Raw genomic sequence first — 57,681 nt, forward strand, 5'->3', positions numbered from 1 at the left:
GTATCCCTCTCTCCTTCCTTCTTTTCTCGAGGGGGTAGGTGAGAAGACCTTGTAACAAGGTTGTGTTGTCGACTGTTTATTTGTTTGTCTTATTGTTTACAAATATAATAAATTGGCGCGTCAGTATGAGTGGATATATCACTAGAGTTTCCCAAAAACCGGAAAGTGTAAAATAAATTGCATTTCATTCACCTGAAAGTTAACTTGAGCGAATAATGATTCTTGTATGGTGGTATTGAACTTCCTGCGTGCTAAATATGCTTAAATGATTGCCTTTTCCTTGGACAAAAGACAAATGAGAGGAAGATCAACAAATTTGACCTTAAAATTGTTTCCTTACTTGGAACTGGTTAGCTCAAATGACCACCACAAACCACATAATACCAAGCCGAGGTTTAATAATTATTCAAGAAATACATTTATAATTCGCAATCAGAACAAACGCAGATCAAGTCTTAATCTCGTAGCTAAATTCAAAAACTTCAATGTTAACTTACTTCTGTGGCGGATCGTCGCAATAGTCTCACTTTACAGGTTAGGAGATTCTTTTGGTAAGCGGATTTAGAGGTAAACAAATAAAGATAAAATAACTTCTTTCTCACTTCGATTCCGCTGAAAAACTGACTTGAAACAAAAATATAACGCTTTTAAATCAAAGTGTAGAATTGATGTCAATCACGATTCTTGTCGCTAAATAAATCTATCAGCAAGAGGCGCCGCCTACTTGATAAACGAAACAAAAATAACTTGATTTACATTTTTTGAAGTGTGAAATGAAACTAAGGAGTTAAAATATAGGGTTACGCTAACCTCTGGAAGCCTTGACGGTGTCACCTTACATTACGCTTTCTTCTCGCTCAGCGGTGAGATACGAGCTAACCATGGGAGCCACTTGTTCCAAATGTTGTTTGTGTTACTGCTTTAAATTAGTTGAGTTTGGAGACGGCTTTCGCTGCCGCCATTCCTGTTGCATCCAATACTGTGAACCTTGCTGTCACTGCGGCGACTGTTGCGATGCAGAAGATGATTTACCGTTCGTGAAAGAAACTGAACTAGTTTCAAGCGAAGAGGAAGCTGTTGTTTATCTAAATGGGGATAAGTACACAGGCGCCATGCAAAACAATAAGAAGCATGGATACGGTGAGCTTACACGCAAAGATGGAACGAGGTAATCTGGAAATTTTAAAATACCTTTGCTCGATTAGAAAAGGTTTCATGGACATACAGGTTGTCACAAGAGGGTCAGAAAATTTTGGAAGACTTCTGGACCACTGTCACGACGGGTAGCCCGTTCCCAGAGACGGAACATCATGATCGTGATGAGTGAGTTTTTCAATGTTCTCATCTCTGCAACGGGAATTTTTTTAAGGCTGATTTGTCTCAAAAAAGACACAATCCTACTACAAATTCTAATTAAACCTAGACATAGTTGACGAATTGCTACCCGGCATGTGAAGCACCGCACTAAATTAGTAATTTTATCGCAGATTCAAAGGAAATGTGGAGGAGTAAAAGCGACCAAGAGGAGGTGACAGGGGAAGGAACGGGGGAGGGAAGTAAAGATTTTGCTCTTTGGTCGACGGGTATGTTGTCGTGCTTTCAGTTTTGCTTTTCTCTTCTTGTTCAACAGTTTAAAAGGCTATTTTGTTGATGATCATTTTATTGGCGAGACACCTGCAGACAATTTGGCTGTGGCTAGTGCTACAGATCATGAATCAAATAGGTAAGTCTTAAAGTTCTGAAAAACAATTACTCTGTAACTGGTTAGTGCAATAGTCATACTGACTGATGTTTTTCACCGATTAGTTGAGCTAATTGAGCTAAGTGCTGGACCTAGTCTGATATAATCTCGTACTCAGATCCTACTATTTAACGTGACTGACCGCTTCGCAGTGGGAGGTCTGGGCACAAGACAAATCCTGATAATAACGGAATTCCTTTTTCCCTCTTTTTTTGTTTTTTGAGACCAGCAATCTTACCTTTGGCTTTAGAGTAACTTCAAAATATCGATTTAATTTGATAAAAACACCAATTTAGAAAAGGTTAAATTAATAAAACAGACTTTGATTGTCAGGGCTAAATATTCAAAGATACACCGACTGCAATGCAGCTCAGAATGAAATGATAGACCGAAATGATTTATTTTACTGAAAAGTTCGCCATTTGAAGCTCTCTACTTTCATTGTCATTTCATTGCAGTGCTTTAAAGCAAGCCGGATCAAATGTCTCTCATCGTGAACTTCAACCTCTAGCATCTACTGATGGCCCAGAGGAACGTCTTCGGGACACATGATTTGACACGGGCCAATTAATTACGAGGCTGATGAGTCATACTTTTCGTTCGTCTCGTTTCCAGGGTTGGAAGCAAGGCTGGTCCACGTAGTAGTTTGCATTTCGAAAATTTATTGTTTGTTATACAACAATGCAATTGACCAACAAGAAACTTAATTGAAACTGCGGCAATGGGTTCAAGGCGAAACTGATGCGTAGCAAAAATGAAGAAAGAGACCAATAGGGCTTGGTCATCGTCAGTCTTAGGAAAGTAAAACTGAAAGTAATGATACCATTTAAAGGTTTATTAGTCTACTAAGCTACCTATAATATTGAGTGACGAAACTTATTTTCTTTTTCTCGTTCTAATTCACGTAAGTCAGAAAAATTTAATTGCAAATGACAACACTTGAACAGAAAAGTATAACTCAGAATGGAACAGTAAGTTTCAAGTAAGTTAGTTCTTCCAATTGTTGTATCTGTTTTTTGTTTTTTTTTTTTGCTCAGATCGTTCCACCGAACGTCACTATGATGTGAATGTAAACCAAATTGAGGCCGATGCTACCTTCACCGCAAAATTAAAGGGATGCCCCTCGGGGATTTAGCCTATTGAAAATGTTCCTTGCTGTGACACTCCTTAGAAAAAGATACAGCGACGCAGCAAGATTTTACAAAATGAGGTTCACCAGACCATCTTATTGCGATCTGAAAGCATGTCAACTCTTTTTAAGATTAGAGGATTTGATTTTGAAAAAAAGGGAGAAAGGTGTGGCTAAATGCATCCAAAGGGGCGTAACTGATGAGGGTGGGGGAGGGGAGTACGGGTGCCCATGACACTCCCTACTTGCGTCATTTTCTTATAAGCCCTATAATTCTGGCGCGCGAATCTGATGAATCTGTAGGGCATAAATCTTTTCTAGTGCTAGTTACTCCATTTTCTGGTCCTCTTTAGTAAAAAGTAGCCCCTCCCCCTCCCCCCCCCCCCCCGATACACATGGTAGAGCAGTGGTGTAATTAAATTAGCAGGTCTCGACGTGAATATATTTCAAATATGCAAATGTCATTCAGCTCCCTAGATCTGATAAGTGTACATTTTAAACATTAGAGCCTGGGAGATTGCCTGGTGTTATTATCAAGCTTTCATAGGTTTTTCCTTTCTTGATCGCATTAGCCTAAAAGAACGGTAAGTTTCTCGTCAGAAGTCTTAAAGTCAAGGTATTTTATGTGGCTCCGTCATTTTCCCGCCATATCTGCCGGCCAAGATGCCCATATATGGAAGGTAATCGGGTTCGGTCGCCATCGGGGACAATCGGGTCCTTTGTTTGCTATTTTCGGCGACAATCGGCTGGCCATCGTTGGCCGAAGTGCCGGATCCGTCCTCCCGTGGTCGTTGTGTAAGTGTTTGAGGAAGGTGGCTTTTGGGAAACGTGTTACTTCCCAGCGTTCATCACTTGAAGCCCGGCGTGCTTTGCGTTTACCCAAACTTCAGGTATCTGTCGTTTTCTTTTGGTATCGCAAAATGGATCGTATGAATGCTATTGGTGATTTAATATCCGTACGAGTGAAAAATTTTGAGCGTTTATGCTCCTCTACGGCGTATTAGCGAACAACAATGGCGGCCACGGGTTCTTTTACTATCGATTTTGATCGCGGATGGCGCTTCTCAGCTAGAAACGCGGCTTAGTCGCTGAAATTTTTAAAAGATGTTCGAAGCATATTCCGTCGTAGGCTCGAATGACTGAGTTTTGTCGAGCATGGGTGATATATTCGGGGTGAGATTGTGAGCTGCAGCGGTTAAAATTTGAATGTATAATTATGGACCTTGAACGACTTTGAACGCGCATGCTGCTTCGTTTTGTTTAACTGTTAGGACATTGAAATTTTATTCGCGATACGAAGTCAGCGATTGAAAATGGACGATATAAACTTAACTTCTGCATTGCAGTAGAAGTTTTTTTGAGTTATGCCTGTTTTACTCAGGTGAGCGGACAAGCCAAGTCGAACAAGACCCGAGACAAAATGTGAAAGTTCCCGTCTAGTGTCAAATATGGCTTCGTTATTGGAATTTTATTCATTTCCTAGACAATTCAATTGAAAAGCTGTCGGTTTTAAGATAATCGATTATATCAAGAACTTGACTTGCATAGAAATGAATAGATGTATCAATAATAATAAGTTAGTAAATATAGTATTTTCCTCAATAGATGTTATTCTTTACTCGGGTAAATTTTCAAATTCAGTGGACTTATTGACTGAGTGGGAGGGTAAGATGGGAAAATATGTCACTCAAGTATGTAGACCAAGTGCGACAAAGTCTGCTTGTTATGACTGCGGGCCAAACATAGTACAATATGATACAATCAAACTCATTCACTAAGTAATCTATGAAGGATCCCTAAGTTTTGAAATTGTTTTTTTTAACATAATTAGGATGTAGTCCATGTTCAGAAGAAGCCAGCGCTAGACATCTTCAAAAGAATATATAATGGAAAACTTTTCCTTTATTTCTTCAAGTCAGAACAAAAGAAAAACTCATTGAAAAACGTGACTTATTTTCCTATCTCTCAACCGGTTGTTCACAATAATGGTAGTCATGTTTTTAGAAAATGCAAAGAGCCAGGCCAGTATGGGGTGGCATGTGTTTTGTGGGCTGGCTCATGTTGACCCTTCTTATCCTACTCACTACAGTTTATCATGGTTTTCTCTTGTATTGTGCAAGTAGAGTGGAATGGGTTGTATAATGATATATAGTATTAGAGGATGTTCACATTGGGAGAATGCACACAATTTCAAAAACATTTACATTGAAAGATGAGACACTACTTTGTTTGGGATACATTTTCTTGGTGATCACGATTATCACTTGGGGAATGATGGATGTTATCCATGCTTTCTTGGAAGAGAAGGATTATCATGATAAAGGTCTTTCATGAATAGTATCTGCACAAACATTTCCCATAAAGGCAGTGGGCCTCATTGTTCTCATATCATGCCTTTTAGGTGTCAATTTTTTTACAATTGAGTGTAGACATACACTTTGCTGACTCAAGTCTACTCTGAATATTTCTATATCCTTTTCACCTACTTTTAAAGTCATCTAGAAACATCTCTTTTAGTGCACAACTGCCTGAGGACTGTTCCAAATTTTATATTTTGGAAGTAATGTAGATCACCTTGTGTATTGTGGATTAATACAGTTTACTCTCAAGAACTCAAGTCCTTGCTTTTTCCAAGCTTATTTTAGCTAGAAACAAGTCATCAATCATACCTTTACCATAACCTTCCCCTAGGTTACTTAAACTCTCAGCAAGTGTACCTCATGCTTTCTTGAATATTGCCCCTTAAGAAGGGTTTCTTTATGAGTTTACGCTTGACAATTTAGACCATATTTTTCACACATACATGAGAAGTCAAACCAAGTAGTTCTGTTGTCAAAAACAAATATTAAACATCTATTTTTTGTTCCTTTTGTGGGACACACAGAGTGTGTCACATGTTACCAAAATATATTGCTATATTCCCCAGATAGAGGTTTATCCAGTGGATAGCAATGGTAACCATGTCTCCTATTTTATGGCTTATTCAGGGTATAACATTTGTTTTTAGCATCCCCCTTCTTCAGCTCACTCATCCACTACTGTAAATGCAATTTTCTGTTTTGATATTCCTTATACAAGTTCTTAGACACATACTGTGTGTGTTGTGTTGTGTGCAAAGTCTCCTTCAACATGATATTCATGCTCAAATTTTTTTTTCAGACATTAGCCTTTGTGAGGAAAATCAATGGATGCTGACTTGGATGGAATGATCAAAGACGAAAAGGAGGTGCAATTAGAAGGTACTCTGGTTTATATTTAATTTTGGGTATTGAAATGATTTCAAATTTAAATTGACAGATTCCAAACTAGTTGAAATTTTTATAATAATATCTTACCACTTGGAAAATGAAAGATGATTGGGTGTTAAGAAGCAATATCAAAAGCCTTGTCATTGAAAGCACTGTTAAGGAACTTGAACATGTGTAGGAAAGCAAATCTGGGATCCATTCTTGTCATTTTTTTCTTCTCTTCCAATTAGCTGATCCCAAGTACCATTGTGCTATTTTTGTGAAGATGCAAATTCAGATTTATTTTCTAGAAATATTTAACAACATCTATCCAATTTATAGTGAACAACCACTGATCTTAACACTAATTGCAAATCTTGAACAATGAATGATTTTTAAATGATTTTGTATTTTAATGATTTTTATCCCAAACTTTGTTACTATCAGAACCAAGTGATCTGGCACCAGTATCTGTCAGTCACATTGCTGGTCAGCCAATCAACTCCACAGAGCAAGAAGTGATTGGTCTGCTATTAGCCCAACAGCAAGTTTTTACAAGTCCCAGTAAACTTGAGCCATCGAGTGTCTATGCAAACCAATCGTCTGTTCCCAGTGCTGTAGCAGTGGTTACAGGTGATGTGTTACAGCCACACGACACTGAAAACAAAGCTATTGTCATCGTAAGTGTTACTAATTGTACTGATAAATAATGGTAATAGGACTGAGTGGAGTCCAATTCGGTCTGTAATCATATGAGTGACAAACAAAATCGGATGACCAAGAAACAGGAGTCTGATTTGCTAAATATTAGTATGGTTACAGACAGAATTGGATTGCACGAAGTCCTGTCGCCAATAAATTAAAACCATGACAAAATTTGAGAAAGAAACTAGACATTGGTTTCACATTTTCATAAAAAAAGCAATAACAGAACTTTAACCCTGTGAAATGGGCAATAACAGCCCATACACGTGATGGGTACTGTCCACTCATGCAGGCCTGCTGTGTCAACTGTCCTATTACACTGTCAAATTACAAGCATGTAGCTTACACTGTCTTATTAATTTTCAAATCAGGCAGGTGATAACCAATCATATTTAAGAATTTTGTTTTCATTTTGATTAAGAATAGGAGACATTTTTTATGATTGGCCCTTGGTTAAGAATATTATTATTAGCTGAATTGTGGCCATCATTGAGAGAACTGGGGCTTCTCTTAACCAGCCTATGTGGGATTTTAGAACAAGTTACTGTCCTCTTTTCCCCTACTGATGCGTTTACATCCATGAGATGATTCAGCTTGTCTCCTTTTTTCATTATAAATTTGAATTGGATTGGGAGTTTTTTGCCATTGTGGAAGAGGAAACACTGGGAAAGAGAGAACATTCAGGGAAAGGAAATTAATAAATTGTGCCAATACGATGGGAGTTGATAGAACCACCTTACCTTCTCTGATCCAGCCTTATATTTATCTCAGAATGTAACTTCTCTATCTCATAATTTCATGTGATACTCCAGTTAGAATTCTCATGGTAATTTTGCATTTTGTCAGAGGTGAAATATAATTTGTGTCATAACAACTATGAAAATTAGTCTTGTCTAGGAAACCTACAGAGGATGTGGTGGATTTTGTCCATCAACATGTCTGTACTATCAGCTTTATAATAAGGAGTTTGTGGGGTAAATGATACCAGTGAATGGGTGTAGCATTGAGGATAAACCTTCAGATTTGCAATGTGTTTCTTTCTTTTGTTTCCTAGAGTGAAGACACAGATGTTGAAGTAAAAGATACAGACTCAATTCTAGTCGCTCAACAAGGAGAGCAAGATGCTGCTACAGCAACCATTATGGCCTCTGTGGATCAACAAGATGGTATGTCAAAAATATTGTTTTACTTTCACTCCCAGGAGTGACCAATGAGTAATCTCTCCTGGCAGTATCAATACCTTTGTTTTATAAAAGGAAGAAAATATCCATCAAGGAATATTATTTTGTTTGATATATAGAACTTAAATCTTAAGTAATGAGGTAACTAAAGATGCATTGGTTTTATGAGAAAAATCTGATCTCTCATGGAAAGTTGATGCCAAGCACAGGGTGTGTCTTACAGCCAAGTTTTTTGTTGAAACTGATTCAAAAAGTCCAAATTTCCAACTTTAATTTGGCTACAGGTACATTATTAGTAATCAGGTACATTACAGGTATTAGTACTCAAGGCAAAGACTGTTGGTTATTGACTTTCATGTATGTGGTGGTGGCTAAAAAGAACAATTTGAAGAAGACTGTCTTTTTTCTAATCATCACTCTAACTGTCTGTTTTCTACCCAGTATCTACATGTACTCTCTGTTCTCATCTCAGTCTAGTTTCTTCTTCCCACACAGCCTTATCCTTGGTTTCATATAAATTGGGGTCCCCTGAGTTTGAAAGTAATTGAGAACTGTTGTAGACAGCAGTGAGGGATGCTTTTGAAGTTCAAGGATGAGTCAACATCAGAATCAAGTGGAAAGCTTATCAGTTGCAGTAGTTGAATTTTAGATAATTTAATTTCCTAATTGGAATTTCAAGTTTAAGGCTGATCATGATTTCACACTCCAATGACATGACAGAACACCTTGGCTTCTCAACTCCTCCTCCTAGAAAAGTGCACTTAAATTTAAAAATAACCTGCAGGTAGTGAAGGCTATCAGTCTGTTCAGACCAACTTGGCACCAGGTGACCTCGTCCAATCAGCTGTGGTGGTGAGTTCAACTCCAGGTGGAACTGTGTTTCTAGAACCACAGGCTGTGACCTTGACTGAACTTCCTGGTGGAACTGTGCAAACTCTTCCTGCAGGAAGCACTTTTGAAGGTAAAGTAAACACAGTACAAAAATTGTTCTCAATTTAATAAAGTGGATAGCCTTGTCATAAGTTAAGAGAATTGTTTTTCACATGTTGGCTGTTGAGAGGTTATTTCACATTAGAGGGTTTAATGCTGTTTAGTACCTGATCAGCAACTCCAGTGTTCACCTTCACAGGCATTTATCAGTAAAATTTACCACCCATACTACCTTTTCTTACTGCCTCATATTGCTTGGAATTCTTGAAAACTCAATGGGTTGAAGGATTTGTCCTCTGGCTTCAAAATATGGTCTACCTGTTATGCTTAAACAAGGAGAGAACACTGTTACTCTGGATTGATAAAAATTGTTAAAAAAGTTTTGGTTTTGTGAAGGAAAAACATGCAAAGAGTTTCTGATCTGTTAGGCAAAGACAGTATGATAATAGAAAACTTATCAACAAATTTATACAGAGGCTTGTAATTTCAAGTCAAATTTAACTTGATTTATTAGGCATTGCAAATTTGAGAGATTAAAGAAAAGGCAAAATTTCGGATCAATATCAGTATCTGGGCAAGGTTGATATCATCATTGACCAATGAGGACTCAAAGTAAACACAGGCAAGGTTAACCTGACTCTGAAGTACTGGAAAACGTGATTTACCAAATTGGGATTGGTTTTGGTTTGCATTTAATTGGTTGAGATGGTGTGCAAATGTCTAAAAAAATTACACAGTGAAGTAAAGCAAAACCAAAGTAATACAGGATTACTTTCTACACTCAATTGAAAATATTTCAAAACAAATCACAAAAATATGATGGCTGAAACAGTTGAGGTTTTGACAGACTATCCCTGCCTCCCAGACACCATTATTAACATGTCCACAATCTTATGATGGTCCACTTTTCCAATTTTTTCTTATTTTCACCATAAAGAGGTCTGCCATGCTTTCTATGCACTAACACATTCCATTTCCTATTTTATTTTTAACCAGCAACTTACGTTCATCAGAGCAGTGATGGAACTAGTTACGTCATCACTTCAGAACCCACATCCTTTGATACAAACTCTTCGGTCTCTATGACAACAATTTCTGAGTCAAACCCTTCTCTGGTGAGTACAAGTGAGACAGTAGACACAACAGGAATTCCTCTGGAGCAGTTTGCTGCGCATCACACTCATCAGGTTGATCACGAAGATCATTCAACCCTATATGTGATACAGGATGATTCTGGTGGACAGGATCAGGAGGTATGAAAGATATTCAATTGTCAACTTCATTTCAAACGTCAGGGGACTTTTTTGTCAACTGTTTTTTTTTTTTTGTAAAAGTTGTTGAGATTGCCATTCAGGCAATCATTTTCAATGTTCAGTGCAACAAATCATGGATGTATTGGTAGCATTCGTAGTCAAATGAAATAATAACCCCTCACCCCTAAGAGATATTTACATCTAACATCACTGCTGAATCGAAAATTTGGGTCACGAGAAAACAGGAAATGATCACCAACTGAAGAAGTTCTTGATTGTTGAAGAAAGTCTCCTTGTCAGCTCCTTAGGAAATGTATAAAGAACAGTATGGAGACTATCAATGCTGATGTTTGGGTGTAAAGGGTTAACTTTTGTGGTCTCTTTTTGCATAACCAGGCAGCAGCCAAGAAGATTTACCACTGCGTAATCGATGGGTGTGGCAAGCAGTTCTCCACGTCATACCGACTGAAAGCTCATGGACGAAGTCATACGGGAGACACGTTTCGGTGTGAAGAGGAAGGCTGCGAGAAGGCTTTTATCACTCAGAGTGACTTGACGAAGCATGTAAGAACTCACTCAGGAGAAAAACCTTACCGATGTGATCACGAAGGGTGCGGGAAGGTGTACACCACAGCGCATCATCTGAAGGTTTGTGTGTTAGTTCTACCCAGATCTACTGAGTGTTTTTTCTGTGCGGTTTATTTTTGCTAGATCAGGTCGAGGTTAAAAGAAATCTATTAGTAGTGGCTTTGTATACTTGTAGCAACAGTGCATGTAGATTTGTAGAATTGATAATCCTTCCTGAAAAGGAAGATAGCTATGGGAAATAAATTAGTCTCTAATGTTGTCGTGCACCCACCTGTGTATGAGGTGTACGGTTTTTAGGAAAAACAACTAAAATAAAAGTCGTATAGTTCTGTCAGGCGTTCACATATTTTCTATCTTTTGGACTGAAACTTAGCGCAGTTTCTCCAATTTTTTTGCTATCCTGAACTCTCTCACTGTATTTTCATTGGAATCAGGAAATTTGAATTTGCCCTTAAAAAGATTGATCTAATCTTAAAGTGTAATTATTTAAACATTGATTAAATCGACTGACAGTTATCAGTTGCCATAATCAAATGTTCTTTTGATTTTCAGGTTCATGAACGCGCTCACACAGGAGAGAAACCGTTTAAATGTCGTGTTGAAGGCTGTGATAAAGCATTCGCTACAGGGTATGGTTTGAAGAGTCACACACGAACCCACACTGGAGAGAAACCTTACAAATGTCCCCATGATGATTGCGGTAAGGCTTTCAAGACGTCGGGAGATCTGCAGAAACATGTGCGCACGCATACAGGTAAGTGAACAGAGCTTAAATTCAAGGTCAGTGGTTGTTCAATCATCGGCAAGGGCGTGGCTACGATTTTTCAGAGAAGGGGGAAGGGTGACACTATACAACACCCCTAGTACTTACCCTACTGTCTGTCCACTTTTACACTGTGTTTTGCTAACAGTTAAGTTTTCATCGCATGAACAGTGATTGATTCATGCCTCCGGATTCGAGCATTTTTCGAGCGTCTTTGCCTCCTGGCGCCAATTGTTTGAAATCCACTGGATAAATCTCTATGCAGTGGATAGCGTAAACGTTTTGCCATCGCGTTTCCGCTGGATACCGTTGTCTACCCTTTATACGACTGGGACCCGAATTATAAGGTCTTTTAAAAAAAAATTCATCTCAGAAAAGGGCTTCATAATGTATTGTATCAGTTTGACTGCAATCCTTGCCAGGTTTCCTCGTACGCTGTAAAATACACTAGAGAACACAGTGAACTGCTAGCACCATTCAGATCTGATAAATCCGTTTCTGAGCTTTGTTTTGCTTCTTTTTTTTTTCAGGAGAAAGGCCGTTCACGTGTCCATTCCCCGACTGTGGGCGCTCCTTCACCACATCTAATATAAGGAAAGTACACATGAGAACTCACACAGGTGAACGACCTTATGTGTGTGAACACGAAGGCTGCGGACGGTCATTTGCTAGCGCCACTAACTACAAGAATCACTCACGAATACATACAGGTACATTACATTCATTGCTGCTACCAGATTTAACCAAAAAGGTCGGATTTGTCACTTTTTTGAAGACAAGTCCTGTTGATGTCACGGGGGCCTAATTGTTAAAAGCATATTACGGTGGCCGACTTTCTTTTGGGTCGTCAAGCAATCTTTCCGAAGAATTGCCTGACGGGCCGAAAATTAATTTGGTTACAGATCCGTCTAAGCCCTACCTCAGGGGAGGGCAAGACACTTGGATGTAAATCTCACTTTGCCTCTAAGCACATAACTCAGGCCACATATTCATAGAGTGCTCTGCAACATAGTGTCAGAGCATCGAAGCGCTGAATTTGAAGTTTTAGTTTCGATTCCTTATAGGAAAGTGAATTTTTGTCTTTTGTTTTGTTGTTTGTTTGTGTGTTTTTAACCCACTTTCGATAACATCGTTGTTTATTTGTTGTTAATTGACAGGAGAGCGGCCTTACATCTGTCAAGTGATTGGGTGCAACAAACGCTTCACAGAATACTCCAGTTTGTATAAGCATCACGTGGTCCACACCCATAACAAGCCATACACGTGTAACATCTGTAACAAGACCTACAGACAAACTTCCACACTGGCCAATCACAAGAGAACTGCTCATTGTGATATGGCTGACGTTGATAATTTGGGTGAAGGTGAGAAATCTATGCACTTCGCACTTCGCACTTCGCACTTCACACTTCACACTTTACACACAGCAGCATTGAGATGTGTCCGTTGATAGGAAGAGCTGATAGGACTTACGCCTCTTTGTTCCGGAATTGTCCGGCTAGGCTCACTTTCGTAACCGCGTTGTGGCGTCTGTGCGCTTTTTTTGTTATGGCGAAGACAAAACCAAAAATCGAACCTGAGAATGAACTTTCCTGAATGTCCCTGTTTCAAAAACATCATTGGGATTTTCGTTTGAGATTAGTGACTACAGTGGGCAGTTGGTGTGTTCATAAAGTAATTACAGAAATTGCCTGCTCGCAAGTGTCTAACCTAGTAACCTAGGGCAGGCAATATCTGTTTGTGATGTGCCCCTTTAAATAAGTCGTGTCATTCTTCTCAGGTGAATATGACGTAGGTCACGAAGAGCCCTCCAACAAACGTCAGCGGTTGGAATATACAGAGACCATCTCAGGTAACCAAGCCTTCGCGCACGGCGTGCCCGTCGTGATAGCCGACGAAGCCTCAGTAGCCGCGCTACAAGCCATGGACGGCAACTTGGCCGATATTCAGCACCAAATAGCCGAGGGTGGTCACGTGACTGGCCACATTGCCATTCCTGTGGCCATAGCATCCGATGCCGCCATCCAAGTGGAAGGTAGTCTGGAGCATGCCGTGACACTGTCACAAGGGGTGCAGCAGCTAAATTCCACCCTTGCTGATAGCACAGGACACGAGCTGGACATGTCAGTACAGGTTGTCTCCGCACCGCAGACTGTGGTGGTGACATCGCTAGAAGCCGTAACGGGGGCAGGTCAACATTCCGACACTGTGGTCGTAACCTCTTTGGATGGCGTGACGACTACCGCTAGAAGAACGCATGACGGGTTTACCATTGTTGCGGTGCCTACTCAAGGAGGAGGACTGAGTATTGGCGAGCCGGAAAAAGTGCAGGAAGGAGAAGAAGAAGCTCAGAATGATGGACAGGCAGAAACTGAGGATGACTCAGGTACTCTTTAAGACGTACACTGTTGGATTTCAAAAGTGGAAAGAACTGTTTGGTGTCTAGGCAGTGAATGTTAATGGAAGCTTATTGTGGACACTAAATTGTCTTGAGTTGGGGTAAGAGTGAGTTTTCATCTGAGAGTACAATGTGCGTTTGATTTTAACAGGGGTATTGCAATCCCACGAGCCTTCTTTAAACGCCGCCAAGGCTGCTCTGGATGCTGCGCTGGCCTCACAGCTGCAACAGAATGACGTCATCAATAGTGAAGACCCTGATTCAGTTTCGACCTCAGAGACCGCCACTATGGCTACTGCTGTGGCTTATCAGGCGTGAAACAAATTGGAGCACGTTTTGACGTTTACAAGATAAGCCTTCAAATGGGATTCGCAGTGGTGAAATGAATCTTCAATTATGCTTAACAACCATTAATATGTAAAATATTTTGAATTTTTTTGGTTTTGTTTGTCACTTAAGTTATTTTTCTTTTTTGTGTGTATTTTACATCTCAATGGAATGTCGACTTTTTCTTTGTATCTTACTTTTCTTGTGGTCGCAAACTAGCTTACGTTTATTCCAAGGAATTTAAAAAACAGTCAGGAGTTGTGACATGTAAATAAAAAATCTGCAAAACTTGCTGGTGTGTTATCTACCAAGAAATTTCGCTCTAGTTACATCATTAATCAAGAGCCACAGACAGCCCTTTACTCTCCGTTTGGCACATCACAGGTAACGATCTTTGTTAAGAACCCTAAATGTATAGTTAGCCTGCTCTGCGTGTAAAGCGAACTAAGACTGAATAGAATAACCTCAGAAGGAGGTTTAACCATTTCTAGCAAGGTTACTCTCCTCTCTGTGGAAGGGCATAACTAAAGATGACAAATAGAGCGATGTTGATCAAAACATTTGCAATCTTACTACAGTTGGAGCGCATATCAATCGAGAAACCCTTTCACACCGAAAAACGCGATTGACTTTGACTCAATTGGTGTTGGTCTATATCTTGTTAGTGGCATTTTTTTTCTAAACAATTCCAAGAACGTAGAAAAGCGAAGCCAAGGCAATCCGGGGTAATCGAGACTGTATCGAGGCAAGATTGCAGGATGAGTAAGTATCTTTGCAAGCCCAAGCTGGTAGGACAACAGAGCTAATAATAATCCAGTTGATGACGATCAGCACGTGCAAATTTATCATTAACATGCATGGTGAACAAAACGTGTCTTTAAATTAGAACATACGAAAATTTAAATAATTTACAAACTTCACGTATAGTATTTGATGAGTTGGTCGTGAATTTGCTGCGACGAATTTTAGATCTTCCACCGAGAAGCTTAATCAAGGAGAAAAGTATGTAAGTGAAATTCATACATATCCTCAATGTTTCTTTGAATATAAATGTACACATCATTTATCATGGGGACATTCTAAAAAACACCAGCACGCTCAAACATTTCTGGTTCGGGCACTGAGGTGAGAAATGGGCCAAATTTCTACCGGAATGAGTTGACGAATTCAGCTAGGAATTATAATCAATAAAAACGTGATCTATTTGAATTTCTGTTTATACAGGCGATGTACATAATAGGGCTTTGGTTCAAACTTTTATCCTTCACCTACATCTCTTCTTGAATATGCGGACAATATGATCCTAATATGCTATGTCTCTTTTAATAGAGGGTGCTTAGAACATACGCGTTTTCTCGTGTGATTTACTTGCGTGACGCCCTATTCTGCATCGTTCTCACTCGCGCAGATTTTCCAGAACAAAAGGTCATCTAGTATTTCACACAGCCTATGGCTATCTGGAGAGGAATGTTCATGTCTCGTTCAGATAGATCTGAATTATGTTAAATGCTTCAGTGGTATTTCGTCCCTTCGGCGTTGCCGTGCCTCTCTTTTTTTAGCCTTTTGTTCAGCTCTTTCTTTCATCGCTTGTTTTCTGAAAGAGATACAAGTAATTCAAATGAATGTTCCTATTATTTTCATCTTCTGTCGTAGTCTCCCAGATATTTAACGGAAGTCACACGACACTGTTTCGTGAGCGTCACGCAATACCTTCAAAATCCATTTGCAACATAACAAGGGCCAAAAGGAGCTTTTTCTTTCAGCCATGATCTCTGTAAAAGTTCTCTTAAAAGTTTTGATGCACTGTTGGGTAGAGTGGAAGTGACTATTAAATATTATTATTATTATTATTATTATTATTATTATTATTATTATTATTATTATTATTATTATTATTATTATTATTGCCTTGATGTTACAACAACTTCTCAGGAAATGCTCACAAAGGAATAATGTTTCATCGTTAGTTAGGAGAATTACCTTAAGATCTAGGAAGTGACAGGGTTTATAAGTTATGAGTCTTTCAAAATTGGTTTTAAAACGGACCCTATTCGTAGACCTTCCCTGTGATGGTAAGAAGTCTAAGGAACGTCCTTTTGGGTGTCTCTCCTCTGGCCTTTCATGCAATCATTCAGACTAAACGAATGTGTAAGCTTTCTTTCTTCTTTTTTTTTTCTTCAGAATGAAAATTTTACCTTATCTCCTCATCACTTGCAATAGGTTCTGATTGAGCACCTCCAAAACATGACCCAGTGCAACATGTTGTGGCAGCAAATAGATTGCCAGGATCTTTTCCGATATACTGATTTCGATAAAAATATCCTTGTTTCCTATGGCATCGAAAAAATACGAAGAGGTAAACGTGAGCCGAGAGGGGAGTACAAAAACAATTGAATTATCAGTTCTTTACGCGCTAACATCAAGGGTACTTTTTATACATTACGCCGCTTTTGTGGTAACATTTTCATGCAAAAAGATCTGTTGGCCACTTTTTTGGTATTTGATAGAGATTACTTTCCTGGAAGATCATCAACCGATGCGTCGGAGAAGTGTTAATTCAACAATGTACATGGACCTGAAGTGTTATCACAAATCACGCTTGTAACTGTCTCTTTGAATGAAAAAATTAAATTAAATTTAAAAAACTATATTTGAACCATCTTCTACGCAGTTTCCTCAGTAGTTTCTGAATTATTTACGTTTTCGGGGATGACTAGGAGCCCTGTCCCTATTTTATGCAAAGAGAACTGAAAACTTGTTCCACGACAGAAGGGTGCAAAACTACACCCTGGGTAGCGACGCCTCCAGGTGAGAGCGTTTAAAGGCTGGAGGCACCCTCCCCTTCCCACGCCTTCAGCCACCCTCACGCCTTTCCGACTTTTGAGTCACGTGATCTCATTTAAATTGGCCACCATATTGGTGCACATCACTTACCTGTAAACGTATGACCACGAGTTGCTTATTATAAAAAAAAAAATTAAAAAAGAAAAAAGGTTTAATGCGCGATTTTTGGCGGTGGGACCCGAAGTTGCTGTGATAAAGGAAATTCATATGGCAAGAATACCTTCAATTAGTACTAGTAGAGGAGAAAAAGTACGGAAACTTTTCGAGGAGAGGCGAAACAAATGGATTTCTGTGATCAGCAGCGAAGATCTCACTTCACAGACAACATTTTCAGTCAAGGCTGCGTCTGTGGTAAACATTTTATCTCTGGAAAAGTGGCTAAACTGTGGGATCGTTACGATCCAGATTGAGTTCCGACCCAAAATCTAGGTCATCAGAAAGTTGCAACCTTGCGAGACGAGAGAGCCAGAGGTCGTGAGCTGAAACGTGTTCCAGGAGAACGTGAAAGACACCTTCGGGATGAATTAAAGTCCAACAAACAAAAACTTGATGAACCTGGAGAAAAGGTTATCGACAGTTCCTTCGATATCGAATCAGCAGTGCGCACCATGCTCAGCAATAGAGGCTTTCTTTTGCATTTGCTGAGGTCAAAATAAAAGTTTTCCATTTCCGCTTCCGTCGGCGCTGGCACTTCCGGTTTCTTAACGGGACTTTTGGTGAAACAGAAGACTTCCGAGCTCTAAGAAACCTGAAGTCCCTCAATGAGATTCTCTTTCTTTTCATCAAGGTCGTCTTTCATTTTCTTAGCGGATTTAAAGTTAATATCGCGGACACGAGAGTATTCCACCTTGTTTGCGAAACTGGGAAGTATCCAAGGCACTTAATTTGCATACAAGAAAGCCTTCCATTGACCTTTGTCCAAGCCTCAAGGTAAAATAGCACCCTAGCTATGTGCGAACATGATTCAGCAAGGCCTACCTTACATCCCAAACAATGAGCGCAGTTTATTGTTCCACCCATCGCGGTATTGAATCAAGGTATCGTTCTGCTGCTAGTGTCGCACTTTTGCCAACACCACGAACTTGTTTCCGATGATATGTCCTTGAACGTTGCAAACAAAGCGCGACACCATTTGATTGTAAGCCTCGAAACTGCGGAAGTCTTTAAGTTGTTTTTGCGCATAATAGCTAGTCTCGAGAACCAAATAGCAGTGCAAGTCAGTCGATTCCACCGGCGGTAACCAATCAGGCTCGAAGCGTTTCCAATCTATCAAAACAGGATCGATTCTGATAGTCGAGATCTTCTTTAGATAACGTTCTCTAACTTTTACATCCAGTTTTTTTAAACGTGATCAGACAATGGAATTTGGACGACATGGTCTGGATCAGAAGAAGTAATAGCAATTTTTTCGGCAGACGTCATACATTTAAATTTTTTCGATTGTAAACTGGACGGAACTATAAATTTGGACCGTGTTTGCATGTAATAATGAATGAAACATGACACTAAAATGGGCACCAACATGGCGGAAATTAATTCTGCGACGTCACGTAAAAATGATCTATGAGGAAATGCTTGAGAAAGACATGCTAGATAGGGAGATTACGCACTTTTTTGTGTTTCAGTTTCGACCCGTTTTAAAGAATGTAAAGTGTAAGTGATTTCGAAGTATCACAAATTCTACATTGAATACTTTGGTTTTGGAATATTTAATTTGGTTCGGGAGCTGTGAAGAAGCGTGTGGGGTTTTTGTAATAGACAATTACATGGCATTGTTCACGTGACTTGTGGCATCTTGATTGCTACCTCGTTTGAATAAACATGTTCGCTCATATCATATTATATTTGGAAAGAATCAAGTTCAGTGACACTACTCACACTAATCGGAGCCGCTTCTCTATTTGTTTTATAATAAAGGATCCGTTAAAGTACCCAAGCATTATTTTCAATTTCCAAAACAAACTTTATTTCCGAAGCGAACAACAGTGTCGTCAGCATGCTCTATACTCTCATAAAGCACGCTACAATAAGCCAATCAGAATCCCTGTTAGAATGGTTCAAATACTCTGATTGGCTGTACAAGACTAAAGCTGTCAAAAGTGTCAAACCATCAAAGTTCAAAACCATCAAAGTTCACATTCTACGATAGTTTACAAACTTAAATAGTTCGGCAAGTCGAATTTCGGCAAGTCTGTAATACAGAATCTTGAAGTGAAATGTTCAGTGAACTTCAGCCGAATTATGGCTCATAAAAACACGTGAGTTTTTTCACATGACAAGGTAGAAAACAAACTGTTCAAGGCGATGTAGTTTCTGAGGCTTGCTTTACCGTGATGACCGGAGATCGCCATGATGAGCGAGCCGCGATGAACTTCAGCATGATCATATTCGCTCAGACACCGTCATGATTAGTATGAATTTTAACAGTTATACCAGTTTGGTTATATTTTTCATCATTTCTGTTTTATTCTGTTTTGTTTTTGAACACTGAACTTTATATACTATACGAGTGTTAGCTGTGTTTGATTTTTATTACCGTACGTAAGCTTGCAATCTAACTGAGCGTGAAAATCTTTAAAACTCGGAATGTCTATGTTGTTTTTTCCTTTTGGATTTTCGTATCTGCTCACGTTTTAATCACATAAATTACGGCGCCTGGTATGTTTACAAACCTTTGTTTGATTCTTCTGTTGCTACTTGCCGGCTCGCTTCAGTTCCGAAATTTCACTTTCAGTTATCGGAAAAAAAGCTAAAAAGAAGTCCCGGAAAAGGTCGAACATAGTACAATTTGACAGATGGCGTGACAGCTTTAGCTCAGCTCTATGCTCTATACTCTCATAGAGCACGCTCTTTCAACCAATGACAGCACGCGTTATATCCGAACGTTATTATAAAAAACACTAGCACGCTCAAACATTTCTGGTTCGCGCACTGAGGTGAGAAATGGGCAAAATTTCTACGGGAATGAGTCAACGAATTCAGCCAGGAATTATAATGAATAAAAACGTGATCTAATTGAATTTCTGTTTATACAGGCGATGTACGCAATAGAGCTTTCGCTCCAACTTTTATTCTTCACCTACATCTCTCCTTAAATATGCTATGTCTCTTTCAACAGAGGGTGCCAGGAGCATACGCGTTTTCTCGCGTGATTTACTTGCGTGACGCCCTATTCTGCATCGTTCGCACTCACGCAGATTTTCCAGAACAAAAGGTCATCCTGTATTTTACACACCCTATGGCTATCTGGAGAGGAATGTTCATATCTCTTGTATGAATGTTCAGATAGATCTGAATTATGTTACATATCAAACTCTTTCCCCAGTGCGACGAATATTTGTTTTTCTCGGTTCCAGGTGTACGCAACCACTTACCCCACGTAATGCGCATGCTCTCCGTTACGAATTTTTAAAATGGCGGACATTTCAAAGAGGGAAATTAAAAAAACAAAGCGATTTTGCAATGAATTCTCAACATACACCCTCGTTAGAAAGGCGAATCCACAGAAGAAAGATACAAAACTGTATGATATTGAGATCGATATGATATTAAATCGATCCCCAGGGCCCGTTTAATTGCCTTCCGCCACGATTATTAGCTTTCTTGACAGCTTTCTGAAGACAGAATACTTTCTTTCTGAAGACTTCTGATATGCGGCTATTGATTATTACACCTCGTATACCTGATTGCTCAAACACTTTGTTTACGATTGTTGAAAGGACCGACTCATGGTTCTCCGTCTTCATCTTGACATTGCTTTGAAATAGAACAGACTAGTAAGCTGAAACGAAAAATTAATCAGGGAAGTTTACGAAAAATCCAGCAAACAAACTTTAAAAAGGCATTTATTTAGACTTCATACTTCAACGAACTTCACAAATCTTACTTGTTTATCTTGTAAGTAAACGATGGCAGATTAATTCCCGGAGCGCTTTCTGAGTTTCCCGATCCCTCTCCTACTACTTTCACGCTTACAAAACAGGAAAAATCAAAAGGAGGAAGATACAGCTGTTTTGAAACGCCATTTGACGAAGGTAAATCTGCTTTTTGTTCGACACTTTACATATCAAAACAAAGGAAATTTGTTCCTCTTTTTGATTCTGGCGGTACATTTTTAATTTGCGCCTGCGTAAAAGAGATATCGCCCGAGACCCTTCGCTCGGTCGTGTTTTGATCAAAAACGCCTTGTTAATTTCACGCAACCGCTCGGAGAAAAGGTAAAAATGACGAGGGAAAAACTTAACCTTCAAGTTAGAAAATTAGCGAAATAGAAAGCCACAATATTATAGTTTAATATTTCAGAGGTACATTGAGTGCTTTTTCCGTGGAGAATCCGCACGATGGTAAAACATTCGAAAATTTCACTCGGTTTGAGTGGGGTGTTGAAATGGGCGTGGTCACCACATTCATGTTAAGACTATTTGTACCCCATGGGTTTGATATGATACTTCTGTCGCATTTCGTCCCTTCGGCGTTGCCGTGCCTCCCTTTCTTCAGCCTTCTGTTCGGGTTTTTCTTTCATCGCTTGTTTTCTGAAAGAGATAAATAATGATTCATGCGAATGTTTCAATTATTTTCATCTTGAGTGCCTTTTGCGTAGAGAATCCGCACGATGGTAAAACATTCGAAAATTTCACTCGGTTTGAGTGGGGTGTTGAAATGGGCGTGATCACTACATTCATGTTAAGACTATTTGTACCCCATGAGTTTGATATGATGCTTCTGTCGTATTTCGTCCGTTCGGCGTTGCCGTGCCTCTCCTTCTTTAGCCTTCTGTTCGGCTTTTTCTTTCATCGCTTGTTTTCTGAAAGAGATAAATAATAATTCATGCGAATGTTTCAATTATTTTCATCTTGAGTGCCTTTTGCGTAGAGAATCCGCACGATGGTAAAACATTCGAAAATTTCACTCGGTTTGAGTGGGGTGTTGAAATGGGCGTGATCACTACATTCATGTTAAGACTATTTGTACCCCATGAAATCGATATGATGCTTCTGTAGTATTTCGTCCGTTCGGTGTCGCCGTGCCTCTCTTTCTATAGCCTTCCGTTCCCTTTTTTTTTCTATCGCTTGTATTCTGAAAGAGATAAATGATAATTCATGCGAATGTTTCAATTATTTTCATCTTCGGTCGTAGTCTCCCAGATATTTATCTATTTCGTGAGCGCCACGCAACACCATCAAAAAATCATTTGCAACAATTTGCAACATAACTGAGGCCAAGAGGAAGTCACACCACATTATTTCGCGGACGTCACGCAACACCATCAAAAAGTCATTTGCAACATAACTGAGGCCAAGAGGTGCTTTTTTTTCCCAATAACGATCACTGTAAAAGTTCTCTTAAAAGTTTTGATGCACTTTTGGGCAGAGTGGAAGTGACAATTAAAGATTATTATTATTATTTTCTTGATGCTTCAACAAATTCTCAGGAAATGCTCACAAAGGAATAATGTTTCATCATTAGCTAGGAGAATTACCTTAAGTTCTTGGAAGTGAAAGGGTTTACAACTTATGAATCTGTCACAATTGGCCTCAAAACGGACCCTATTCGTTGACCTTCCCTTTGATGGGAAGAAGTCTAAGGAACGTCCTTTTGGGTGTCTCTCCTTAGGCATTCATGCAATCATTCAGACTAAACGAAGGTGTAAACTCTCTTTTTCTTTTTTTCTTCAGAATGAAAATTTTACCTTATGTCCTCATCACTTGCAATAGGTGCTGGTTGAGCAGGTCCAAAACATAACCCAGTGCAACATGTTGTAGCAGCAAATAAATTTCCAGGATCTCTTCCGATGTACTCATGTTGATAAAAATGTCCTTCTTTTCTATGACATCGAAAAAATACAAAGAGTTAAACGTAAGAATTTATATGGTGACCTTGATCAGAGAGGACAGTACAAAAACATCTGAATTATCAGTTCTTTACGCGCTAACATCAAGGGTACTTTTTATACATTACGCCGCTTTTGTGGTAACATTTTCATGAAAAAAGATCAGTTGGCCACCTTTTTTGGTAATTGATAGAAATTACTTTCTTGGAAGATCATCAACCGATGTGTCGGAGAAGTGTTAATAAATCGACGTACATGAATGATCCTTGTAAAAATTCTATCCAAAATTTTGATGCACTGTTGGGCAGAGTGGAAGTGACAATTAAAGATTATTATTATTATTGTCTTGATGAGGTGTCATCACAGATCACAGATCTGAAGTGTCATCACAGACCACGCTTGCGATTGTCTTTTTAAATGAAGAAATAAAATAAATGAATTTAAAAAAAACAATATTTGAACCATCTTTTACGCAGTTTCCTCAGTGGTGTCCAATATTTTTACGTTTTCGGAGGTCCTGAAAAGTGCTTTCGATCAAGCAAATACTTGTCAATGTAGCAAATCTTCTACTTGCGATGATTGCGTGACCTACGCGTCAGTTATATAGCATCCACCTTCTAAATAGGGGTTTTAAATAATCACGATGCAATCACGAGTTCTTCACGATGTACACTGGGTTGCTCATTGTTTTTTTAAAGAATAAACTGTTACAGACTACTACACAGTTCTTTAATGGATTAAAAGCACAAAGCAAAAAGGCTACAAAGAATTGCGCTTATAAGTTTATGTTCCTATTTTTTCAACATTTGAAACTTGATAATGACCGTAGAACGGTTGTCACGTCGTTCTAAGAAATTTTTACCACTTCTTTTTGCTGTTAAATAGAAAATTTACGCCGAGAAAAAGCAATCGAAAAGAAAGAGTTACAAGGTGGCGTATGTGATCTTCTTACCTTTGGGTTTCAATAGTTTTGAAATTGTAAACCTATTTTTCTTTTTCGGAGGAAATTACAGCAAAAAGATCACCAGGTCTTCAACTCATGCGCCGATCAATTCGAAGCTTCAACATCTCTCCCCTGGGAACCCACAGGCATTTGACCGTCATCCGTGCCCGGCGGGTTAGGAATTTTCAACTGAGCCTGACTGGGGTGGCGTTTTAGAACCATAAGAGTCAAGTCGGCTTTCCAGCAGAATACAAGTGTTATATCCTTAAATACGGAGGAGTTTAAGGTAAATAATTTGCGTTCGCGAGCGAATGGTTCAGAAGAAAAGGTCTACAAGTTTTGGGATTTTTAAAAAGCTTGGTCAATGTGTGGGAAGTCACGTTCGCTGATTTTGCTTTTCACAACAAGTAAAAGAAAAGCAAACTCCAATTTGTTTATAGATTCAAATTTGTTTTGACGAACTGTTTTTGAGAGGTTTCACATCCACATATTCTCGTTCTCTCTGAGCAATAAAGGAATATCCAGCAATAGCCATATGCATGAAATCATTTTGTGCTAGCTCGGTCACTTTCGTACACGCTTCTTGTTAGCGAAACTAGGATGCGTAGACTGGGGTAGCAAAATCATTAACTAAGCGAAATGGATTCATCACTGGCACGCTACAGTTAACAAGAGGTTCTGCATGAAGACAATGGGCAGTCTACCCGTTTGAAAATGAAATGGAATTCTATAACTACAACAGAAAGATAGCTCGAAATTGGAATGCTCCGTTTCACTCTTCTTTGCTGTGCCATTAACTCTTACACTTACAAAACTAACGTTAATTGAGATTAAAAATCGTCTAGGCGCCATGAAATGAAAGAATGAAACATCTGCCCCAACATTATCGCCCATCAAATGTTTAATCAAAGTCTAGATTCATTACTAAAAAAACAGCATATGTAACCTTACTCACACTTCTCCATTTGCATGTCTGTAAATGCCATATCCGTGTAAGTTATTCCATCTCCATTGTCCATCGTACGTGTCACCATTGCTGTAGTGATACGTTCCTTCGCCATGCCGAAAGCAAAGAAAGGTGTCTCCATCGTAGGGATTTATCATTTCGTAGTCTTTTGGTTCACCAGAAGCACATAGACCCATCTACGAGCGGTAAAAGTTCGGTTCGGAACTGTGTGTTGATATTGTGAGCTGATCATAAACAAATTCAGATCTCATGTGAAAAACGAGAACAACATCGCGTGATTTCAAACTTGCGTGACCTCAAAGAGCCCGTTTCCAGGTCCCTTTTAGAGAAGGAAAAACATTGAAATTAACTCGCAAACACAATATCTTCGTTGAACTTCTCGTTGTTCACTTCAACAGATTGAAAATCCTTCCTAACTTAACATAAATGTTGATTGACAGTTTTTGTGAAAATGAAGATGAACAGGTTTTCTTTTAGACCCTGGCGAAAGTTTGTCTTTTCCAACCAAGATATCGGGGATATATAAAAATATATATATGCATTTTTTTCTTGTTTAGTTCAATCTTTATCTCGCCTTCCTGGCGTGAGGATCAGTTTCCCCGAGTGACCTGCCTTCAGGGAATAACAACGCGTTCTCTGTTATTTCTATGCCCCCTAGAGTGTATGTCGTCGTAAGCAGTATTCTAATTTTTGTGTTATTTAAATCAGTAAGCGGTCACTGATCACATCCATATTAATTTCTTTTTTTTCCAGGATGAGGAATTATTGCGAGAAAAATGGGAGGATTGAAAATCTGCTCCTGAGGAGAAACTGGAATGCTGAATATAAAGAGGATACTGCAGAGATAAGAACTTTTAAATTGTTAAATAACATCGCAAAAATGGTGGCCCTCTTAATAACTGAAACAACACTTTAAGAAACCAAATGAAATTCCAAAATCAAATCATGCGATAAATGGACTAAACTGAGTCATTGTAAAATTTCCTACAAATTGCATTTATGAGCACCATCGACCAAAGAAAAAGACAGCCTGTAATTGCCTTCCTCAGAGTTAAAAGAAGCGTTCATTAGAAAGTGTCGAACAAACGGACGGCTAACGAAGTCGTACTGAATCGAAGCGATCTGGTAAGCCCACAGCTACGGATGACTAGAAAATGATTCTCAAGCCGGGTCCAAAGTCTTAATCCTGGTTTCGATTTCTTTTCTAGTACTGGTACCAGCGGATTTTTCATTGGACCACTGAAAACCTCTTTTAACAAATCAGATATGATTGGAATATTTGGTCGTTCTCGAAATTTCATGGGAAGCAGACATGTAAATATTTAACAGATATTTGAGGAAGGGTCAACCACGGATTTGAAATTCTAATTAACAGCTGGAAAGAATTATTTGCTATCAGTCTCAATCTATAAACATTACTGCCATCTTGTCTCATTTTAATTTCATTTGCTGAAAAAGATATGAAGAGATGGCACAACATTGCTATGGCTTGACAGGAAAAAACGGGAAAAAAACGAAGAGACTGTCGCTATCAATTAGAGAAGAAATACGCCACGGTACGACGTCAAGCGAGAAAATACTACAAATATCCAAATTTACAATAGAATATCTTCATATTTGATAAAATCATCTTACACGTTAACGTTTTAGCTTTGTAAATTAATTCCACTGCACGTGGTTTCAGTGCTTTCAATTTCAAAACTCACCAGGGTGAACTGTAGTGAAGATATAAACTAAACAGTATGCGGCACATATACAACTTCGGTCTGCACACTCATCCTCACGACAACGACTTCAAAGCGTTTTAAACTTCTTCGTAAATGTTCGTTTCACTAGACAATAGAAAATAGCTTCGAACTTTGGTAACTTTTGACTAAAAGAGACTCCAGCCACGCTGGACTGAGAAGAACGCCGGTGTACTAATGAATGAATGGGCGCGATCTCAATGTTTTGATGATCAAGACATGCTCACGCGCATCAATTGCGCGGGAAAAAGATGATGCAATATGCCAGTCACACCTTATTCACATGTTGTGAGGGGGTCGAACCTCCTTCGCAAAAATAGTCCCTTTCCTCGATGTTAAGTTTAAAATTGGCGACTTTATTTCCGATCTTAAGGTTATTTCTTTCTTCTTTTATTCTTTCCTTCTTTTTCCTTTTTTTCTGCGACGCCTTGTGCAGCTGAAACATTGGGATAAAAGGAAGCAGTTAATATTCGACTAGTCATTTCAGATTCGATCCAATACGCGTATGTTGTGAAAATTTCGTTTTTTAGCTAGTGTTCCTGTCACTTTCAGAATCAAAACTCGAGGTATTGAATTATGATTTTGTATTTCGCAACTTCAACGGGAACATCGCTAAAAGCGTCACCCAGGGTATCTTCACTCGATCATTGCTTATACAACTGCTGTCAGATTGCACACTCTAATTTAAAATGTACGACGAATTTTTACAGCGCTTTAGCAATACTGCCTCCTTTAGACCCAGACAGAGTTTTTTTTCTGATCATTGATGAATGAAGAATGAAACCGTTTTAAAAATGCGAAAATGATAAGAGAGGCTCGCTTAGCAAATACGTCAACCAAGTCTTGTGACTCGTTATATTGACCAACTATACCACGTTGCTCTTAGAAACGATGAATAACATTTGATCGTTTCCAAGCGGAAGAGAATCCTTATCACCGGAACACTTAAAAGCTTCAACTGCACATGTAAAGGTGACATGTTTCAGTTCGTTTTTCATTCTTTAAAGCTGGTCTCTGCATTAGTTGAAGTTTTCCCAAAAAAGACACACTGTGTACTTCCTGCGGTAGTAAGACACGCTTTCACTCATTTCCTGATCGAACAAAAAAATAAACATCTTTGAATTTTTTTATTCCCTCTTAACACGCTTGATTTGCATCAGCTCGGAGGAATTCAAACTGCGACAAAATTTAATTGAATTTCTAGTGAATAATTTACGAGGGGAAGTCAAGTAGGATATTTCATCCTTTTTTTGAGCATGAGACGACTCCAGCGAATGGTTAAAACGTCTATTTGTTTACACACACTAAAAAGTATGTCAGTTATTCTTTCACTAAATCTGACAGTTTCATTGAGGACCTTTAGCTTCAGCCGTCAGCATGAATATTTATGTTTATTTTTCGACCTTTTTTACCAACTCGGTATTTTTAGCTCACTTAAGGTGCTAGTCTCGTCGAATTTGATATATTTTTGTTTTGAAATAAACCAATGGTCGGACTGAAATAGAATTCCACTTTATATGCACGTCATTTTACAAACAAACTTCGTTAAATTTCAACTATTTGCGTGTAACTACCTCCAAGCATTTTCCCTTAGTTTATGGCCGGCTGGCTTCACAGCCGGAATGAAAACACAAGCTACCTTAATCCTGATTTTCTGTTCTGCACTGAGCTTATTATTATTTTCCCCTTTAGTGAACTATGTAGCATAGACATATTAACATGTCACGTTAACTTGATGATTCAAACAGAACAGAACTTATTGAGGACAAAACAGTATCCCGATAAAATTCATAAATTCAGTCAAGATCGAAAGTGCAGTTTATGGAAATAAGTCAAGTCTCGACCCTGCTATCAATGTTTGTTATGTTTGGAATGATTACTATGCCAATTATCTCTCTGTGAAACTTTCGCAACCACAACATTACCCAAAAAGGCAAAAGCTTTCTATGTTGAGAAGCTAGGACGTAGCGTATTTATGTAGCAGTCAACTATTTGAGAATCTTCAAATCAGGAAAATAGCTGGAGAGCGTGAGGTAGCGAATGAAAAGGTCAGGGAAAAATCGATCTGGAAAAATCGATATCAGGGGTGCTCAGAAAAGGTGGAATCAACCCTCTATTGACATGGGAAAAATATAGCAATCTAAATAAAATGTGTAATGTTTAATCATTCTCCGCAAGTTCCTACGTCATATTCCGGCATAATTTCCCTTGATTGCCGTGTAATTATTTCTACCCCGATTTTGTTTTGGGGGAGTCGTTACGTTAGTGTTATGGCTGATTACGTCAACAAAGCCACTCAAGCTTACTCGTGCACAGACTTGACGTCGCTGTGTTTTCCGTCTTCTGAAGAGCTTTCTTTTCATTGTGATTTTGGTGGCTACAGGAGGTTCATCTGATTTAATTGTTCGATATTTTATAGCAAGGGAATGAGCGTAGGTCGTAGGTCGCGGGATCCGGTAGAATTTTTAAACTTATTTTAAAAAAAACATTACTTAGTTATTACAGAGGCTTTTTCATATCTTTTTTTTGAGCTCCCTTCCGGTCATAAAACGCGTCAGAAAATAAACCACCCTTCTCTATTCTTTGTCAGAAATAGCCTCAAATTCAAATTTTTGAATGACACAGTCCCCACGTTGAATAACTGATCACAAATCGACAGATCAATGTCGGCGCTTACAACGGATAGTAAGAAGTAGACGTAAAAGTAGGCTGCCACCAGTGAAACGAAACGTGGTTTTCTTAACTTGCTGTTAAATTACTCGAGATTTTTTCGTAAGTAAAATTCAGGATTTAAGAAAATTAGAGCAAGAAATGCATTTGCTAGCATGATGGATTACGGCAATGCGACGCCAAGGGCAATTTTTTGGCAGTTTTGCACTTTTATTGATCAGGGGAAAACACAGAGGAGAGGAGAGCAGCCTGAGAAGATTGAAATTTTGCTTTTAAACAACAAAGAATGAATAAACTCAGTGCACGACAGCAATTCCTCTTGAGATCAAGACGGGACTCAAATTATTGTATTTTGTTTATGGCGATATCTTCTGCTGTAAGTTTGAACAACATTAGTATCACTTTCCCAAAACAATGAAATAAAGTGCTACCGTTTGAATTCGTGACAAAAAACAACAAAAACAACAACTTCAAAGTATCTTACTTGTTTCTTTTCTTTAACCATAGAATTACAATAAATAGTGATTCGTCAAAATTGAGAAGAACACTTTAATGACACTTTAATTTAGCGCAAAAACTTCCAAGGAATAAAAAAGCCGTAATCTGTAACCTATATCAAAATCTTCAACCGTCAACCGTCGAGGGACCGCACCATTCCTGCCGTTCGACGATATCACGACTGACATCAAATTTAGATCATGTCCTTATACCTATCGTATAACTCATTAGGAGTTTTTTTCCTGCATATTTATGATCTCTCAAGTTAACGACATCTTATTCGATGATCTATGTTTAAAATCCTACAATTAAGCGGAAAAGTAAACGTTCCAATCGTATGAACGCAGATACTAACGCTACAACCGTTGAAAGAGAATCCTAAAAGTGCGCGATATCCTACAGTAATAATCCATTGAAAGAGAATTCTAAACTACGCGAGATGCTAAGGTAATAATCCAGTGAAAGAGAATCCTAAAAGTACATGACCTACATATATAGCAATCCAATGGGAGATAATCCTTAAATTACGGAACAAAATGAGAGAAAATTATAAAAGTGCGCAAGATGCTAACGTAACAATCAACTGAAAGAAAATCCTATGGCGCGTGAGATACTAACGTAACAATCAAATGAATGGGAATCCTTGAAGTGCACGACATACCTTTGTATCAATCCACTAAAAGAGAATACCATAAGTGCGGAATACTGACGTAACATTCAATGAAAGAGAATACTTAAAGTGCACGACATACATACGTTACAATCCAATGCAAGAGAATCCTAAAAGTGCGGGAGATGCCAATGTAACAATCTAATCAAGGAGAATTCTTAAAATAAACGAAAAATCAACGTAACAATTCAATGAAAGAGAATCTAAAAGCGTGCGAGATACTGAGGTAACAATCTGATCAGAGAGAATCCCAAAAATGCATGAGAAACTGATGCAACAAACAGTCGAAAGAGAATACTAAAATTACGCAAGATACAATCGTAATAATCCATTGAAAGAGAATACTAAACTGCGCCAGATCCTGACGTAACAATCCAATGAAAGAGAATCTCAAAAGTGCACGACATACAGACATAGCAATCCAATGGGAGATGAAAAAGAATCTTTAAATGCGTGTGATACAGACGTAAACGTAAAGAGAACCCTAAAAGTTCACGAGATACTAACAGAAAGTTCCATTTAAAGAGCATTCTTAATGTGGGCGAGATGCTACCGTAACAATTGAGTGGAAGTTAATCCTGAAGTGCGTGAGATCAAACATAATAATCAAATGACAGAGAATCCTAAAAGTGTGCCAGATACAAACGTATTAATCAAATAAAAAAGAATCCTAAAAGTGTGCAAGATACTAACGTAATAATCAACTGAAAGAGAATCCTAAAAGTGCGCGAGATACAAACGTAAAAGTCAATTGAAAGAAAATCCTAAAAGTGCGCAAGATACTAGCGTAATAATCAACTGAAAGAGAATCCTAAAAGTGCGCGAGATACAAAAGTAATAATCAAATGACAGAGAATCCTAAAAGTGCGCGAGATACAAACGTAATAATCAAATGAAAGAGAATCCTAAAAGTGCGCGAGATAAAAACGTAATAATCACATGACAGAGAAGCCTAAAGGTGCACGAGATACAAACGTAATAATCAAATGACAGACAATCCTAAAAGTGCGCAAGATACCAACTTAATAATCAAATGAGAAAAAAACCTAAAAGTGCGCGAAATACAAACGTAAAAATCGAATGACAGAGAATCCTAAAAGTGCACGAGGTACAAACGTAATAATCACATGACAGAGAAGCCTAAAGGTGCACGAGATACAAACGTAATAATCGAATGACAGACAATCCTAAAAGTGCGCAAGATACAGACGTAATAGTCAAATGAGAGAGACTCCTGAAAGTTCGCGAGACACAAACGTAATAATCGAAACGTAATAATCAAATGACAGAATCCTAAAAGTGCGCGAGATACAAAAGTAATAATCAAATGACAGAGAATCCTAAAAGTGCGCGAGATACAAACGTAATAATCAAATGAAAGAGAATCCTAAAAGTGCGCGAGATAAAAACGTAATAATCACATGACAGAGAAGCCTAAAGGTGCACGAGATACAAACGTAATAATCAAATGACTGAATCCTAAAAGTACGCGAGATACAAACGTAATAATCAAATGAAAAAGAATCCTAAAAGTGCGCGAGATACAAACATAATAATCAAATGACAGACAATCCTAAAAGTGCGCAAGATACAAAAACGTAATAGTCAAATGAGAGAGACTCCTGAAAGTTCGCGAGACACAAACGTAATAATCGAAACGTAATAATCAAATGACAGAATCCAAAAAGTGCGCGAGATACAAACGTAATAATCGTATGAAAAAGAATCCTAAAAGCGCGCGCGATACAAACGTACTAATCAAATGACTGAATCCTAAAAGTACGCGAGATACAAACGTAATAATCAAATGAAAAAGAATCCTAAAAGTGCGCGAGATACAAACATAATAATCAAATGACAGACAATCCTAAAAGTGCGCAAGATACAAACGTAATAGTCAAATGAGAGAGACTCCTAAAAGTGCGCGAGATACAAACGTAATAATCGAATGACAGAGAATCCTAAAAGTGCGCGAGATACAAACGTAATAATCGAATGACAGAAAATCCTAAAAGTGCGCGAGATACAAACTTAATAATCAACTGAAAAAGAATCCTAAAAGTGCGCGAAATACAAACGAAATAATCAAATGACAGACAATCCTTAATGTGCGCGAGATACTAACGTAATAATCAACTGAAAGACAATCCTAAAAGTGCGTAAGATACAAACGTAATAGTCAAATGAGAGACTCCTAAAAGTGCACGAAATATAAACTTAATAATCGAATGACAGAGAATCTAAAAGTGAGCGAAATACAAACATAATAATCAAATGACAGAGAATCCTAAAAGTGCGCGAGATACAAACGTAATAATCAACTGAAAGAGAATCCTAAAAGTGCGCGTGGTACAAACGTAATAATCAAATGAAAGAGAATCCTAAAAGTGCACGAGATACAAACGTAATAACCAGGTGAGAGAGAATCCTAAAAGTGCGTGAGATACAAACGTAATAATCAAATGAAAGAGAATCCTAAAAGTACGCGAGATACAAACGTAATAATCAACTGAAAGAGAATCCTAAAAGTGCGCGTGATACAAACGTAATAATCAAATGAAAGAGAATCCTAAAAGTGCACGAGATACAAACGTAATAACCAGGTGAGAGAGAATCCTTAAAAGTGCGCAAGATACAAACGTAATAATCAAATGAAAGAGAATCCTAAAAGTGCGCGAGATACAAACGTAATAATCAGCTGAAAGAGAATCCTAAAAAGTGCGGAAGATACAAACGTAATAATCAAATGAAAAATAATCCTAAAAGTGTGCGAGATACAATCGTAATGATCAATTGACAGAGAATCCTAAAAGTGCGCGAGATACAATCGTATAATCAAATGAAAGAGAATCCGAAAAGTGCGCGAGATTGTAACGTAATAATCAACTGAAAGAGAATCCTAAAAGTGCGCGAGATACAATCGTATAATCAAATGAAAGAGAATCCGAAAAGTGCGCGAGATACAAACGTAATGATCAACTGAAAGAGAATCCTAAAAGTGCGCGTGATACAAACGTAATAATCAAATGAAAGAGAATCCTAAAAGTGCGCGAGATACAAACGTAATAATCAGCTGAAAGAGAATCCTAAAAAGTGCGCAAGATACAAACGTAATAATCAAATGAAAAATAATCCTAAAAGTGCGAGAGATACAATCGTAATAATCAATTGACAAAGAATCCTAAAAGTGCGCGAGATACAATTGTATAATCAAATGAAGCTAAAAAGAAGTCCCGGAAAAGATCGAACATAGTACAATTTGACAGATGGCGTGACAGCTTTAGCTCAGCTCTATGCTCTATACTCTCATAGAGCACGCTCTTTCAACCAATGACAGCACGCGTTATATCCGAACTTTATTATAAAAAACACTAGCACGCTCAAACATTTCTGGTTCGCACACTGAGGTGAGAAATGGGCCAAATTTCTACGCGAATGAGTCAACGAATTCAGCCAGGAATTATAATCAATAAAAACGTGATCTAATTGAATTTCTGTTTATACAGGCGATGTACGCAATAGAGCTTTGGCTCCAACTTTTATCCTTCACCTACATCTCTCCTTAAATATGCTATGTCTCTTTCAACAGAGGGTGCCAGGAACATACGCGTTTTCTCGCGTGATTTACTTGCGTGACGCCCTATTCTGCATCGTTCGCACTCACGCAGATTTTCCAGAACAAAAGGTCATCCTGTATTTTACACACCCTATGGCTATCTGGAGAGGAATGTTCATATCTCTTGTATGGACGTTCAGATAGATCTGAATTATGTTGAATACTTCTGTCGTATTTCGTCCCTTCGACGTTGCCGTGCCTCTCTTTCTTTAGCCTTTTGTTCAGCTTTTTCTTTCATCGCTTGTTTTCTGAAAGAGATAAATAATAATTCATGCGAATGTTTCAATTATTTTCATCTTCGGTCGTAGTCTCCCAGATATTTAACGGACGTCACACGACACTATTTCGTGAGCGCCACGCAACACCATCAAAAAATCATTTGCAACAATTTGCAACATAACTGAGGCCAAGAGGAAGTCACACCACATTATTTCGCGGACGTCACGCAACACCATCAAAAAGTCATTTGCAACATAACTGAGGCCAAGAGGTGCTTTTTTTTTTTTCCCAATAACGATCACTGTAAAAGTTCTCTTAAAAGTTTTGATGCACTTTTGGGCAGAGTGGAAGTGACAATTAAAGATTATTATTATGCTCATATATTATTATGCTCACAAAGGAATAATGTTTCATCATTAGCTAGGAGAATTACCTTAAGTTCTTGGAAGTGAAAGGGTTTACAAGGGTTTATGAATCTGTCACAATTGGCCTCAAAACGGACCCTATTCGTAGACCTTCCCTGTGATGGGAAGAAGTCTAAGGAACGTCCTTTTGGGTGTCTCTCCTTAGGCGTTCACGCGATCATTCAGACTAACTTTTTTTTCTTCAGAATGAAAATTTTACCTTATCTCCTCATCACTTGCAATAGGTTCTGACTGAGCACCTCCAAAACATGACCCAGTGCAACATGTTGTAGCAGCAAATAAATTTCCAGGATCTCTTCCGATGTACTCATTTTGATAAAAATATCCTTGTTTTCTATGACATCAAAATAATACGAAGAGGTAAACGTAAGAATTTATATGATGACCTTGATCAAAGAGGACAGTACAAAAACATCTGAATTATCAGTTCTTCACGCGCTAATATCAAGGGTACTTTTTATACATTACGCCGCTTTTGTGGTAACATTTTCATGAAAAAAGATCTGTTGGCCACTTTTTTGGTAATTGATAGAAATTACTTTCCTGGAAGATCATCAACCGATGTGTCGGAGAAGTGTTAATAAATCGACGTACATGAATGATCATTGTAAAAATTCTGTCCAAAGTTTTGATGCACTGTTGGGCAGAGTGGAAGTGACAATTAAAGATTATTATTATTATTGTCTTGATGAGGTGTCATCACAGATCACAGATCTGAAGTGTCATCACAGATCACGCTTGCGATTGTCTTTTTAAATGAAGAAATAAAATAAATAAATTAAAAAAAAACAATATTTGAACCATCTTTTACGCAGTTTCCTCAGTGGTGTCCAATATTTTTACGTTTTCGGAGGTGACTCGGAGCATTGACCCTATTTTATGCTATGTGAACTGAAAACTTGTTCCACGACAGAAGGGTGCAAAACCATACCCTGGGTAGCAACGCGTCCAGGTGAGAGCGTTTAAGGTAGGAGGCACCTTCCCTCATAAGAGAAGAAAATGCCTGAGAAAAAACAGGAAGATTACGCAATTTAGAGTGTTTCAGTTTCGACGCGTTTTAAAGAAGGCTAAGTGTAGGTGATTTCGAAGCGTCTCAATATCTATATTGAAAACTTTGGCCTTGGAAAATTCAAATCGGATTGGGAGCTGTGAAGAAGCGTGTGAGGTTTTTGTAACAGATAATTGCATGGCATTGTTTACGTGACTTGTGGCATCTTGATTGCTACCTTGTTTGAGTAAACATGTTCGGTTATATCAATAAACTATCACTGGTTTTGGAGATAATCAATTTAAGCTACTGTACTCACACTCCTCCGTTAGCGTGTGTATAAACTCCATGACCGTGCATTTGATTCAATTTCCATTGCCCTTTGTATATATCGCCATTTTCGTAAAGATTTGTTCCTTCTCCGTGTTTGAAACAAAGCAAAGTCCCACCATCGTAGCGTACAATGTCTTCATAATCTTTTCGTTTCACTGAAATACATAGCCCCATTTTGAAATCGTCGATTTTGTCTGTTGGTTCAAATGTGCTTTCGATCAAGCAAATACTTGTCAATGTAGCAAATCTTCTACTTGCGATGATTGCGTGACCTACGCGTCAGTTATATAGCATCCACCTTCTAAATAGGGGTTTTAAATAATCACGATGCAATCACGAGTTCTTCACGATGTACACTGGGTTGCTCATTGTTTTTTTAAAGAATAAACTGTTACAGACTACTAAACAGTTCTTTAATGGATTAAAAGCACAAAGCAAAAGGCTACAAAGAATTGCGCTTATAAGTTTATGTTCCTATTTTTTTCAACATTTGAAACTTGATAATGACCGTAGAACGGTTGTCACGTCGTTCTAAAAAATTTTTACGGCTTCTTTTTGCTGTTAAATAGAAAATTTACGCCGAGAAAAAGCAATCGAAAAGAGAGAGTTACAAGGTGGCGTATGTGATCTTCTTACCTTTGGGTTTCAATAGATTTGAAATTGTAAACCTATTTTTATTTCTCGGAGGAAATTACAGCAAAAAGCTCACCAGGTCTTCAACTCATGCGCCGATCAATTCGAAGCTTCAACATCTCTCCCCTGGGAACCCACAGGCATTTGACCGTCATCCGTGCCCGGCGGGTTAGGAATTTTCAACTGAGCCTGACTGGGGTGGCGTTTTAGAACCATAAGAGTCAAGTCTTTCCAGCAGAATACAAGTGTTATATCCTTAAATACGGAGGAGTTTAAGGTAAATAATTTGCGTTAGCGAGCGAATGGTTCAGAAGAAAAGGTCTACAAGTTTTGGGATTTAAAGCTTGGTCAGTGTGTGGGAAGTCACGTTCGCTGATTTTGCTTTTCACAACAAGTAAAAGAAAAGCAAACTCCAATTTGTTTATAGATTAAAATTTGCTTTGACGAACTGTTTTTGAGAGGTTTCATATCCACATATTCTCGTTCTCTCTGAGCAAAAATTTGAATTAAATTGAAAAGATTTTGTTGATAAGAGGAACAAAATTTTTAAGAAAGGAAGGCCTGGTTACCAGGCAAAAGGGGAAAAACGAAAGTGCATCGGTCTACCCACTAAAACTGGAGGTAACTGAGGTTTTATTGCCAAGCAAATAAATGAATATCCAGCAATAGCCATATGCATGAAGTCATTTTGTGCTAGCTCGGTCACTTTCGTACACGCTTCTTGTTAGCGAAACTAGGATGCGTAGACTGGGGTAGCAAAATCATTAACTAAGCGAAATGGATTAATCACGGGCACGCTACAGTTAACAAGAGGTTCTGCATGAAGACAACGGGCAGTCTACCCGTTTGATAATGAAATGGAATTCTATAAATACAACAGAAAGATAGCTCGAAATTGAAATGATCCGTTTCACTCTTCTTTGCTGTGCCATTAAATCTTACGCATACAAAACTAACGTTAATTGAGATTAAAAATCGTCTAGGCGCCATGAAATGAAAGAATGAAACATCTGCCCCAACATTATCGCCCATCAAATGTTTAATCAAAGTCTAGATTCATTACTAAAAAAACAGCATATGTAACCTTACTCACACTTCTCCATTTGCATGTGTGTAAAAGCCATGTCCGTGTAAGTTATTCCATCGCCATTGTCCCTTGTATGTGTCACCATTGCTGTAGTGATACGTTCCTTCGCCGTGCCGAAAGCAAAGAAAGGTGTCTCCATCGTAGGGATTTATCGTTTCGTAGTTTTTTGGTTCACCAGAAGCACATAGACCCATCTACGAGCGGTAAAAGTTCGGTTCGGAACTGTGTGTTTATATTGTGAGCTGATCATAAACAAATTCAGATCACATGTGAAAAACGAGAACAACATCGCGTGATTTCAAACTTGCGTGACCTCAAAGAGCCCGTTTCCAGGTCCCTTTTAGAGAAGGAAAAACATTGAAATTAACTCGCAAACACAATATCTTCATTGAACTTCTCGTTGTTCACTTCAACAGATTGAATATCTTTCCTAACTTAACATTTATGTTCATTGACAGTTTTTGTAAAAATGAAGATGAACAGGTTTTCTTTTAGACCCTGGCGAAAGTTTGTCTTTTCCAACCAAGATATCGGGGATATATCTAAGTATAGATATGTATTATTTTTTCTTGTTTAGTTCAATCTTTAAATCGCCTTCCTGGCGTGAGGATCAGTTTCCCCGTGTGACCTGCCTTCAGGGAATAACAACGCGTTATCTGTTATTTCTATGCCCCCTTGATAGCGAATTAACCGCAAATTATTCGGTTCCTTTTGCGTTTTTCAACCCTGTCATTTTATCGCCTAAGCGGAGTACACAAAGCGTTCATTTCGTAAAATTTTATTCAAGTGAAGCAAACAGTAAAATAAACTTCATGTTTGCATTTTTTTTCCTTCTTCCGCCCCTCCTTTGAAAATGAATTTTTTTTTTCAAATCCTTTCCCATTTTCAAATGTTGAACTTCAAACAAATTGTTTTTGCAATGTAATAATGTTAATTTTGTTCTCCTCTCCCTGTGCAAATTCGTAGAACACAATGCTTATCGATCTTCTTAATTCTTGATTAACTGGCTAAGCGTGCAAACAAAACTGCGCGACATACCAGCCGATAATTGGCTAGAGTTGTTAATCCATATTCATAAGATTTGAGTAGTTTTCATCAAACGACGTTGCCTACCGGAAAGTCAAGAAGTGTCGTTCTAGCTGCTGAAGATAAATTTAGTGGATTAAAGAAGACGTTTGCTGCAAAGAAGAGCAAAGGAAAGTGGTTTTACCCTACTAAAACAGAAGGTGAACAGTCTTTTGAGAAAATATTGTGGAGAGAGCTGAGCGCAACATCTTATTCAAACGAATGAACACGTGTTGAGTGCTTAGTTTGAGCGGCTTTTCCATTAGAAAGTTTATTTAATAAAGGGTGCCGGCCTCAGCATTTAGAGAAACGAAGGTTGTAACCAACTGTGTCAGAAATTCATCGCTATCTTTCGGTCGAACGCTAAAATAAAGACGTAGGTAATGTTAGATTCACTGGCGAATGTCATTCTGTCGTCAACTCTTTACACCCTAACATCAGTATGCATATTCTTCATAATATTTTCCATAAATGTCCTAAGGTGCTGATAAGGAGAACTTGTTAGCATTAAAGAGCTTCCTCAATCGGTGATCATTTCCTTTATTCTCGCGACCTTAATGTTTGATTCAGAGCTGATCAATGATTGTATTGAGAAATTAGATTCTAGTCACTCTTAAGGGACTTAGGATTAAAAGCAGCCACGTGGAATTTCAATACTTGTTCACTAAATCATTTCCCCTCAGAATCCTACACCTCAAAGATTATGACAAACTTATTTACCTCAAAGCTCCCTAGAGTGTATGTCGTCGTAAGCAGTTTTCTAATTTTTGTACTATTTAAATCAGTAAGCGGTCACTGATCACATCCATATTGATTTCTTTTTTTTCCAGGATGAGGAATTATTGAGAGAAAAATGGAAGGATGGAAAATCTGCTCCAGAGGAGAAACTGGAATGCTGAAAATAAAGAGGATACTGCAGAGATAAGAACTTTTAAATTGTTAAACAACATCGCAAAAATGGTGGCTCTCTTAATAACCTTTTTTGTGAGAAGTCTCCATTTTTTCGCTAATTTCCAGGTTGGAGTATTCTTGGACTCTGAAATGATGGACTTAATTATTTGGTAAGTGAGTAGTTTGAAACGAGCCGCCAATCTTAAAATATTTGTTGCGATACGGATTGTTATGCAGACTTTTAGCGATCATATGGTTATTTTCACTGATAACTATAATTAAGAGCAACTTTCTCGAAGGAATTTATTGCATTGCATTGAACAAAACAGCTACGAATTTAACATCAGCATGAACATGGTTAAAGCTGAAAATAAAACTTGTTTCGTTAGTTAATCGCTCTGACGAAGGGCTCATGCTCAAAACGTATGCTTTAGAAACCCTTCAGTCGTGGTGACCAAGATTCATTTTGTTTTTCCTAACAATCCGTATCAGAGTTGTATCATAGCTGATGTGACAAAAATGTGATATTTGTTAAGGTGGCACTGAAACAACACTCTAAGAAACCAAATGAAATTTCAAAATCAAATCATGCGATAAATGGACTAAACTGAGTCATTGTAAAATTTCCTACAAATTGCATTTCTGAGCACCATCGACCAAAGAAAAAGACAAAACAAAACACGTGTACACTTGACGAGTACTTGCTCAATGATTAAACAACAGTTGCCACTATTTTCATTAACCGTTATTGAAGAATTGACTGACTGACGTAAGGCAGGTTCCAGGTTCCAGGTTCCTTTCTCGAGGGCGAGATTACAACACCTGCCAGAACCTTACAAATGACTTCATGACATTTAATTGACAAAACCAATAGACAAAATGGAAAAACAGAATAATATCGAAGGACACTGCTGAAGTTTCTCGTCCAGTAAAATCGCGGCAAAACTTGCCACTTAATTACGAACAAAACTTTAAATTTTATATTTATTCACAAAATTCCTGACTTGACCCTGTTGATGATTTTCGTCCACGTTGGAACGTCAAACTTTGACATACATTGGACATCAGCCCTTTTCAAGATGACTTTGACTTAACTGTCAATGAGACTGCACAAGCGACAAAGAAAGAAACTAAAAGCTTTCCAAATAGTTGTTCAATTAAAACCAGATTGATTTTATTTAAAGCCTTTTGTCCTCGACATGAACAAAAAAAAACAACGTACGAAAATTTTTATTAACAAAGATGCGAATTTGTTTGTTCCATAGGAATCAAATTAATCAGTTCAATGGCATCTTAAAACTCCATCTTCTTGCATCAGCTATGGTTAGCTTCCGTTTGGAAGCTCTATGTTCAAACACAAATGCCTGATTACAAAATTTTTTTAAGTCCATTAATTTGACTTGTCATTAAATATCAACCAGTCGGTTAGGAAGAGACAGATTTTCACCGTTAGCCCTTTGACCCCTAAGAGGAACTGGCACCGAGTTTCTCCCTAAAATATCAGCCCTGAATAAAACATTAAGGTCATGAGAATAAAGGAAATGATCAGCAGCTTAAAAACTCTCAAATTTTAAAACAAATTCTTTTTTCAGACCCTTAAGAAATGTATAGAGAACAGTATGGAGAATATGCATAGTGATTTTAGGATGTAAAGGATTAAGGATGTTTTGTTTGAAAAATGGCCAGAAAACTTGGTCAAGATAAAAATGATGAAATATATATATATATATATATATATATATATATATACATATATATATATATATATATTCATAGGAAAGAAAGAGCAGGATTGTCTTAAGTTCAGTTTGCTATAAATTTTTCTAAAGAAAAATTATCAAATATTTCGAGACATCAAAGAAATATTTCGGCTGATTAAATTGATTTGAGTTATTACCGAAAAAATTAGATTTGCATCTTTCCAGCATACTTTATTAGACGGTATTAATGAATATTGAACATTTTTCACATATTGTTGAACAATAAATATCGAATTGGAAGAACAGCAGTGGAAACAAGGAGAGAAAATTAAATCACATACCCCGTTCACACCAAAGCTTAACATGTCTTAGAGCTGTTTTGTTAAACATAGTTGAATATTGTTTTCTTCCTAGCAGCTGCTTGATCTTTAACTTCCAAGATCTCATTAATAATTCTCCCTACTATCTGCTATGAAATAATTATGATTTCAATTTGGAGAATTTGGTAGTGTATCAAATTGTAGTCCCCTGATTTAGTTTCTTCTTAATTGTCCTCACTTGTCTGCTTGATTTTGTGTTGATATTGTAAGGAGAAATTTTGTCTTGGTCGCTCATGGGAATTAAAGGGTTCAACCATTGTTTGTCGACTTAAAATTTAGCACATTTGAAAATTCAGTTTTTCAATTCTGTTTCTGATTTTCATTAAGTGAAACCTGGTTTAACTGAAAAAAATTTTTTGCCGGTGTAAATGGAATGACAGATTTTTTATGGCCAAAGTTTATGGAATCCTTGGGTTTTTATTCTTGATATCGGAATGGTTGTCTTTTTGTTGCTCCATAAAAAATTTTTCCCAAAACTCATAGAACAAGTAACACTCGAGAAACGAATCCTTTGTTGCTTTAGGGACCAGGCATTTGGTTTTGACATGACATTGTAGTTAATTTACTTTTAACTTAAGTGGCAAGAAGATCTTTTGTGCTTTCACTCGATCGGTGTAACCCAGGAATACAGTAGAAAAAGAATACAATTTCTCGGTTTGGTATTCAAATTTTCTCAGTCTAAAGTTACAGTAAACAAAAACAAATCTGGTCTTAGCTAACCTCGTCCATTCTCTAAATCTCTTTAAAAATTTTCCCTAATTTTCCACGAGGATGTGGTGTAAAGTATTTGGAGCCCTATTGTTTGTTTAAATCCCGCTGCTAAAACAAAATTCAAAGAGAATACTCGAATAATTCAAACAAGTTTATTTCCAAAATTTCGTCTCAAATTCACCAGTTTACATCTTAAATAACCTTTCAGTTCAAAATGAAAGGTATCTCTTCATCCAGGACGGTTTATACCACGAAGTTATTTCACTGCAAAAATAGCCTTGGGAATTTGGTTAAAACATTTTCTTGTCAAATTTTTTTTCTTTGCTTTTCCATCTTGTTTCCTGTGTTGCATCTTAAAAGTGACTGCATTCAAGATCTCACATGTTGAAAAAATAATTTACTTATAGCAAAACATTAAAATTAAAAGTAATTTTTACCGACATTTGATAAAAAAAATTTGGACGATAAATTTTGCATTTCCAATTGGACAACCCTAATGCTTGCCTTTTAGACCTGCTACATGTAGACATCTCGTGCAAAAAAAAATCTGAAGTGCGAAAACCTCGACTGAGAGATACAAAAAGTCGTTTCTAAACGAGACTTACTTTATTCCAATTTTATTTTCAAGCTCTTAAGATAAATTGGCGTTTCCCAATTTTTTTTTGCACGAGATGCCGTTTAAATGGTTGTTCCAAATTTTCCCGCCAAAACTCTTAGTATATTCACAAAAAGTAAAACCATACTTATGTTATTAACTAATTAAAAAAGCACTTACTATGTGAAACAGTTTATTGAGTATGTATTGAAAGATAATAAAGATATACACAAAACAAACGATTGCTTTATTGAAGATACATATGAATTACAGTTTGTTGACAAATTTTTTTTTTTTTAAAAACGGCGCATGCGTATTTTTGAGCACCGTATTTTTTCTAAGTCTTTTGGCGGGAAAATTCACCGCATTTGAACGGGGTTTGCTTACAGAATAAATAAAATAAAATCGCAAAGTAATCTTTTCTCACGACTGGCTTTAAAGTCTTCTTTTTTTGGTTGAAGAACTCGCTATACCTCTAAAAAATCTTGTTTCACACCGGGATCATCCTTTCTTATTTGATAAGCGCTTGAAGCACCAGTGATAATTAACGGCCAGTCTGCAAGAAAAAGAAAATTAACAATAAATCAACAAATGCAATAGATATTGCCATTTCATACGAATGTAAATCAGTTTTTAAATCTTTGAAGTGCTGAGTCGCCCAATATTCTTGATCTACCTATGAATTGAATGCACATGCTGATGAATATCACAATAAATTGTCAGTGGATAAGAATTTGTTGCACTTTAGCTTTCCTCTTACTTACCTTCAGGTGTTAGGCTGTTCAAATTTTATACAGAAGATTGCAATTTTGCTTTTAAACAACAACGAATGAATAAACTCAGTGCACGACAGCAATTCCTCTTGAGATCAAAACGGGACTCAAATCATTTTATTTTGTTTATGGCTATATCTTCTGCTGTAAGTTTGAACAATATTAGTATGGCTTTCCCAAAACAATGAAATAAAGTGCTACCGTTTGAATTCGTGACAAAAAACAACAACATCAACTTCAAAGTATCTTACTTGTTTCTTTTCTTCAACCATAGAATTACAATAAATAGTGGTTCGTCAGAATTGAGAGGAACACTTTAATGACACTTTAATTTAACGCGAAAACTTTCAAGAAATAAAAAGCCGTAATCTGTGACCTATATCAAAATCTTCAACCGTCAACCGTCAACCGTCAACCGTCGAGGAACCGCACCATTCCTGCCGTTCGACGATATCACGACTGACATCACGTTTAGACCATGTCCTTATACCTATCGTATAACTCATTAGGAGTTTTTTTTCTTGCATATTGATGATCCCTCGAGTTAATGACATCTTATTCGATGATCTATGTTTAAAATCCTACAATTAACCGGAAGAGTAACGTTCCAATCGTATGAACACAGATAATAACGCAACAAAAGTGCCGGATATGCTATCGTAATAATCCACTGAAAGAGAATACTAAACCGCGCGATGTACTAACGCAACAATCCATTGAAAGAGAAACCTAAAAGTGCATGAGATACGAACATAATAATCAAATGACAGAGAATCCTAAAAGTGCACGAGATACAAACATAATAGTCAAATGAAAGAGAATTCTAAAAGTGCGCGAGATACAAACGTGATAATCAACTGAAAGAGAATCCCAAAAGTGCACAAGATGCAAACGTAATAATCAAATGACAGAGAATCCTAAAAGCGCACGAGGTACAAAAATAATAATCAACTGAAAAAGAATCCTAAAAGTGTGCAAGATACAACCGTAATAATCAACTGAAAAAGAATCCTAAAAGTGCGCGAGATACAAACGTACTAATCAAATGGCAGAATCCTAAAAATGCACGAGATACCAACGTTATAGTCAAATGACAGAGAATCCTAAAAGTGCGCGAGATACAAACGTAATAATCGAATAACAGAGAATCCTAAAAGTGCACAAGATACAAACGTAATAATCAACTGAAAAAGAATCCTAAAAGTGCGCGAGATACAAACGTAATAATCAAATGACAGACAATCATAACAGTGCGCGAGATACAAACGTAATAATCAAATGACAGACAATCATAACAGTGCGCGAGATACAAACGTAATAATCAACTAAAAAAGAATCCTAAAAGTGCGCAAGATACAAACGTAATAATCAACTGAAAAAGAATCCTAAAAGTCCGCGAGATACAAACGTACTAATCAAATGACAGAATCCTAAAAGTGCGCAGGATACAAACGTAATAATCAACTGAAAAAGAATCCTTAAAGTGCACGAGATACAAACATAATAATCAAGTGACAAAGTCCTAAAAGTGCGCGAGATACAAACGTAACAATCAAATGACAGACAATCCTAAGAGTGTGCGAGATACAAACATAATAATCAAATGACAGAATCCTAAAGGTGCGTGCGATACAAACGTAATAATAAACTTAAAAAGAATCCTAAAGGACGCCCGATACAAACGTAATAATCAAATGACAGAATCCTAAAAGTATGCGAGATACAAACGTAATACTCAAATGAAAAAGAATCCTGAAAGTGCGCGAGATACAAACATAATAATCAAATGAAAGAGAATTCTAAAAGTGTGCAAGATACAAACGTAATAATCAAATGACAGAAAATCCTAAAAGTGCGCAAAATGCAGACGTAATAATCAAATGACAGAAAATCCTAAAAGTGCGCGAGATACAAACATAATAATCAAATGACAGAGAATCCTAACAGTGTGCAGGATACTAACGTAGTAATTATCTGAAAGAGAATCCTAAAAGTGCGCAAGATACAAACGTAATAATCAAATGACAGAGAATCCTAAAAGTGCGCGAGATACAAACATAATGAAATGAAAGAGAATCCTAAAAGTGCGCGAGATGCAACGTATTAATCACATGATAGAGAAGCCTTAAGGTGCACGAGACACAAACGTAATAATCGAGTGACAGACAATCCTAAAAGTGCGCAAGATACAAACGTAATAATCAAATGACAGCGAATCCTAAAAGTGCGCGAGATACAAACGTAATAATCACGTGACTGAGAAGCCTAAAGGTGTACGAGATACAAACGTAATAATCGAATGATAGACAATCCTAAAAGTGCGCAAGATACAGACGTAATAATCAAATAACAGAAAATCCTAAAAGTGCGCGAGATACAAACGTAATAATCGAATGACAAAGAATCCTAAAAGCGCGAGATACAAACGTAATAATCGAATGACGGAAAAGCCAAAAAGTGCGCGAGATACAAACGTAGTAATCAACTGAAAAAGAATCCTAAAAGTTCACGAGATACAAACATAATAATCAAATGACAGAGAATCCTACAATATGCGAGATACAAATGTAATAATCAAATGACAGACAATCTAAAAGTGCACGAGATACAAACGTAATAATCAACTGAAAAAGAATCCTAGAAGTGCGTGAGATACAAACGTAATAATCAACTGAGAAAGAATCCTAAAAGTGCGCGAGATACAAACGTGATAATCAAATGACAGAATCCTAAAAGTGCGCGAGATACAAACATATTAATTAAACTAGAGAGAATTTTAAAAGTGCGCGAGATACAAACGTAATAATCAGCTGAAAAAGAATCCTAAAAGTGCGCAAGATACAAACGCAATAATCAAATGACAGAAAATCCTAAAAGTGCGCGAGATACAAACATAACAATCAATTAACAGAGAATCCTAAAAGTGCGCGAGATAAAAAACCTAATAATCAAATGAAAGACAATCCTAAAAGAGCACGAGATACAAAAGTAATAATCAACTGAAAAAGAATCCTAAAAGTGCACGAGAATCAAACGTAATAATCGAATGAAAGAGAATCCTAAAAGTGCGCGAGATACTAACGTAATACTCAACTGAAAGAGAATCCTAAAAGTGCGCGAGATATTAACGTAATATTCAACTGAAAGAGAATCCTAAAAGTGCGCAAGATACTAACGTAATACTCAACTGAAAGAGAATCCTAAAAGTGCGCGAGATACAAACATAATAATCACATGACAGAGAAACCTAAAAGTGCGCGAGATACAAACATAGTAATCAATTGACAGAGAATCCTAAAAGTGTGCAAGATACAAACGTAATTATCAAATGACAGAGAATCCTAAAAGTGCGCAAGATACAAACGTAATAATCAAATGACAGAGAATCCTAAAAGTGCGCGAGATACAAACAAAATAATCATATGACAGAGAATCCTAAAAGTGCGCGAGATACAAACGTAATAATCAAATGAAAGAGAATCCTAAAAGTACGGGAGATACAAACGTGATAATAAATAAAAAATAATCCTAAAAGTGCGCGAGATACAAACGTAATAATCAAATGAAAGAGGATCCTAAAAGTGCGCGAGATACAAACGTAATAATAAATTAAAATAATCCTAAAAGTGCGTGAGATACAAACGTAATAATCAGTTAACAGAGAATCCTAAAAGTGCGCGAGATACAAACGTAATAATAAATTAAAATAATCCTAAAAGTGCGCGAGATACAAACGTAATAATCAGTTAACAGAGAATCCTAAAAGTGCGCGAGATAAAAAACGTAATAATCAAATGAAAGAGAATCCTAAAAGTGCACGAGATACAAACGTAATAATCAACTGAAAAAGAATCCTAAAAGTGCACGAGATACAAACGTAATAATCAAATGACAGACAATCCTAAAAGTGCGTGAGATACTAACGTAATAATCAGCTGAAAGAGAATCCTAAAAGTGCACGAGATACAAACGTAATAATCAAATGACAGAATCCTAAAAGTGCGCGAGATACAAACATAATAATCAATTAACAGAGAATCCTAAAAAGTGTGCAAGATTCAAACGTAACAATCAAATGAAAAAGAATCCTAAAAGTGCACTTTCATATTAGCATTTTTACATATTCTCCACACTGTACCCTGTACATTTTCCATTTTACTGACAAGGACTTTTTATTAGACAATCAGGAGCTTGTTAAGTTGGTGATCATTTGCTGAATCCCATGACCTTTACATTTGATACAAGGGTGATACTGTAAGGAGAAACTTGAAGCCAGACACTCTTAAAGGTGAAAGGATTAAAACATACTTAAAGCTGAAAAACTGCTGGCACATTTAGCTTTATATAGTATCAAAAAAGTTCAGAAATGAAAAAAAATGAAGGAGTAAATAGGCAATCAAGGCAAGAACAATTATATAATAAAAATTGGTCGCTGTTGCGAAGAATTCTTACAGATTCTATCACAGAAAGTCACGTGGTTGTACATGAACTATCATGGCGGATGCTAGACAGTATTTGTCTTCAACTGAAAAAAGTGTAACATGTTATTCCTTATTTTTTTGGTCACTTAACTCTACAATGAGATTTAAACGATGAACGAAAGTAACCATTGTCACTTCAATTCTATCAAAAATGCTCTGCTTTAAGAATTATTTACCTTGTGAAAGCTCGAGACGAAATGGCATCCATCAGTTTTCGTCGTCAAACGTCGATCACTCGTTTCATCAATCTTGAAGAAACGCACGCCGGCAAAGTCAAAACGGACGATGTCCTCCTGAGGTTATGAGGTTGAGGCGTATTTCTTGCCTCCAGAATAGCCGTAAAGGATGCTGAAATCTCTTGAAGTTTGTAAGCTCTTTCCACGTGCAAGGCTGACTTGCAAACACGAATACTAATTTTAAGAGTTCTTTGTAATTCAAATGAGTTTTCCGACTATCAAAGTCCGACCGAAAATCATCAAAATAATCGTTTATTTGTTAAACGAAATAAGATGAATAGCTCTGGCTTATTTTACACTTGGTCGAGATTAGCGGAGAGGAGTAACTATAATTTTATTTGCATAAAAAAATTATTTGCACTTACACGAATTTGAAGCTCATCCCGATCTGATTTGGTTTCCTTTAGCATTTGCATCAACGGGGTTCTACTGTACTACGATTCGCACTCGCCTGGGACCTAACTCATCAAGAACAAAGGAAGAGCTTTTTTTTCCTTTTGGTGACAGCATAAAAACAATTGTTTACTTTAAAATCGACACCAACAACCTTTCGGAAAGAGGTTGATCTACCCTTTCTTTTCTCCTGTCGTTTCCAGGGCTCTCTCCAGGTTAGGAGGCGTAAGAGACAAAAATTTGAGGGCAATATTAAGACACTCCTCGACAATGTTTCTGTATTTGAGCAGAATGGTTTTAAAAACAAAACATGAACAGCAGGAGAGAAAATAAATTATAAACAACTAAATACAACTATCGTAAAATTGAACAAGCATTTTAAGTCAAAAGGTGCCAAAGAAAAAATTTACATATTCTAGACAATGTGTCTACATATCTTGCTGTTCTGGCAAAGCTTAAAAAAAACAAATTAATGAGGGCAATCGAAGCAATGGCCAAGCATCGGTGGCACTGAATGAATTCAAAAGAATTTATTACATATAAACCTTAAAAATCACGCAACAAAAATACTGTACTAGTCGAATTATCAGTTTGCTCACGCCACTAGATACATGGAAACGAGTTCACTCGGTTGTAAAAAATCTAGTTACGAAAAAAAGAGGCTACAGTCCAAACTCCGAAGAAAATATGTATTAATCTTGTTAAATGAACCAAAACATTTGGCTAAAATAAAAACTCCGAAACTTCATAAAAATTCTAACAAAGGAGTAACAAATTTACTATACGAAAACAAAACTGAAAGTACGCCTTAAGGTCCTTAATTGTCTCTTTCTCACGAAATCAAGTACTTTTTCTCGTGGAGTTGGTATTTAGACTCGCGATGAAATGTGAAAATTAGGCCAGTTGTCAAATCCGTAAGTAGGACGTCGCCGTTGTTGGAAACAACAACAGAGCAGGGGCATTCTAGGTATTTCTCAGCTGGAAGCGAGGTAACAAACTCTCCATTAAGGGTAAAGACTTTAACAGATTTGGCATCGGAATCACACACAATTAGGTTGCTAAATTTGTCGATAGCTAGGCCGGCTGGAGCATCGAATTTACCGATATCGTGTAAATAAACTCCATCTTCGTTGAAAACCTTCACACTTTGACCAATGCGGTACGACACGAAAAATTTTTTCTGATCGTGAACAGCAAACCACGGAGATGTGTCAGCGTCCTTTGCTTTGAAGGATTTCAACAATTTTGTCCCGTCAGGAGAGAGGAGCTTGATTGATCTGTCACCCGAGTCACACACAATTATTTGACCATCATTCTTGACGGAGACACTGCAAGGGTTAGTCAAAAATTCCGCACCAATGCCCTTAACGAAGTGGCCATGTGGGGTAAAAACTGAAATTTTACTCACGTGGCTAAAAACTGGAAATTTACTTTGCAGCGAGATATCTTCAAGTATGACAATAACATTGGAATCAGGAAAGAAGTTTGTAAATGCCAGACATCTTGGCCTTTGGGCTGGTCCAAAATCCACTATAGTTCTTACTAGGTAATTTAACGTCGAATCATACAGAAGCACCTTCTTATTGTCATAGTCAGCCACCGCAATGTTCCCAGTTTCTCTACACTGAACGATGCTGCAGGCAACATGGGATGGGGCCACTTTCCAGGAACTATCAGCCACTAGCATTTCATTAATGTAGATCGCAACCTTAGTATGGCCAGGTTGCTTCAGCGTGCAACAAACTTTGTAGTTTCCGTTTCTGAGATCTTTAATTCTTGCTTTTTCGCGGCATCCTGGTGATTTGACGACTTCTACCGTGGCTATCACTCTGTCATCTTTGTTATAAATCTGATCTCCAAGTAAATCTCTTGTAGTTATTTGAAAGCAGATTTCGCTGCCTGTTTTGAAAATTAACCTTGAGTCGTTACCATAGTTTACCGTCGACAGGGAGGCGTCAGTACGACTGGCATAAATTTGACCGGAGCCATTTAACCTAATAGTATTCAAAGTTTCTGTATTTGGAACAAATTTAAAACAATAGGGCTGGTAAATCTTTATTTTTGATACATTCAAAAGTTTTTTAGCGCGACCGATGATTGACCGCTCCGCATGCAAAATTTCAGGTGCAAAGTTCCTCTGCACGATGGCTTCTCCTTGTTCAATACAGTTTTTCAGTTGGGAAATGGCTGACTGGAAGACTTCCAGTTGTCCCTTATGGTTCCTTTGTTGTGTCTCAACAAGTTGTCTTAATTTTGTCTTCATGGCCTCTTTATGTTCCGTCAAAATTCTCACAAGTTCATCAACGACTTCTGTCACTTTAGCTTGAGCGTCGTACATTTCAGATATGCTCTTATTTATAAGTTCAGTTTGTTTATTCATTTGTCTTTCGAGGACGGTGACTTGTGCCTTTGTTTTCTCTACGACCTCGGTAATTTGATTCCTATATTCACTCGCAGCTCCTTCGATATCCGCCACAGTGTGACCGTTGTGATTTACCAATCCACACTTCACGCAGACACAGACCTTACAATCTTCACAATAGTACTCGAGCGCTTCGCTTTGGTGATATTTCTGGGTACACATCGCAGGTCGATGCATCAATTCTTCGACATCTTGTACCCGCAATTTCTCGAACAAAATACTCCGGTGACCTCTCGTAGCCTTCAGGCGTTGATGTGCGTCAAAACAAGCTGCACAGAGAAAGCTTTGACAAACAAAACAATACGAAGTAACAACGCTGCTATCGTCGCAGCTATTGCATGTCTGCATGTCTGCATTGCTATCATTAATAGCAAGGACATCCACCAATCGATTGAGATGAAAGGATGTGGGAAAATCAGAAAAGGTATCACCTTTTGGAACGTTGAATTCAGTTAGGCAAACCGGACATTTTAGTTTCTCTTTTCGCCGTCTTCTGGCATGTCCAGCATGTTTGTCGAGGCAGTTTAAACAGAACGAATGCAAACATGGAAGTGTTTTGGGTTCTTTGACAGTTTCTGAACATAGCGGACACTCCGCTTCCTTCTTTAGGTTTTTAAATAACTGCTGAACATCCATGACGAAAAACTTCCCGACCAAGTGATAATCGATAGTGGTAGCTCAGTCATAAAATGCCTTTGTTTTTTTATTTTTTTTATTACTGGGATACCTGTGGTAGCCCAGTCATAAAATGCCTTTGTTTTTTTGTCTTTTTTTTACTGGGATACCTGTGGTAGCCCAGTCATAAAATGCCTTTGTTTTTTTGTCGTCTTTTTTTTTTTTTTTTTTTTTGTTTTTTTCCTCCGCCACAAAATGGAAAAATTGCGCAATAGTATCCAGAGGTCATTGGGCCCTCAACACCATGACAACTAACTGTGATCCAATGAGGTGTTCACATGCTGATCACGCGTGCTATCTTGATGATGATTGACGTTGTCATGCACGGACAGGGCCGGGTCACATGACGAACACGAGATTTTTGCCCACAAAACTATTTTGTCAGTCGTTTTGTATTTCAACGTAATTGGATTACGATCATCTGGAGCATTATGGGGCAAACGCTCAAAATACTTGTAGACGCATACACAATTCGTATTGTTCGCGGCCAATCCACACAAAAAGATGTTATTGAGCGGTAATTTTGGATCGGACAGAATCGCGAACGCTTGAAAGCCATGAAAGCATTGAATGCCTTGTATGTCTTGTATGCCAAGTATGCCAATGTCTTAGTTGAAAACGTAAACTCGTTGTAAAAAGCAAAATCTGAAACCAAACTGCATATACTCTATGCAATCTATTGAACAACACTACTACCGTGAGACTGAAGAACAAAATTCAAATGGATGCAAACTGCTAGTGAAGAAACATGTCATTTTAGATTCACTTGATGCCAGGGAACGTAGCTACGATAACAGTGCGAATGGTATTAATTTCACGATCAGAAAGGTGAATCTTATGTTTGTTTTCATTGTAGTTGTATGGATATTCTTTTTTAATAAATACATGATCCAAAATCCCGTGTTTTTTGTGTATAATGTTATTATGTCAAGTATTGTTTACGCAATTGTCTTGTCACAGGCGACCCAAGGTCACGTTTCGAGAAAGAGCCAACGATTAATTCACGAACGCGTCACGCGTTGTGTGACTCAGAGTAAGTTATTTTAGGAACCGTTGAAAATTTGAACACGTTATAAGGAAAAGTATAGGGAACGAAATATGGTCGATTTACAACGACAAATATTTCGAAATATGAAGATTTTTCTCGAAAAATCAATAAAACTTACTCATACCCTGTGTATCCGTTGTAGTTTCTGGCGATTGTTGCCGTTTTAAGCTTGCTTTACCATCACTATTATTCACGTCATCTACTTTTATTACATTGGTAAAATCTGTACAGACATCACACCAACCAACTCGCGCGCAAAGTAAGAAGACTATGTTGACGTCTTGAAATTATATTACGATCGATTTTCATCAAGAAATGGGCCAGGAATTTTCCACAATAGTGCAAATAATCGTGAAGGCTGATCGCGGAAAAGCGATTGCGTGACGCTCGGTAAGCTGTAAGATGACATGTTATTATATACCAGACGTAAAAACTCTTCAGATTCTCAGTCTGCACTTTGTACTCACTCTGCAGTCTATATTTTGTATCCGGTCTGCAGTCTTCTGTCTACATTTTGTACTAACAGGTATCCGTGGCACAAATACAGTTTATTTTTGGTTACATTTATTCGCACAACACACATAATCTACCACAAAATACCTGTGTGTGAGGTAATTCGACATTTTCATTCTTTCCCGCGTTAATAATCTTCTTTCCTTTTGTAAGAATGTAGAACACTTACAATGTTTCAAGTAATCCACCCACCCTACAAAAAATAACTCTTGCATGCATAGCATGGCTATGTTTTGAGACAGGTGTATGCCCTTGGCCAGACTTGAGCTCACTATTTCAGTATACTAGTCCGACACGCGTAGTATCACTACACTTGATTCCACGGATCCAGTACCATCCAGGTATCCCAGTTACCCTGCTCACAGGGTCTAGTTTTTTTTTTTTTTTCCTCCGCCACAAAATGGAAAAATAGGTACCCAATGGGTACTTGTGCAGTGGAATGGAATCCGCTGTAGGTGCCAATTTTTTTAATACTGTTAAACTGGCTAGAAACATCTCCCGAAAGGCAGTGCCATGGAATGCTCAAGGCATCACAAAGATGGGGAACTGAAGTGGTGAATGTCCAATGCTCCAGTTGGAGGTAAGGGATCATCAATATCAATCATCAATATCATGATTGTGATTACATCTTCATCACTGTTTAAATAACTTTTATTGTGTTATGGTACTGCAAAGAATCTAACATTAAAGTGAACGTTTCTTTTATTTTGTGTTCAAGTTTTTCTTCTATTTATTTTGTGTTCAAGTAACCAATAGGTGAATATACTTTTAAAAGTATTTTGAAGTGTTTGTCTTTTAATTGAAATGAAATGTATCAGAAATGTAACGCAACAGAAATATTATCCCAAAAAAAGCAGCACGTGTACTTGTAAATAATGTTTATCAGTCAGAGAAACAATCATTTCACTTAAAACCAGTGTCTACAAAATGTTTGTTGCAAACTGTAACAAAACAGGTATTATTAACGTTTGGTATTCAGTAGTAATTTCCACTGATGTGTGACAGGAAATTGTTCATTTTATTCAGATTTGCACTGACTCCACTATTTTTGCTTGTTGTTGAATGTTATGCTGGTTATAGTTGGTAACTCTAGAAGAAAGGTAGTTATGGTTTCTTCAGTGATCGGAAGAGTGCTCTTTCCTTGTGACGCTAGCATATCATGCAGGATGTCGTTGAACAGGGTCACTGTGATCTTTGATTCTTTAATTTGTACCAGTAGTTGTCCATAACATTGTTGAATGGTGGACTTCATATTCTGCTTGAGCCCACAAGTTGAACAGGTTAGTATGGGAGACGTCTCTATTACCAGCTTTTTGTTACAGTTGCAGCAGGCTTGATATGCCGTGACACTTCGCACTCCAAGTATTTCTACTGCTGCTGTTGTATTGGTAAAGTTCTGAGGTAGCTCAGCAGGATTAATGAGATCCACAGAATTGTTCCCAAAGTGTCACCTTAATGGCTCCATGTGGGTCCACAAGATAGGCAAACAACTTTTTTTTTTCACCATACTCTGTCTTCACTTTTTTTGTTGATGACATCTGAATAAGTTTGGCTTTGATGGTGATACTTTGATTTGTGTTTGCAGCTGAAATTGATTGGATATTGTTGGCACTTGGCAACTCAATTCTTGAAAAAGGTATTTCTTTTGTAGGCTCTAACAGTACATTGTTATTCATCAGTACTGTGGTTGCATCTCCTGCTCTTTCAATTCTAAAATTTCAAAGTTTTATTGGAGATTTCTTTTTGCTCATTTGATCAAAGTGTTCCTGTTTACTTCCGGAGACGCAGACTCCTCTTACTAAGCCATCGGTGGTTTGTATGGACATGTCAAAGTAAGATGTCTTACTACTTTTTTTAGTTGGAGACACATTGTGTAAGAAACCAACAATCTCTTCTTTTTGTTCTTCCATTGACTGCAAGTGAAAAAGAACCTTTTGAGTTTGTTTCATAGCAATATAATGTATTTCAAAATTTCTAATAACATAGGGAGCACTGCATCAAAAACGACGACGACTACGACTACTACTACAATTTTAACTATAGCAAAAAAATGCCAAAAAAAAAAACTTACCTAGATGAATTATAATTTTTTTATTTGTTTACTTATTCATTATAAATCAATCAACAACAGCAGCCTCTACAGACAGGAAGGAATAACACTAAATGAAGGTTGGGGAGTGCAGTATACTGCAAACTGTTTATTAGATGATACTAATACTGAAAATCAAAGTGAACAAGAAATAGAAAAGAGCAGTGGTTCCAATAAGCAGGATGGAAATGACAGTAATGATAATGATGATCAGTGGACTGAAGATGAAGCAGAAACACCTGCTGGTGTTACTGACACCATGTTGACCAACACACATTATTTTGAAGACAGTCTGCCTCAACGTATTTTAAATGTTGCACCAGGAGAGGGAAACAAACCCTTAAGTATATTCAGAGATCAATATTCTGAAGAGTTAGCATATCCTGGTATATTCCTTGGTCAAAGTCGACCAGAAAATAAAGATAGACTAGCTAATGTTCATTATAGCGACATTTTTAAATCTGAACTAAGACGATCAGATAGGAGAGCTGCTATGTGTTGAAAATATATTCTTCAAAACAAAAAAGCTTCAAATGAAAATTCTCTTAGGAAAATCACAAGTTGCACTTAGGAAGTGCAAAGGAAATAGCAGATCTTCAAATGCTGGACAGTTGAAATGTGAAGGAGCAATAGTATTGAGCACTTGATTCATCTTGATGAAGGATTCCAATTTTTGAAAGCATTGATACCTTACAACTGTATGCAAAGATCTGTTCATAGCGATGCTTAGATAGTAATTATCATGAAGAATACTAGTTCTAGGTTTCTCTCCTCTGTATAAAATTGCCACAGCTTTCGCACATGTTTGTCTAGTGATAGATGTTTTCATGTGTGTAGTGAAATACATGTATCTTCTGCCAAATCCATTTCGTAAACAGGGCATATTATATCCCGCATTGGGCTTTGTAATCCCCAAGTGAGACTTAATAATTCCCTTAACGGGCTTTTCATTCCCCAAATGGAGCTCAATTGTTCCCCGAAGGAACTTTGCATTCCCCAAATGGGGCTCATAAAGCTTATTTTGCGTCCTGAGCACTTGCAAAATGGCCGGGCGGTGATCGTGTCGGCGCCGAGAAAGCTTCAGTCGATTTACAAATTCAAAGCATCTTTCAAAACCTTTCACTCGGCCGGAATGACACCCAGTGCGAATGCTGTGGCAAAATGAGAAAACACCTTTTAAGAAATCCATCATAAATATGAAAAGCGAAAAGATCACTCACCTTGCAAGCAATAATATACACCCTGGCTTAACGAACGAAATCAGGACAATACGACGCAACCCAAACGTTTTTCGAAAGCACATAGTTTGACGGATTTGACTTTGTCCTTTTCTCAGATTTGATTGGTTCCGAGTCTTCCCGGAAATCGGTAGTTTGCCACGACCTCTTTCCTTTGTCCTTTCCTCGTATCCGATTGGATAGATTATTCCCCTGAGGAACGAAGTTTGCACCCGAAAGTATTACAGGCCGAAAGTATTACAGGCCGAAAGTATTACCCCTCTGTGCATACTTCATGTATCACATCACCAAATGGAATCCGCAGAGAAACGTCAAGAGTAAATCCGAGATCTTGTCGTATATGAAGTAGCTGGTCGCGCGTTTTACAGCTTATCTAAGTGTCTGCATGCATTATAAATGCAGCAGACACAAAAATTGCGCAATAGTACCCAGAGGTCATTGGGCCCTCAATACCATGACAACTAACTGTGATCCAATGAGGTGTTCACATACTGATCACGCGTGTTATCCCTCAACTCCATGACAACTAACTGTGATCCAATGAGGTGTTCACATGCTGATCACGCGTGTTATCTTGATGATGATTGACGTTGTCATGCACAGACAGGGCCGGGTCACATGACAAACACGAGATTTTGCTTATAAAACTCTTAGGTCAGTTGTTTCGTGTTTCAACGTATTTGGATTGCGATCTCCTGGAGCATTATAGCGCAAACGCGCAAAATACTTACAGACGCATATACAAGTCGTATTAATCGCGG

The 57,681-nt window shown here is 37.7% G+C and overlaps 4 protein-coding genes across 10 annotated transcripts; 2 read left to right on the forward strand and 2 right to left on the reverse strand.

The window, feature by feature from the left end:
* Positions 1-862: 862 nt before the first annotated feature.
* On the forward strand, positions 863-3,074 carry LOC131779020 (uncharacterized). The gene is made up of 3 exons (XM_059095537.2): positions 863-1,168; positions 1,631-1,723; positions 2,200-3,074. The coding sequence occupies exons 1-3, from the start codon at positions 882-884 to the stop codon at positions 2,291-2,293; spliced, it is 474 nt and encodes a 157-aa protein (XP_058951520.2). The 5' UTR covers positions 863-881; the 3' UTR covers positions 2,294-3,074.
* A 545-nt stretch (positions 3,075-3,619) lies between these two features.
* LOC131778890 (zinc finger protein 143) lies at positions 3,620-14,520 on the forward strand. Of its 3 annotated transcripts, none has more exons than XM_059095373.2 (12): positions 3,620-3,760; positions 6,030-6,109; positions 6,545-6,777; positions 7,857-7,968; positions 8,768-8,944; positions 9,910-10,166; positions 10,563-10,814; positions 11,307-11,508; positions 12,048-12,227; positions 12,675-12,881; positions 13,298-13,903; positions 14,067-14,520. In XM_059095373.2, the coding sequence occupies exons 2-12, from the start codon at positions 6,055-6,057 to the stop codon at positions 14,231-14,233; spliced, it is 2,448 nt and encodes an 815-aa protein (XP_058951356.2). In that variant the 5' UTR covers positions 3,620-3,760; positions 6,030-6,054; the 3' UTR covers positions 14,234-14,520. The 3 variants fall into 3 exon arrangements, with proteins under 3 accessions (XP_058951356.2, XP_058951357.2, XP_066027471.1); XM_059095374.2 differs by lacking the exon at positions 3,620-3,760 and adding an exon at positions 3,769-4,043; XM_066171374.1 differs by lacking the exon at positions 3,620-3,760 and adding an exon at positions 5,835-5,858.
* Positions 14,521-20,919: 6,399 nt separating this feature from the next.
* On the reverse strand, positions 20,920-37,998 carry LOC131778996 (radial spoke head 10 homolog B-like). Of its 5 annotated transcripts, none has more exons than XM_066170925.1 (6): positions 26,533-26,883; positions 24,815-25,002; positions 22,776-22,910; positions 22,058-22,162; positions 21,786-21,890; positions 20,920-21,618 (listed from the first exon to the last, which is right to left on the reverse strand). In XM_066170925.1, exons 2-6 carry the CDS (start codon positions 25,000-25,002, stop codon positions 21,504-21,506), a joined length of 648 nt encoding a protein of 215 aa, XP_066027022.1. In that variant the 5' UTR covers positions 26,533-26,883; the 3' UTR covers positions 20,920-21,503. The 5 variants fall into 5 exon arrangements, with proteins under 5 accessions (XP_066027022.1, XP_066027020.1, XP_066027021.1 ...); XM_066170923.1 differs by having other exon boundaries at positions 24,815-25,050; positions 26,533-26,880; XM_066170924.1 differs by having other exon boundaries at positions 24,815-25,145; positions 26,533-26,880.
* An 11,206-nt stretch (positions 37,999-49,204) lies between these two features.
* On the reverse strand, positions 49,205-52,001 carry LOC131778850 (E3 ubiquitin-protein ligase TRIM71-like). The gene has a single exon (XM_059095320.2). The coding sequence runs from the start codon at positions 51,991-51,993 to the stop codon at positions 49,768-49,770; it is 2,226 nt and encodes a 741-aa protein (XP_058951303.2). The 5' UTR covers positions 51,994-52,001; the 3' UTR covers positions 49,205-49,767.
* Positions 52,002-57,681: the final 5,680 nt, after the last annotated feature.

The sequence above is a fragment of the Pocillopora verrucosa genome, chromosome 8 (genome assembly GCF_036669915.1).
Source record: "Pocillopora verrucosa isolate sample1 chromosome 8, ASM3666991v2, whole genome shotgun sequence".
NCBI classification, from domain to species: Eukaryota; Metazoa; Cnidaria; class Anthozoa; order Scleractinia; family Pocilloporidae; genus Pocillopora; species Pocillopora verrucosa.

What these genes read in the sequence shown, in the direction of transcription:
- LOC131779020 (XM_059095537.2), top strand. Translation starts at nt 882, where the DNA reads ATGGGAGCCACTTGTTCCAAATGTTGTTTGTGTTACTGCTTTAAATTA. An exon ending in ACACGCAAAGATGGAACGAG is followed by an intron (nt 1,169 to 1,630) that starts GTAATCTGGAAA and finishes CTTGTTCAACAG; the next exon opens with TTTAAAAGGCTATTTTGTTG. An exon ending in ACAGATCATGAATCAAATAG is followed by an intron (nt 1,724 to 2,199) that starts GTAAGTCTTAAA and finishes ATTTCATTGCAG; the next exon opens with TGCTTTAAAGCAAGCCGGAT.
- LOC131778996 (XM_066170926.1), bottom strand. Translation starts at nt 37,904, where the DNA reads ATGGGTCTATGTGCTTCTGGTGAACCAAAAAACTACGAAACGATAAAT. An exon ending in ACACATGCAAATGGAGAAGT is followed by an intron (nt 22,911 to 37,716) that starts GTGAGTAAGGTT and finishes TCGATGTCATAG; the next exon opens with AAAAGAAGGACATTTTTATC. An exon ending in GCAAGTGATGAGGACATAAG is followed by an intron (nt 22,163 to 22,775) that starts GTAAAATTTTCA and finishes TATCTCTTTCAG; the next exon opens with AATACAAGCGATAGAAAAAA.
- LOC131778850 (XM_059095320.2), bottom strand. Translation starts at nt 51,993, where the DNA reads ATGGATGTTCAGCAGTTATTTAAAAACCTAAAGAAGGAAGCGGAGTGT.
- LOC131778890 (XM_059095373.2), top strand. Translation starts at nt 6,055, where the DNA reads ATGGATGCTGACTTGGATGGAATGATCAAAGACGAAAAGGAGGTGCAA. An exon ending in AAAACAAAGCTATTGTCATC is followed by an intron (nt 6,778 to 7,856) that starts GTAAGTGTTACT and finishes TTTGTTTCCTAG; the next exon opens with AGTGAAGACACAGATGTTGA. An exon ending in ACATGTGCGCACGCATACAG is followed by an intron (nt 11,509 to 12,047) that starts GTAAGTGAACAG and finishes TTTTTTTTTCAG; the next exon opens with GAGAAAGGCCGTTCACGTGT.